Source organism: Canis lupus, chromosome 27 (assembly GCF_003254725.2).
Source record: "Canis lupus dingo isolate Sandy chromosome 27, ASM325472v2, whole genome shotgun sequence".
Classification (NCBI taxonomy): Eukaryota; Metazoa; Chordata; class Mammalia; order Carnivora; family Canidae; genus Canis; species Canis lupus.
In genome coordinates, this window is record NC_064269.1 from 7,360,826 (window position 1) to 7,419,932 (window position 59,107).

General features: G+C 43.6%; 1 protein-coding gene across 10 annotated transcripts; it reads right to left on the reverse strand.

The window, feature by feature from the left end:
* Window positions 1-18,492: 18,492 nt before the first annotated feature.
* PCED1B (PC-esterase domain containing 1B) lies at window positions 18,493-56,134 on the reverse strand. 10 transcript variants are annotated; one of them, XR_007406360.1, is made up of 7 exons: window positions 55,978-56,134; window positions 46,433-46,555; window positions 39,872-44,020; window positions 39,584-39,754; window positions 36,389-36,488; window positions 22,751-22,937; window positions 18,493-18,908 (listed from the first exon to the last, which is right to left on the reverse strand). XR_007406360.1 is itself a non-coding variant. In XM_025477388.3 (5 exons), exon 5 carries the CDS (start codon window positions 33,055-33,057, stop codon window positions 31,807-31,809), a length of 1,251 nt encoding a protein of 416 aa, XP_025333173.1. In that variant the 5' UTR covers window positions 33,058-33,114; window positions 36,389-36,488; window positions 43,816-44,020; window positions 46,433-46,555; window positions 55,978-56,121; the 3' UTR covers window positions 31,504-31,806. The 10 variants fall into 10 exon arrangements, 9 of the variants coding, with proteins under 9 accessions (XP_025333173.1, XP_035563131.1, XP_035563132.1 ...); XM_025477388.3 differs by lacking the exons at window positions 18,493-18,908; window positions 22,751-22,937; window positions 39,584-39,754 and adding an exon at window positions 31,504-33,114 and having other exon boundaries at window positions 43,816-44,020; window positions 55,978-56,121; XM_035707238.2 differs by lacking the exons at window positions 18,493-18,908; window positions 22,751-22,937; window positions 39,584-39,754 and adding an exon at window positions 31,504-33,111 and having other exon boundaries at window positions 43,816-44,020; window positions 55,978-56,120.
* Between the last annotated feature and the right edge of the window lie 2,973 nt (window positions 56,135-59,107).

Below are 59,107 nucleotides of genomic sequence, written 5' to 3' on the forward strand. Positions count from 1 at the left end.
TCTGTGTTCAGACGTGATGGTGAAGTGGTCTTATTTTTATCTTGATCCATCATGATCCCAGAGTGGCCTTGTCTCCTGTGAGATTCACTGAAATGGTTTTCCTCCAACAGAAGAGCACCAATGCCTAGCTAGCGGTGCCACGCCAGCTCAGAGCAACACCACGCCTGAGGTGTCAGCCCCAGACCTGCAGTTTCCCTTCTCAGCCAAGAGGTCTCCTTGCTCTCTGCTGATCATGTCAAATCATGCTCATCCTTAGCTCTGGCATGAAGGTGAGGCAGGAGAGGCAAGAAGTACACACAATTTAAGGAGACACCTGCTTTCAGGTACTGCCCATGCTCATGTATGACCCCGACAGGGAGTGGTTCCTTACATTTCATGCCTCACTCCCCTACATTGCCTTCTCTGTGAAGTCCTCTGCACCTTCCTTCTTTCAACCTAAATCCTACCCAGACCAGATGCAGACATACCAAGACCACAGATGGGGTTCAGGACTTATACCTCAAAATATGGTGCCCTACCATATAGGATATTTTAAGCTGAAGGGGTTTTGAGAAAATTGCAGAAGCAGAAAGGTCACTCTGACCTCCTCCTCATCTCAGCCTTCTTCCCCAAGACAGGTCATAAAATCCCCACGTGAGAGGTGGCCTTGCTACACTTGATACATGGAGGAAAGGAGCATGCTTATCTCCAAAGACAAAGGGATGCCAAGGAGAATCCTAACAAACAGAACTTGCTAGGTTTCCCCCAGTTTGTTCCACTTACAGGATACTCCTTGACCTATCAGACACCCCCACGACTGCTCACTCCCCATCAAACCTGGCATAAAAGCACACAGGTCTAACTGCTTCTTCCGGTCTTCATTTCCTTATGAAGGGTCCCGTGTCATATAAAACTTACACTGAATAAATGTGTATGCTTTTCTCCTGTGACATTGTCTTTGTCAGTTTAATTTTCAGATCCAGCCAGGGACCCTAAGAGGATTGGGGACAAGTTTTTTCCTCCCCCCTCCCAGATGTAGCTTTCACCTCCCTCATTATTAATGCCCTCCTGGTCATCACCCCCACTTGGTAGCCCTTCATTATTTGCTAATTGCTTCTTGTGAGTTTGTTTGTTTTCTTCAATTGTCCTGCGGATCTTAGCCTGTGTGGTTCTTTCCCATCATTCATGTCTCAACCTAAATGGGCCCCTGGGGGGAGGACCTCCCAGCCCACCCTGACTAAAATACACCCTCACCCTATTCCTCTCCCTTGGCTTGTGCTCTTCATTTCTTGATCACTATGTGAAATGATTTTAGTTTTAATGTTATTTTCTGACTCTGCCAATCTCTCCAGTATTAGTACTAGGAAGGCAAGTATTTGGTCTCTCTCTCTCTTTTTTATTTCCTGTATCTCCAAGAGCTTTGTCATGTTTATATTTCTCACAGTCAACATGCATTTACCGCAAGTCAGTGCATGGGATATGGTAGGTGCCCTGTGTGATATGTGTATAGGGGGGACAAGGGAGGAATGTTGGAATAGAAAAATAGAATCCTTGCCTTCCTGTGGCTTACAATCCAAGTGCATCGGTGCTTGAATGGTTTTAGATTGAACAAATAGGTGTTAGCAGATGTTCATCTATAAATACTGCTGACTGGTGCCCTGATTGCCAATCATAGAAAATAGCCTAATGATCCCAATTGGACTATTTAAGTTGCTACGTACAATTAGTAATTAAACTGCACTTTAGAAAAGGGAGGTTTGAAATTCAGACTTTTCTTTGCTAATTTTCCTAAATCCATAAAATTTTAAATCATAAATCAGTGAAGATTCCATGCAGGGTTAAATTCCTGAATCAACTCTCCCCTGAAGAGTTTTAGGTGATGTGGCTGGAATGGAAATAACAATAATTGCTGGGGGAGGGAGGGCAGCCAAATAAAATTTTCATTTGTTTGTTTAGGTCCTCACTTTCCTATTATTGTCTGGTGTGACTTATAGTTGTTTGGGTTGAGGGAACTTCCATTTTTATCAGCTGACCCTGACCTCTATACTAGTTCAATTCAGCTACTATTTATCAGGCAAATGTGTACAGAGTTCACAGCATCACAACATCACACTAATAACCATCAGAGATATAATTTTTTTAAATCCCATTTATAAATGCATCAAAAAGAATAAAATATGGAGAAATATACTTAATGAAGGAAATAAAAAATCTATACACTGAAAAGCATAAGACATGAATGAAAGAAACTGAAGATGACACAAATAAATGGAGATATTCCATGCTCGTGGATTAGAAGAATTAATATTGTTAAAATATCTATACTACCCAAAGCTATCTATAGATTCAGTAAAATCCTCATCAAAATGCCAACGGCATTTTTCACAGAAATAGAAAAAACAATCCTAAAATTTGTATGGAGTCACAAAAGGCCCCACAGAGCCAAAGCAATCTTAAGAAAGAACAAAACTGGAAGTTTCATGCTCCCTGATTTCAAACTATACTGCAAAGCTATAATAACCAAAAGAGTATAGAATTGGCCTCAAAACAGATGCATAGCTGGGCAGCCCCAGTGGCTCAGTGGCTTAGTGCCACCTTCAGCCCAGGGTATGATCCTGGAGACCTGGGATTGAGTCCCGTCAGGCTCCCTGCATGGAGCCTGCTTCTCCCTCTGCCTGTGTCTCTGCCTCTCTCTCTCTCTCTCTCTCTGAATAAATAAATAAATAAATAAATAAATAAATAAATAAATAAATAAATCTTTATTTAAAAAAAAACAGACACATAGCTCAATGAACATAACAGAGTCCAGAAATAAACTCATGCATTTATGATCAGTTAATTTATGACAGTGAAGCCAAGAATATACAATGGGAAGGACAATCTCTTCGTTAGATAAATGGTGTTGGGAAAACTGAACAGCCACATGCAAAAGAATGCAACTAGACCACTACTTTACAACATACACAAAAATTAACTCAAAATGGATTAGACTTGAATGTAAGACATGAAACAATGAAACTCCTAGAAGAAAACATTGGAACAAAGTTCTTTGACATCAGTGTTAGTGGTGATTTTTTTAATCTTACTCCAAAAGCAAGGGCAACAAAGAAAAAAAACATCAAATTAAAAAGCTTCTGCACAGCAAAGGAAGCAATCAACAAAATGAAAAGGCAACCTACTGAATGGAAGAAAGTATTAGCAAATCATATATCTAATAAGTAGTTAATACCCCAAGCACATAAAGGACTCCTACAACTCAATAGCATTGAACCAAAACCAAAACCAAACCGTAAACAATCCAACTAAAAATAGACACAGGATCTGAATAGATGTTTCTCCAAAGAAGACAGTCAGATGGCCAACAGACACATGAAAAGGTGTTGTTTAACGTCATCAGGGAAATGCAAATAAAAACCAGAATGAGATATCACCTCACACCTGTCAGAATGGCCAGTATAAAAAAAGACAAGTGCTGGTAAGGATGTGGAAACGAGGGAACCCTCATGTACTGTTGGTGGGAATGCAAATTGGTGCAGCCACTAAGGAAAACAGTATGAAGATTCCTCAAATAACTAAAAATAGTGCTACCAAATAATCCAGCAATGCCACATCTGAGTATTTATTCCAAGAAAACAAAAATGCTAACTTGAAAAGATACTTGCATACCCATGCTCACTGAAATATCCTTTACAATAGGCAAGATATGGAAATAGCCTAAGTGTCCATAGATGGATGAATGAATAAACAAGTTGTGGTATATACATACAATGGAATACTATTTGGCCATTACAAAAAATAGAAGAAGTCTTGCCATTTGTGACAAAATGGATGGAGCTGGAGGGCATTATGACAAGGGAAATAAGTCAGACAGAAAAAGATAGATACCTTATGGTCTCACTTATCTGTGGAATCTAAAAACAACAACAACAACAACAACAAACCAAGCTCGTCGATACCGAGAACAGACTGGTGATTGCCAGTGGTGAGTGGTGGGTATTGAGCGAACTGGGTGAAGAGGGTCAGACGACACAAACTTCCAGTTATGAAATAAATAAGTCATGGGGATATAATGTACAGTTTGGTGACCACAGTTGATAAAACTATATTGCATATTTGAAAGTTGCTGAGAGAGTAAATCTTAAAAGTCCTCAAGCACAAGAGAAAAAAACTGTAACCATGGATGATGATGGATTTTAACTAGACTGATTGTAGTGATCACTTCGTAATATATGTAAATGTCAAATCTTGGCTTACACCTGAAACAGACACAATGTTACCTGTCAATTATTTTTTAAAAACAACTTCAAAAAATAAATTTGAGAGCGAAAATACACAATGAATGTCATATTCTCAGATTCTATACCAAGGAAGTAAGGAGATCTCTGCTCTCGGTGAGATTGTACACATTTTCATGAAATTCACAACCGGAAGAAAAAAAGGAAGTGTTCCTAGAGGTCTCTCTGGTGATTTCTTTGTGAGAAGCTGGCTGTTCCCAGCGGATGTCTTATTGATGACTCCTGAGCTGTAGCTCATTTCCTAAGAACTTTCAATTCCCAGCTGGGTGTCTTTTCATCTCTTCCTAGTGCTGCATCTGGTCCCTCACCCCCTGCTCTGCTACCGTATTGTGTCACTGCATTTCACGATCTACCCCTTCCCCTGCTGGCCTGATATGGACGGGAGGTCAATTCTGACTGCTGCCAGGCACTGCCCTCATTTCAGGTACCCTGCCCACAAGTCCCTAGGCACTCCTGAGGAATGAGGTATTCCTGAGCAATCCTGGGGTGACTACACCCAGCTGGATCCCTAACTCAGGAGCAGTCAAAGCCTGTAGGCAGGTGACAGCCCATGAGATATTCTGACATGAAAAACCTTTCGAAACAAGGATAAACTGGCTCTAGCGGTCTCTCAGGAGTTAGGATACAGAACCGTGGAGGGAGTGGGGCAGTTTGCAGTGAGAGTTTGTACAAAATATGCAAAGGAAAGAAGGCTTGAGTAGAAAGGGGGCTGTGAGGAGCCGTGGGCAAGTTGAAGTTGAGAGGGAGCAGAATTAGTGGAAACTCAGATACTGTAAGAAAAGGTGGTGAGTAAAAGTGGGGAAACCAGCTGAAAGTCCAAGAGAATCAGAGAAGCTCAGAGAAGCAAACCTGCAGAGAATGAACAAGTCATGTTAGTGGTGGGGGGCCTCCCAGAAGACCAAGGAACTCCAACACCTGGGGTCCCACAGTGGTCTTGGCATCTGCACAACTCTCTCATTCCAGCCTCCTTGAGCCCAGTTCTGGTATCGTTCCTCCACTTCCTGAAACCCGATTCTTCTGCTTCTCCTGGGTTCCCTGGGACTTGGCCATGTGGCCAAGATCACTGTTTCCTCATTTCTAAAAAAAAAAAAAAAATACGTGCAGCACATTATTTGCTACCTTAGTAACCTGCATCTTATCCTTAAAAATCGAGAGAGCCTAACTCAAATGATCAGCTTGGCATGCAGGTGTCCCCTCGCCACAGAAGGATGGACACAGCCAAGCAGAATGGAGAAGGCATGGTCTTCCAAGCACACTGGTCTGAGCCGCAGTCCAGAATCTAGAACTGTGAGTTGTGAGACTTTGGGCAAGTCACTTTACTACTTCTGAGACCCATCCCTTCTGCCTTGAAATGCCGATGGCTCAGGGCTGCTCTGTGAACCAAGCATGGTTCCTGCAAGCAGCTGACATGGTGCCCACCAAGAGTTAGCACTTGATACAAGTCCATGCCCTTCCTTCTTCTCTCTGGATGCTTCCTGTCTTGCACAGTAAAGCCCAACCCACCCATCCCCCTTCGGTAACAGCGGCTATGGTTAAGATCGTCTGCTTCCTGCCTCCCTGGGTTGTACTGTTTAACTGTTTTGCGTTGACACTCTTAAAGAGTGACAGTCAATCTGATCACAGCTATAAACATGAATCTGGGGTGAGTATGAGCCCATGTCTTTGATATCCACTGAGAGTTCATTGGAAAAAATGGTAAGAAGCCCCATGAGGGTGCAGTCAAATGCAGGCGAGTGGGGGGTGTGTGTGCTACCTTTTGTATACCTACCCCCAGTCAGTCTGCCAGTCAACAAACACTTATTGAGCTGCTATTATGTACAAAGATACTGTCAAGGTAGAGGGTACCACAGCATTGAAAGGGGTGAAACTGCTATCCAGGAAGATGGAATCACACAGGAAGTTTATTTTGAGTTCGCTTATTTCGGAATCACAAATACATGCTGGGTCCTTGAACAATGTAATAAACACCATAAGGGAGGTGCCTGACTCTCTTTACAAGATCTAAACTAGGATCAACGAAGATTTAATATAAAAGTGTCCCTTGCGTAGTGCCAAAGTGTCTTGCTCCTAGATAGGGCTCATTAAGGATTTATGAATGAGTGACTCTAGCTGCTGCAGGAGTCAACAAACATCAGTAAGACTTGCTGAGCTAAAGTGAGCATTACTGTGTAGAAAAATACATGGTAATATTGTGATTATTGTGATATCAAATTATCCGAAAATCATGAATTCAAGAGGCATCCAAATGCACATTTTTCCTCAGAAACTAATCTGTCTCTTTTTCCTGCTTGGATCTCTTTCTACTGCAAGCCTACAGATTGCAATTTCTGAAAAGGGATATGTATAAATCTTTCTGAAACTGTATGATCTAAATTCCAGTAATCTCAGAGAAGTGGCTTTCTGTGCTCTGCTGGCTCCTTCTCTCAAAACAAAATAAAAGCAAAACAGCAACAAAAAACCCGTAGGCCAAAAAACTGAGCGTCCTCGATAATCAAATTAGTCAATGTAAAATATGGATATCCCACAAGCACTGTCAATTACTTTTTAGGCATAAAAGACTAATGCAAGCATAATTACTCTGCCAACTCAGAGATCTGTTTTGAAAAAATACAGACCGCAGCAGCAACAATTCTCTGAGGACAATGAAATGGGGACGAATCTTTAATGAAAATTCGGAGAAAAGTTGATAGATAATTCCCTCCTCCTACCACAAAAAATGTTCCTCCAAAATAGATATCTGAAGTCAGTATAAATCTCAGCTTGAGAAAAGAACAAAGTCTCATCAGCAAGAAGATCACTACCATTGCCAGTTAAGTAATGAAAAGTTAGACAAGGGAGGGATCTAGAACCTAAATTATATTTACCTTCTCTGGAAGCACTTGACATTTGTCATGTTATATACACATACGTTCTATGCCTTTGTCTATAAGTTGGGGGGAACCTGTTTAAATCAGCAGAAATGTGAACTTAAAAACTGAAATGACTGACTTTTCACGTTGAAGCTCTTCATAGGAGAAGTTCTGCTGCAAGGAACAGCCCAAAATAGCTTGCCTACGTGGCATCAAATGCCAGTACCCGAGGGGAGAAAACACCTCACCAAGAAAAGGTCAAATTAAACCAGGAGAATAAGATGTGGCATCTAATTACCATTTCCCAACTCGACACCTAGTCGTTAGGTAAGTACCATCAGACAAGATAATGGATGGAAAAGAGCATCTTAAGGGGAAGAAGCAAAATGACCATAATGGTTCCAAAAGGAGAATGACTAGGATCCCGCTTTCAGGATCCATACTGTGAGCCCAGTGTCGTCACAATGCTGTGTTCCATGAAATCCAGTTATATTTCATGATTCAACGATGTGGGATGGGGACTAAGACCCACCATTTCCTCCTACTTCACTCATTTTATTTTTAAGACACTTTGCCCCCCATTATCATCATCATCACCATCACCATCATAATCCCCATCATCATCATCATCATCATCATCAAATATTTAAGAGATTACTATGTGCCTCATAGGAAAAGGGGCCAGAGTATCTACCAGTTAGCGTAGCGAGGTTCCTCCCTGCCACTTCGGCTCCCATTGTTCTTCTTTTCTCTGTGTAAAGACCCTTTCTGGGGTTCCCTTTGGGAATCTGACCCATCCTGTTTTGGATGTGGCAGGTTTCTTGGGGCTCCATCATGCCTAAAGCACTTCTGGGCCTCCCGCACATGCTACCTGCTAACTCCTCCAGGTCAGCTCTGAGCATGTCATTGATTTCACTTCTCTCAGAATCTATTTTTTTTTAAGATTTTATTTATTTATTTGAGAGAGAGAGAGAGCATGAGCAGGGGTGAGGAGAGGGAGAAGCAGACTCCCAGCTGACACAGGGCTGGATCCCAGGACCCTGGGATCATGACCTGGGCTGAAGGCTGACTCTTAACAGACTGCGTCACCCAGGTGCCCCTGATGGCTCTTGAAAGCCAATCAAACACCTCAGTTACAAAGGTCTTTTGTCATGATTAGGGATGTTTTCCTTTCAGAATCCTCACTTTTCCTTCTCTGCACCCCAGGAATAGGAATGCCATCTCATCCATCAAGAAGTCATATAATGACTTTTACAGTTTTTTTTTTCAGACAAGTCATCTTGAGTCTTTCCCCAAAACGCCTATGTCTTCTTAGACTTTTTTTGTTTTATGTTCCTTGGGGTAACCTTACATACCTGAGCTCTGTGTGTGTGTGTGTGTGTGTGTGTGTGTGTGTGTGTGTGCCTGTTTACCCTGCTGTCTCTCTGGCTCCCACCTCTCGTCTCCTTGAAGTCCAACAGAAATAATCTTTCTACAGAAAGAAGCACTGCGTGGGGACAGATACGTGGCCTGGCACAACGAAGAGCTCTGTGCAAAGGCAGCCTTTATTCTTATTCAGTGAGATTAACCTGATTAATTGCGACACTGTCATTTGTAAGAACCGCACGTCAAGGATATGGGCAGAATGAGATAAGTAACACATATGGGCTCTTAGCGTGTTCACAACACTCCTGATTATCATCTTCGGAAAACTGAAGTTCAGAAAGCAGTTCCTTGCCTCCAAAATGCTGTGTTTTACTCCACGTTGGACCCCCTTAGAGAGTTCTCAGTGAGCCAGACCTCTTGATCATCTCTCTCTGCCTTGATGTGGTTTGTAATAACCAATTAGTTCAATGATTTGTTGATTGATTCATTCAATACCTGCTCCTGAAGCCTGCTACTCACTCCAGAAAGGATTTCTGTTGGATTGTCATCATTCATGGGGAAAAACAAAAGGACAGTCACGTTCCTCAGCATTTCTTCACAAAGCCCTTTGTCCCTTAGCTGGGCTTCTGCTCCTTGTCTCTCTCAGCCAAGACCCAAGGCCAGCTCTCAAGAGACCTGCCCCATCTCTCTCTTCTAGAGCAGCCACTCTGAAGACATGTGGTTTCTAAATGTCTCCTTTAAGCTTGGAATCCACATGCACAGAACCTCTGATTAAGAAAAAGACACTTCAGGGGCACCTGGGTGGCTCAGTGGTTGAGCGGCTGCCTTTGGCTCAGGGCGTGATCCTGGAGTTCCAGGATCGAGTCCCACATCAGGCTTCCTGCATGGAGCCTTCTTATCCCTCTGCCTATGTCTCTGCCTCTCTTTTTCTGTGTCTCTCATGAATAAATAAATAAAATCTTTAAAAAAAGAAAAAGATATTTCAGGCAGCTTCCCAGAAGTCTTCCCCTGAAATATTGTCCTCGTGGTGAAAACAAATCCAAATCATGACCAGATAGATGTATCGGGGGCTCCACTCATCAGACTTGGTTCACAGAAACTGAAACTGATAAATAGAAATTTGCCCAGACATCTTCCACATATGCTTGTTCCTTTCATGCGTGGTAGCTCTGGAACAACTGCTCTTACAGAAACAGGACGTGTTCTTCACTTGGTCCCCTCCCATCACCGCAGTGAGCCCAAGTTCCTCCTGCCCATGATCAAACAGGTTTTCCTGTCTTTCTGTCCACTTAGGAAAATGCCTCTCGCTTTCCTGGGGCTGGCTTTCCACTGGGAAGAATTTAAAGACACCAAAGAGCTCAGTTGATAAACGTGATCATCTTTCACTTCAAAATGGACATACTCTTTCCCATATGTTGGGAATTATGGAGAGATTCTTTATCATCCCATTATACTCAGCTGTTGTTTACTTTTGGTGACTCGCATGTTGACAATTATAGTTCGAGTGGTTTTTTTTTTTTTTTTTTAACAGCATATGCTGAACAAGATAAAATATTTAGAACAAGTTACTTTGGACTTAGTAATTATGCTACATTCTTTCAGCCCATTTATGACTAAATTAGAACATTTAGTAATGTTTGGTGACAACTCCCACACTTTGTAAGCACCAAGAGGAAAAATATAATTTATTTAATTGGTTTTCATTTGGAAGGGAAATAATCCCATTTCAAGCATCTCCGTGTTAGAAAAGACGCTATATTCTCCAGGAAAATACACAGATGCTCATACATTTGGGAAATTAACATATATCTTCCTTCAGGAAACTTCTGAAGGCTATTTCGTTACATTACAACCGCTCCTCTATCCATACATTTTTGGTAAGATCACTGCCTGTCACCTCCCATGCACCTCCCATATTCTTCACAGAAGCTGTGAACTTTAGACAAGAGATGAAGCTATTAAGCTATTGCTGCTTTTGGTGTCACCATAGACAGACTACATGGCATCATACAATCCGTAAGCACGTGAGGAATGCTTGTTCTATTAGGCTGGGACTGTGCTGGGCACTGAGATTCTGAGATGAGCCAGATGTGGTCCCCTCTTCCAAGACCTCATGACTTAAAGGTAGAGACAACGAGGAAAAGGCACAATTACAGCTCCGTAGAGCAGAGGAGACACAGAGTGACACCTAAATCAGCCAAAATGGGAAGGGAGCTGGCAGGAGGGCAGCTGAGAATAGTACAAAGAGCACAGCGGGCGATATTTGAGTGAGGGAGAGAGCACAGCAGGAAGCCCCCCACTCAAAATCCTGGAGGCAGGAGAGCACATCCCCAAGTCCGTAACAGCTATCAGGGGCCAGTCCGTGCTGAGCTGAGGGGAGAGGGGATTCAGACTGAAAAATTATGTTCAGAGTACATGGTGCTGGGCTTTGCACTTGAACTTGACTCTGAAGGCTCAAGGGTGTGGGGAACCCATGAAGCACTCTGCATTTTTTCCTGGTGTCTGAGAGGATGGAAGGAAGCCAGATAGAGGGCAGTCCGTGCTCCAGGAACCTGAAGAACCAAGACTGTGACAAAGGGGTGCAGAAGCGAGGACGGATTTGAGTGAGATTTCAGGGTGGGTCAAATATGTCTTAAATGTAGAAAATCTTGTTTGTAGGGAAGTGTGGGTAGAAAAACTGGAGAAGAGACAAAAGTGCTTCTTCTTCTTTCCATGCCACCCTTCTGGGCTGCCAGGGAGGGTCATCTTTGACTGCAATGATGGGTGATTACCCAGGAGTGACCACACCCGGGACTAGGCACTTCCCACCGACAGGGATCAGACTATGCCACCCCAAAATGGGCAACATCTCTGCCCCTAGACCAGGGAGGCAGGAATGACTCTAAATCTCTAGAAATGGAGAGTTGACATCAAAATGCTTTGGCATAAGCAGACCTTGCTAAAATAACCCTCATCTTCCTTTAGATCCCCCATATATTTCCTAGCTACCTTCCCATGGTTTATCACTGCTTGAAGCTCAAACCTCCTTTCCTTAGTTAAAATGGTATGTAAGCCCCTGAGTCTGTTTCTTGGACCTTCACTCCTTTCTGTGGACTCCCAAGCATTTAAATAGAAATAAGCACGGTGTGCCTCTTCTCTTGATAATCTATCTTTTGTTAGTTTAATTCTCAGGTGCCCAAAGACAAAACAGAAGAGTGTGGAGGGCAAGTTTTTCCTCCCTGACAACATATATCATCTCACTGAATCCTCATCCCTCTTAGTGGGGAAGGGACTGCTATTATTCCATTACATGGATGCTGGAACTCAACCAAGAGATGTTAAGGAGTTGGTCAAGTAGCTACTGGGTAGCAGATCTGGGATTTGGACCCCTGGATATGTCTACACAGCCTGATCATCTAACAACTATGCAGTAATCCCAGTAATCCTGTCTTTCCCAGATGGAAAGACAGCCTAACAGAGCCGGCAGGGACTGGATTAGGTGCCAGGAAATCCAGTCTAATCCTGGTCCTGCCACTACCGACGATAAAGTTAACCATGTAAATATCTGTGTTGTCCTCCATAGTTCAGATAATAAAATAATAATAATAATAATCTACTGCATGAGATGTGGTGTGACTTTGAGCAAATCATTATACTGGGCTGAATTACGTTCCTCCCCCACACTTCACGTTGAAGTCTGAACCCCTGCACCTCAGAATATGACCTTACTCCAAGATACGTTAGGTTGAACCCTGATCCAATCTGAATCGTGTCCCCATAAGAAGAGGATATCGGGGGCAGCCCGGGTGGCTCAGCGGTTTAGCACTGCCTTCGGCCCAGGGTATGATCCTGGAGACCCGGGATCGAGTCCCACGTCGGGCTCCCTGCATGGAGCCTGCTTCTCCCTCTGCCTGTGTCTCTGCCTCTCTCTCTGTGTCTCTCATGAATAAATAAATAAAATCTTTAAAAAAAAAAAAAAAAAAAAAAGAAGAGGACATCGGGACAGATTTAGAGGGAAGAACCTGTGAAAACATAGGGATAAGACAGCCATCTGCACAGCAAGGCCTCAGAAGAACAAAGGCCCCAGAAGAAACTAACCCTGGCCAGAAAAAAAAAAAAAAAAGTCTTGATCTCAGACTTCTAGCCTCCAGAATTGTGAGAAAGTAAATTTCTGTTGTTTTAGCCACCCAGGATGTGGTACTTTGTTATGGTAGCGCTAGCAAGCGAATGCGATGGCAGAATCTAGCTGTGTGTTACCGACACCGTTTTCAAATTCCTGTCATGTCCCAGGCGCTAATCTTTTTCATCCACCTTGAAATGGCAGCGATTACCACCCTCCAATGGTGATCCCATGAGCTATCACAGACATCTAAATTCCGTGGTTCCAAGAAAATGTAACCAGAAAGAGGTCCTTTCAGTTCTCTTACGTCTAAAGCAAATACCCAGGCAGCCCGGGTGGCTCAGCGGTTTAGCACCACCTTCGGCCCAGGGTGTGATCCTGGAGACCAGAGATCGAGTCCCACGTCGGGCTCCCTGCATGGAGCCTGCTTCTCCCTCTGCCTGTGTCTCTGCCTCTCTCTCTCCCCCTCTCTGTGTCTTTCATAACAGTGAATAAAAATCTTTATTTAAAAAAAAATAAAGCAAATACCCCTGTAGATGAGGCTGGGGGGCCTCAGGGGTTGTGCTTTGACTGAGGCCTTAACCAGGGTAACTAAGTGGTCAATTGCCCTAAATTGAAAGAGGAAAAGGAAGCAGCGGGGCTCCTGCTGAGGACCTGAGTTTGGGCAGGTGAGTACTCCGCCCTTCGCTGGGTAATTCGATTGCCTCGACTAAACTGTGATGAGCCGGTGGATCACATTAATACCCCTCACCCAGTCTCGAAGCCCTGAGGGTGGGCAAGAGAGCCTCCAAGGAGAGTCATCTTTGATAGGGAAGGTGAGTGGGGGCCAACTGAAGTCCCCGGGACTTTTGGACAAGGCTCTGGTGGAAAGGATTCAGAGGGAGGGGTGGGGGAGCAGAGGACAGCCAGGGGGAGAGAGAGAGAGCTCAGCAGAGAGGAGAGATGGGGAGAGACATGGCACCTGCTGCGGGAGAGAGATTTGAAGAAATAAAGAGAATTTGGAAAGGTTTTGTTGTGTGATAAGTATATGAGTTCCTCTTTAATTTGTTGACAGAAATGGACAGGAATAAAACTCTTCCTTGTAAAGGTGGTGCTGGCTGGTCGCCTGTTTGCTCTCAGATCCATTCCCTGCCTGCGCTCTGTCCGTCTGACTGTCCATCTGGCTGTCACAAGCTCTGCTTCTCGGGCTCTCTTGACCACCAGCTCTAGACGAGGTTTGCCAGCCAGAGACATTGTTGGAGACTGGAGTTTGGGTCAAGGTATTTCCCACCCTTTCCCTCTGCTTCCGGAGGCCTAGCCAGTGGCAGCCACAACACCTGTGTGGCTCCAGCTCTTGCCCAAATAGGCCCCTTTGATGCTAAGGATCTACAGAGTGGTAATACCACCTTCTTCATATGTCCCCCCTGCCCTAAAAGACATGTGTAGTGGCTTCCCAGTTGTTGGTCTTCAGGATGCTTCCTCCATCCAGAATATTCTTTCAACAATTCTAACACCTTTGTAACCAATCCCCTGTGTTTCATACCCTCTACTGAATAACCCTGGCATGGATTTTGCTTTCCTGGCAGGGTCCTGCTTGATAACAGGAAAGAGAGGTATCTTTCTCCTTTCCCGGTTTCTATGAGGATTTCCCTAAACACAGGTCTTGTCTCTCTTTACCCGTTTACTCATTCCACTCCTGGGGCACTGAAGTGAATAATCTGATCACAATTTTGGAAGAATTCCTGGACTTCTTGGTTCAGCCCTGCTTCTTCCTTTTTGGAGTGAACCTTCCAAGAGAATACAGTATCTCTCTGTACTATCTGTCTTGCCTGGGCCTGCCCTGGTCCAGCAAATGCCTGCCTATGGGCAAGTCTGCCTAATTTCAGCCCACTTGACCACCAGACCTAAAACCTACTCTTCCAGTCTGGTCTCTAAGGGTAGCAAAATTGATCCTCATATGCTCTACCTCTGCTTCATTTCCCCAATTTGCTCAGAACCCAGGTGGGGAGGATGAGTCTCCTCAAATGAGACTCCTTCAAAATCCTAATATTATTCACCAACTTTTTTGAGAACTGGATATATGGAGCTTTTCCACTTGTTTGTTTTGTTTGGTCTTTGGCTGCTAAAAGAGCTGAGAAAGGCTAAAGGCAGGGGCATCTTGGTGTAGCTGATTAGACAGTGTTCCCCTCCTCAGCAATTTCAGGAACCCTCCAGTCGGGCTCACATGTGTCCGTGGATCAGCCCTGCTTATTGCAGACTTCCTAATTTCTCAGTCCCTGGCCCGATAGGTCTATAGTGATGTCACTGAGCTAGAATATTGCCCCTAAATACCAAGTTGATGTGACTAAAATTAATGTCTGCCTCTGAGGTTAGAATCCCACCATATGTTTTTGCTGTTAGAGTCCTGCTATACTTGAGTTTCAGTAACACTGACTTCTAAGAAGTATAAGGTTCCTAGTGATTCCTAGAATCACCAGCGCCTGAGCTCCCAGGGCCAGAGAACTTCCTTCCTCATGGAGTGTTCTCCTCAGTGATCACCATCATTATCCCTGTAATCTGGCTGCTTCAGAACCACTGGAATGTTTTGAACACACACACACACACGCACACGCACACATGCACGCATGCATGTGTGTGTCCAGTCATCTAGGGTATACACGATTCAAGTCTTTTTCCGAGGAGGCTCCTCAGCTCCCATGTAAATCAAGGATTCACATATGTGTACCAAACTTTCTTCAGAGCATCTGAGCCTCTGCCAATGACCTTGTGCCAAAGTACACTTTAAAAGTTGAGCCGAAGGTGAAAGAGTCCTGCCTTCTAGAGAACTCCTGTACTGTCTCCCCATCCTCCATTCTCTTTGGTCAATTCACATGAACATAGTGGAAAACATCTGAGCTCCTGGAATGAGGTCCGATGAGAATATCTTACATAAGAGCATATTTCTTCACAATTCTCTTTGAATCCCATGGTGGGGCCAGGATTCCAGGACAAGAGGTAATTTAACTGAGACACAGATTAGAACTCTGCTGCAGAATTATTTATTTATTTATTTATTTATTTATTTATTTATTTATCTATCTATGATAGTCACACAGAGAGAGAGAGACAGAGAGGCAGAGACACAGGCAGAGGGAGAAGCAGGCTCCATGCACCGGGATCCCGATGCGGGACTCGATCCCGGGACTCTAGGATCGCGCCCTGGGCCAAAGGCAGGCGCCAAACCACTGCGCCACCCAGGGATCCCACTGCTGCAGAATTCTAATGCGCCTTGACCTCCAGCTGGATGGGTGAGGTCATCTGTGATTGTTGCACCGAGAAGCCCTTTGGGCTGGGTCAAAGCTTCTGGCACTTATAACAAAATTCCAGCGACAGAGAATGATTTGGAGTGTGGACTGTCACTTCCTTATGTACCTGTAAGCCCAGCACCAGTGTAGGGGACACCCGGTAGCCGAGCAATCCATGATGAATGAATGAGTGATGTTTTAAAGATCTGCAAATTCGAATGCTCTGGTAGAGAGGACAGCCACGCCTGGTGCAGCAACCCAGGAGCAGCTGCTCAAAATGCTGATTTAGCTTTTTTCTTTTACTTCTCAGACCCTGATTTGTCTTCTACCCTCTTCGATCTCTGTCCTCATTTTATTTCATTCTCCCTTTAGACTCTTCTATGGGCAGCAAACTCCTTGTTGTGTGATATGACTGGAGAAGAGAAAATTATCTTCTGATGAACAGATTTCAGAAAGAGTGGAGCAACCCTATCCGCCACCAAGTTGCTTAACCGGCCTGGGACTTAAAGTTCTCACCCCTAAGTGAGGGTAGTAAGAGCAGTTCTATGAGTCTCCTGGTGGAGTGTGAGTGGAAGATAAAATGACAATTGAAAATATTTTCTTGAGGGGGCGCCTAGGTGGCTCAGTCGGTTAAGCATCTAACTCTGGATCTCAGCTCAGGTCATGATCTCAGGATTGTGGGATTGAGTCCTGCACTGGGCTCCCCACTTAGCAGGGAGTCTGCTTAAGATCTTTTCTCTTTTTCTCCCTCTGCCTCTCCCCAGCTCGTACTCAATCTCTCTCTCTCTCTCTCTCTCTCTCTCTCTCTCAAATAAAATCTTTAAAGAAAAGAAATAACTTTCTCGAAAGTTTAAAAGTAAAGGCCCTATCGTATTTGCCCTGATCATTGCTTCCAGTGTAACCAAAAGGGCCAAGTGTGCACAACTGAGCACAGTGGGAGCCAGTTAAAGTAAAGCTTCTTTCTCAGAGGTCATGTGTGTATGCATTTGTCACCAACATCTCATCCTCTGAATGAGAGATGCAGAAAAACATATCCGTGAGAGAAACAGAGATGGGAAAAGGTGTGGTTTTAATGATGCAAAGTTCAGGAAGGGAATACCTTTTCTCCAATGTAAGTAGGGGTTACGTGGGAGCAGGGAACAAACATTCCTGTGTGGCTCCCATGAACTGGGCAGTGTTGTGTGATGTGGCCACATCCTTCTGCAGACAGAGGAGAAAAAAACCACTGAGCAAGGAAAAATCAAGGTATATGTATGTAAGGGTGGGAAGATTGATGGTGTGATGATGATGATGGCGATGGTGGCAACACTGTCATCAAGTGCCTTCCACATACCGGGTATTTTACTCAGCTTTGGGCCCTATTTACCTCATCTTCCCACAGCACTATGACTTAGGTTTTCTTATTCTCATTCTGTAGATCAAGACACAAGCTCAGAGAGGGTCTTTGCTCAGTCGTATGACTACCAAGTGGTGGAATCATGATTTGAGCCTAGATCTGTGGCTCAACTCTTAAGCCTGTGGGGTGTTTTTGGCTTTGTGCTTTTATTTTCTATTTGGCTAGACTAAAATTTCCAAGTTCCTGGAGAAGAGGGGAGCTATTGGTGTTTGAGAGGAAGAGAGGAGGAAAGGATGGTAAGCATACCAAGAGATGTTCAAAGGGTCTCTGTAGGGATCCCTGGGTGGCGCAGCGGTTTGGCGCCTGCCTTTGGCCCAGGGCGCGATCCTGGAGACCCGGGATCGAATCCCACGTCGGGCTCCCGGTGCATGGAGCCTGCTTTCCCTCTGCCTGTGTCTCTGCTTCTCTCTCTCTCTGTGTGACTATCATAAAAAAATTAAAAAAAAAAAAACAAAAACAAAACAAAGGGTCTCTGCATATTCACAGGGAAGGAACTGTGTCTGTCTTTCCACTGTTGTATCCTCACACCCATTCTCCACACAAAATAGGAGCCCACCAAACATTTTTGAATGAATGGATGAATGAGTAAATTAGTGAAAACATAAATAAAATAGCACAGAGGCTTTTCAACGGGTATAGAAGAGAAAATAAGGAACTTTTTATAAGAATTAAGTCTTGAGAGGAGATGTGAAAGACTATAAAAAGTAGGTAAGATGCAGAATGGCCGTTTAGGGAGTAGGAAAGAGAAGCCAATAAAAGGTCAAGTCCAGAATGGCTGAGCAGTGATGACAACCATCCAGAAGTGTGTATGAATTTGCCAATTATTTCTGAGTAGTACCCTCTTGGTCAGTGGGCTATAGAGAAGGATTTAGTGTTGTGCTCTAATCCCACATAATCTGATATTGCTATCATTAATTTAAAAAAAAAACCTCTCATTAAAAACCTGCCCCACACAAGGTAATTTAAAAAACGATGATGATGAGAATTATGATTTCAATTAAGTCTTTGAGAAAGTTAATAAAAGTGCCGATAGAGCCAGGAGTCAGATTGCTTTTACTTTAAATACACATCTTTACACGTGTATTTAAATTGTAATTACTGCTGTATATTTCCCATCGCACCCATAAATCTTTCAGTGTGTATCTATGGAATGGTGTGGTCTCTTTTTAAAAACATAACTACAATATAATTATCACACGAAAAAGAAATTAATAATTATTTAAGAGCATCAAATATCTAGTTCATGTTCAAATGTTCCCAGATTTTATTTTTTACAGGTATCTGATCAAATTGGGATCCAAACATGATACGTTCAAACATTACTATTAGTTTATATGAATCTTTTAATCCTTAGGTTCCATCTCTTTCTTTTTCTCTTTCTCAGCTTACACGTGAAGAAAATCAAGTGTTTTGTCTGTTGAGTTCCCCACGGTCTGGATTTTGCTGCTCATGCTGCCATGATGTCATGTAACATGTTCCACTGGTCTCTTATTTTATTCCAAATGGTATTTGGTTATAGAAACTTGAAGAGATTTGATTCTTCTAGCAAGAACATTACAGAAGAGGTGATGTGTACTTCTATAAGGAAGAACCTGGACACGTCTTTCTGAGAAATCTGCATCCATTGATGGTCATGGCTTAAATTCATTACTTTGTTGAGGACTGTAAAATAATGATATTCTAATTTTATTAACTCATTCATTTATTAGTCAAAAATTTCCTACAAAGAGAGATCATTAGCTATCCTAAGGTATAGTTTAGACACATAAGGGCAGAATAAATACCTGCTTCTATGTGTTTATTTGGCATTTTAAAAAATAGTGGGTTGGTTCTCTAGCATCCTCCAGAGGTTACCAGTGAGGCTTTTCCTTGTGTTTGCTTAATTTGTTTTGTTTTTGTTTTCTGAGTAGAGACTCTGAAACCAGACTGCCTGGATCAGAGCCTCAGCTTTGTCACGTGACTTTGAGCTGAGCAGTTAATCCTTGGGAGCCTCACCTTCCTTACTTATAAATCGGGGATACTTAATGATGTCTTCATCACAGAGTTGTTTTAGGATTAAATGGAAATATTTGTAGCCCTCGGGAAAATGTTTGGCACATTGTGAGCCTAGTATAAGTGTTTGCAATTATTGGTGTTCCTGTTGTCGTTTTTAAGTGGTCCTGAGTGGATTCCAGGCAGTGGTATTTTATTAAAAGTCCATGAGTGATTCTAATGCCAAGCCAATGTGGAGAACCACAGGATTGTGGGTTTTAAAGAGATGATGTTTGCAAAGCAGGGGAGTAAAATGACCACATTTGTGTTTTTTAAAAATTGCCCAAGGGGACATCTGGATGGCTCAGTGGTTGAACGTCTGCCTTCAGCTCAGGATGTGATCTTGGCGTCCTGGGATCGAGTCCCTCATCAGGCTCCCCATAGGGAGCCTGCTTCTCCCTCTGCCTGTGTCTGTGCCTCTCTCTGTGCGTCTGTCATGAATAAATAAATAAAATCTTTAAAATATGTTCTATACCAATGGCTGGAATAGAAAGAAATCTGTGCTCAGTGCAATGAACAGCTACATAATCTCACACTCCAGTAGTTCATGGTAGGACATGTTAACTGCAATGATGTTTTCAAAGGGAGAAACTTCAAATTGACTAAGCAAATAAATAAAGGCCACTAGAACAGCTCCGTGCCCAAGACCAGATGGATTTTCTGTTATCTCATTTGTGCTTCTTGCTTTGTCAGATATTTCTTCTGTCTTCCTGTTGTATGGCTTTAAGTCATTAGTTTTGGTTATCTACACACTCCAAATTTGGGGCATTTCGTTTGAGATGCCGTGTGCTTTAAAAAGAAGGTATTTTGTTTTTTAATACCCTAATTTGTCATCCACAAAGACAACAGAGAAGATAGTCTTTAAGAGACAGATGCTAAGGGATGAATTATTGATCAAATCATAAACAAGCTGGAAGATGAAATGCATTTGCCAAATCTATTTTTTCGAATCTTTTCCTAACTTCTCATCCTGCAAGCCTAGAGATGTGTCAACAATAGAAAAAGAATGCTCTCTACTATGGATGGAACCAACTGGAATGCTTGGAAGCCACGTTTTTTAGGGTAGTAGTTCCCAATATTTCCAATACTGGGATCCTCTTTTATGATTTCCTCTCCCTATGGGCTCCGTGTTTGGAAAAACTGAACAGACCAACCTGCATTTATCAATATTTAATTTATTTCCCCATGTTTTATTAATCAAAGTCATCTATAACCACCAACTGGAACATTCAATCAGTATGAGACAGCCTGGGTCATTATGCTGAATTGCTGTAATTCCAGCTAAAAGCAAGAAAATATTTGCTTTAAAAAAAAAACCATCTTTAATCTGAAAACAGACATTGCGTTTTCTACCCTAGTATGAAAAATGAGGATGACAATCCTGACACTCAGGGCCTTTGAATCTGTGGTTCCAGTTTATGGTAGGCAGAATAATTCCCCCTCCCCGCACCCACACAAAGATGTCCATGTCCTATTTCCCAGAACCTAGGAACATGTTAGATTTTGTGGCAAAGAGGAATTAAGGTTGCAGAAGCAATGAAGGTTGCTAATTGCTGATTTTGAGATGAGGAGATTATCCTGGATTATCTGGGTAGAGCCAGTGTCATCACAAGGATCCTTAAGTGTGGAAGCAGGAGGCAGGAGAGGCAGTGTCAGAGTAATGTGATTGGATATGAGGTGGGAAAGACCCAACCAGCCATTGCTGGCTTTGAAGACAGACGGGGTAAGGAGTCAATGAAGGGGAGCAGTTTTTAACTGGAAAAGACAAGAGAAAAATGGTTTCTCCTTTAGAGCCTCCAGAAAGGTTACAGTCTGGTGAAACTCTTTGGTTTGAGCCCAGTGAGACCCATTCTGGACTTCTTTCCTCCAGAATTGTGCAATGGTAGAGTTGTGTTATCTGCATCCACCAGTTTGTGGCAATTTGTTACAACAGCTGAGAAAACTACCACAGAACCCTTTCCCCCAAATTCTTGACCTCTCTTTCCCTTATAGGCCCTGTGCTCTGACCAAGAGTGACTTCCTCAATCCTCCCCCACCCCAGCATGCTTTCCTGCCTGTTTCTGGATCCCTGTTTATGGTTTCCCTCATTAGGATGACACTCGACCTCAATGTCAGTGGAGGTGACTCCTGTCATCCTTCAGGATGCTGCCAGGATGCCTCCCCTGCCACAGGCTTCCATGGCTCCTGCACCTGTTGGATGCATGGAATCTCTTCCCTTGAACTCCCATGGTGCGGTAGCTGTCTTTTCCAGCACTTACTGCATTTCTCCCAGCCTAGGGTTATTTGCACCTATGTCATACCTTCTCTACTGGATTTTAAGCTCCTTGATGAGAGGGCTGGTTTTTATGTATCTCTAAATCCCCTACAATCCCTAGCCCACCACATTTATGTCCTACCAACTTATATAATTGCAGTCCTTTTCATGTGCATAAATATACATACACATGCATGTGTATGCATATATATGTATATATACATATATGCAAATGGCATTATAGAACATCCGTACGCCTTCACAAGAATAAGAGGAAAAAGAACACTCAGGTTTTTTTGTTTTTTTGTTTTTTTGTTTTTACCAACTACCATACAAATGTTAATATTCCAGGCATGCCTATCTTTTAGAGCCAGAAGAGCTCTTGTCTACAAATTGGAGGTGGAGGCATGGGTGAGTATGGGGGAGTTTATTTCTCAATTGAGGAGATTGATAGTAAAAGTAGAGAGCTGTACCAGAGACATGCCTGTATTCATGCAGAGGATCTGAGCAAAAGAGGAATGGAGGCCCATGAGCAACTGTAGGAGGTTTGGGGCCAGCAGTGTAATTTTTCATCTTGTTTGGGATCCAGCTACCAGAAAAGAATGCAAAACATTTTTTTCCTGCCGAAGTTGAATATCTTTCTAGAAAGAAAGAAACTAAGAATGAAACTAAACAAGTTATGACATCAAATGGCCGATGACACGCTTGGCTTGTACATCTGTAAGACAGGGCATTCTTAAAAAAAGAAAAAGGAATGTTTGTCTCCAGGATAAGCAGGTATCTTTGTGATACCATAACTTCCAGTTCTGTGAAGACAGAAAAATTGTTCTTGTTAATATTTTGCCTGTTGGAGCAATTACTTTAGCTATTTTTAAGACTTTTGTTCTTCAGAAATAAACATCAGGCCCAAGAATACACTTCCCTCCAAAGACTATCCTAATCCCGGCCCATTTTCAGTCTTCTAAACCTTCTGGTCCATTTAATGTCTTCTCAGAGTTGGGAAACGATAGCTCACGGATGCCTTTTTAGTTCATTTGTATTCCTCGACTGTTTACTACATGCCAGACACCATGCTAAGTGCTTTATAGACACTTGTGCTATTTACAACCAACAATTCTGAGAGGTGGGTTTCATGTTACAGTTTGGGTAGCTGAGCCATAGCATGTTTAACTTCTTGCACAGGCTTTCATCGCCAACAAAGGGCACAGACTCAACTTACCTGGAGGTACGGGCATCCGCAAGCCTGTGTTCTTGACCTCAGTGACGTGCAGACCTCTCTGTGGGCTACTTGCTGGGCAGAGGAGGCAGTTGTATCCCTCCTGTACACAGGTGTCAGCTTCTGTCCTTAGATATTAGAATTATAAGGAAACTCCAGAGCTGGACTTCCCAGCTTTTTGGACAACAACCTAAAATGAGAATTATGTTTAACATCTAGTCACTGAACACACACCGTGAAATCATACCATTACCGCTGGATATGTATTCTGATGTCTTCCTCTTTTATTTCATTTTTTAAAAATTCTGGTCCGGATGCACTAGATTGTTTACATAATTCACTGATGGGTCATTACTTTAATTTGAAAAAAACACTGCACTAGAAATAGCTGGTTTATCTTACACAATTATCTTTTGAAGAAAGCTCTACCATCTTGGGCAAACCGTCTGATTTCTGAGTCCTGTGTTCACATCTGTAAGATGAGGTTGGACCAGATTTCTGATTCTTATTCCTGGCTGCACATTACAAATATTTTGAGAGCTTTTAAGTACACTTACGTCCAGGTTTTTGCCCCAGAATTTCTGATAATTATTTGTTCTGGAGTAGGGCCTGTGGATTATTCTGTTGGTTTGTTGGTTTAACTCCCCAGGTTACTATACCATGCCACTAGAGTCAGGAACTACTGGACTAGATGATTGTTACATTTTCTTCCAGCCAACAATTCTAGGCTATTCTGATAAGGTACACTGATTACATTTTTTAAATCATTTTTTAAGTTAGTATTTGTACGGAGAAAAGGGCATTAACCTTGAGCAGTATCCCTTGCAACAATGGTTGTCACATTCTTTTTTTTTTTTTTTTTAAGATTTTATGAGGCAGAAGCAGAGAGAGAGGCAGAGACATAGGCAGAGGGAGAACCAGGCCCCCTGCAGGGAGCCCAATGTGGGACTTGATCCCAGCACCCTGGGATCATGTCCTGAGCTGAAGGCAGACGCTCAATCACTGAGCCCCCCAGGCGGCCCTGGTTTTCACATTCTAGTTACATAAGGAATTGGTGTTTGTTTAAAAATCCTGATGCCCTCAGTGCAGCCCCATTGATTCTGAGTGTACACATCCAGGCTGGGGCCACGGACACTTTATTTTTAACGAACACCTTAGGTGATTCTAATGGAAGTGGTCTATGAAACACTGCATCACATCATCTCAACAGCTGTTGTCGCTCCCGTAGTCCTCAGTACCTGGGAACTCGGCCTGGGGCTGGTGCTCTGAAACGTTTGCTAAAAGCTATGCCACCAACCTGTCCGGACACCTCTACTCTCTGCCAGGCTCATGCCTTCCTGTCTGTTTCCCTCTGCTCTTTGATTCCTTTTGTAAGTGAGCCCAAATAAACGATCACATTCTGTATCTTCTCTTACCCCAACCGCAATGACAATCTTAAATATTAAAATCACACTCAGGATACCTGGGTGGCTCAGTGGTTGAGCATCTGCCTTTGGCTCAGGTCGTGATCCCAGGGTCCTGGGATGAAGTCCCACATCAGGCTCCCCATAGGGAGCCTGCTTCTCCCTCTGCCTATGTCACTGCCTCTTTCTGTATCTCCCGTGAATAAGTAAATACAATCTTAAAAAAAAAAAAAAATCACACTCAAACCGGGTTACTAACACTACATGAGGTATGGTGATAGGTAAAAAAAAAATAGGATGAATTTGGAAAACATCTTTAATTTTTTAAACAAACACTTTATGGTGCCAACTATGTGCCAATCACAGTTGCAAGGACTTTATAAATATTAACTGTAAGAATCCTATGAGATGGGTGCCTTCCTCCTGTTTTTATAGGTTAGGACCCTGAATCCCACTGAATTTCTGTAGTGCTGATTCTATTCAATGCTTTGAAGGGCATTTTTACTATTTTAAAATATAAAACGAATAATGATACCGTATGGAGTTGAACATAGAATTTCAGTTAATATATTTTTAAAGATTTTATTTATTTGAGAGAGAGAGACAGCACATACGAGCAGGGGGAAGGGCAGAGAGAGAGGAACAGGGACAAGCAGACTCCCCTCTAAGTGCAGAGTCAGACTTGGGGTTCGATCCCAGGACCCTGAACTGAAATCAGACACTTTACCGACTGAGCCCCCCAGGTGTCCTTCAGTTAATATTTTTTTTCCTTCAGTTAATATTTTAATAGGAGGTGTAAAATAAATTTGATCTTGGGGTCAGCTGCTACAGGCAGACCTTCTGTGAATAGAGGTTCAATCTCCTCCACCATTAGAGGTATTTCAGTGAGAAAATTTGAGACTTTGGTATTAAGGAATTAGTAAAGCCTTCTTAAGCTAATCCACCCAAGTAACAATTTTCTTGAATAATATTATATAATAACGGCTTTCTTATTTAAGTTTTATCTCTAACCATGAAAATTGAATGTTTACCCAATATGTTTTTTGAGTTAATATGTGTTTCTCAATAAACTAATAAAAGACTAGTCTCTCATTTGCCAATTGGCATAGATACATATATACCCTCACTCTGATATGCAATAATTTATTTATTGGTCAATTAGGAAAGATACAATCCCCAAATGAAGATGACTTACAGGCAAAGGGAATTTTCCGCTTTTAACATTCACTTTAACTAGCCTATGGGGTTGGTTTTCTATAGTCTTTCTAGAATTTTCCAGGAGACTTTACCTCCTTCTCATCTTTAAAACCAAGACCACTTCATCCTATCTGCAGTCATCCCCATCTGGTCTGTCTACTTGCTGCCAGTCCAGCTCTGAGCTTATTCCCCAATGTCAATATCGGGTTTCTTGTGTTGTTTCAAACACCCAGCTTCTCCTTAGAACCACACTTCAGATGATCAGTGTTATTTCTTTTCCTCTGTGTCTGGGTCCTTGCCAATAAAGCCCCAGCCGATTGGGAGGGGGAGTCTGAGAGTAGAATCCAGTTGTACCCATTGGCATGTCTTACAGTGGCCACGTTTTTCTGTAGGAAGTGTATCTCAGAGTCACCAAATAGTTCTGAATGATGAAAAAATTTCTCTTTTACAAAAGAACGTCGGGTAAGAATTATATAAGGAATGGCAAAACTAGAAAATCACTGCTTTTCCATCCCTAATGAGGTTACCATTTCAAGCAAGAACCATCAATGGTTGCTAACACCGTTAAGTGAAAGATTGATGAGGAACTGGAATACTGACGTGGTGCCAACATATCGCCCACAGGACACTTGCTGACTGCAAGTAGAAAAATAAAACTAAAAACGGAGGCTCAAGCTGTCACCTTTTATTTGGTGATCAATCTTGGTACTGAATACTAGGAACCCTGCTATGTGCTTCTTGTTGTGGTACAATGTGAAATATATTGCCTTGCCTGTGAAGTATTCTAACAAAAATGTTTAACTTGCATCTAAACAAAACTTTGAGGCTAACTTTCACTTTATAGGAAGTACAGGGGATAAAGTAAAAATTAAATTACATCAGACAAACTCAAAGTGGAGCATTCTATGGGACATCTCTTCAATGAGTCAATATCATGAGAAAAAAAAAATCACGTGGTTGGGTTCTCTTCTAGAATAAAGGAGATTCAGTGTGTGATTCTTTAGTGGCTCCCAGTTTGAATAGCCTTAGAAAACATTTTTGGGATTGAGCATCTGTTTTAGTTCAGGCTAGTGTAACAAAGTACTGTAGACTTTGATATATAAACCAATGGCTTATGAACAATAGAAATTTATTACAGCAATAAAATGAATGAAATTTATAAACAATGTATAGAGAGAACTTTAGAAATTGATTACGTTGATTAAATTAAAATTGATAAACAAATTTCTCTAGATGCTCGAGATCGAGGTGCCAGCATGGTTGGATTTTGGTGAGAACTCATTTTCCAACTTTCATTGTATTGTCAGGCGGAAGCAAGCTCTCTTGTCACTTTTATAAGGGCCCTAATCCCATCCATGAAGATTCCAACCTTATAACTTCATCTCATCCTAATTATCTCCCAAAGACCACCCCCCTCATCACAGTGGGGGATAGAATTTCAACATTTGAATTTGGGGAGAAGGGGACACAAACATACAGTCCATAACGGTATCGTCATTGTCAGTTTTGTTAGATTTAATACGTATGGTTATGTAGGAAAATGTCCTTCTCTCCCACATACAAAATATTTAGGGATGAAATATTATGAAGCAATTTCCTTTAAAATACTTCAGAAAAAAAGGTAAAGAAAGTATGGCAAAATGTTAACAATGGTTATAAATTTAGGTTATGGCTACAGAAGTGGGATTACATGCTTCTCTCTACACTTTTGTTCCTTTGGTGGTTTTTTTTTTAAGTGTGGAAGTTATTAGAAATGCAGATTCCAGGGACCTACTGATCAGAAACTCTGCTGGGGAGACGGCAACAGAAGTGTCTTCACAAGCCCTCCAAGATATTCTGACAGACTCCAAATAAAGTTTGAGATCCTTCTGGCATGGTGCGGTTAGGAAGGAGAGGATGGTAGGGAAAGGATCCATCTGGCAGTGCGACGGAATACTGAGATGAAATATAATATCAAAAATTAGTCCATGTGACGTAGACATGGGAGTGGGAAGGGAAGATAAGAAGCCAGGTACCTCCCAGGTCTGAGGCATCACTGCAGCATGATGGAGGGGACCTGTTTACAGCCTGGACTTGATGTCCCAGGCCACATGGCCTGGTGGGGTCTCTTCTTCATTGAGGGTGTCTGGCTCTGCCACAGCAGCTTCCGTGGGTGCTCTCATTCTTCCAAGACAGGCCCCTTCTTAGAGATTTGGGGCCTGCTCCCAATAGTCTTACGTGCTGACAGAAGGTGCTGTGTTGAATGAATGTCACCTCTCCTGCACACCTTACTCGTCCGACTGGACTGGCCCAGTCTTAGCCCCAGCCTCCCACCTCAGAGCAAGAAGAGGGCCATCATTCCTGGTCCATTTCATCCTACTTCAGTTAACTAACCAATCTCCGACTTGTCACAGGCTTACCTAACTGAGTATTAGCTCATATTTGGGCACAGATTATAATGCTCCATTGAAAAAGGGCTTCATATAGCACATGTCACTAACAAGCCTTCTTTTCACTTACACCAGCTATTTTCCTTGGCATTCTCTAGAATGATGTTTCCCCTAACATGTTCCTAAGAGCTAATACATATGAAAATGGTCTGCGGCTCAGTAAATCTGGAAAATACTAGGCTAACCATGTTTAATCAAGTGCATTTCATGCAGAACTTCTCAGAGCCTCTAATCCACTAAAAGCCACTGTAAATTTCCACACCGGGCAACTGTACAACAAACCCTTACAAGTATCCTTGCCTGTCGAATGCATGTACAGATTATGGCTCAGAGAGGCATGTTTTAGGAAATCTTTCTTTAAAGTTTAATGGGTAAACTCTTACGAAAAACTCTACGAATTAAGGAAACAGCGATAAGAGGCCTTTTTTTGACGTACTAGTAATGAGATATTGTTTCTAGAGTTTTAAAAACAATCATACAATAGTTTAAAATAATGGCAGATCCTTTCGATAAAGATCCAAGTTTTCAAAATAACTTAACTTTGCAGAATTCATGAACGTAAAGAGATGGAGCTGCCACCGTGAACAACTCAAGGAAATAACATGAATTTTGGGTCTAGGCATCATGCAGTGCAGAGGCCCTACAAACAAGAGCTCTGCAACTGACCAAGGGAGAGGGAGCTGACTCCCATCCTATGGCAGGATAGAAGATTCCATTTGTTTTCAAATGCTGGGCCTTGCTTAGTGCTTAGGGAAAAATAGTTACAGCTTTGAAGTTTTGGCCTCCGACAGAACGGTATACCTTATTCTAGAATAAGGTGAGAATCATATACTGCTTGGATAGTGTTAATTTAATCATTAATTTTACTTTTTTCTCTTCTTTATCCAAAGGATAAAAAGCTTTGAGCACTGTCATTTCTTGACACTGGAGAATAGGCCTAATGAACCCTGCATTGTAAGGCTTAACAATAAAGCAATTTCTCCCATAATTGTTGAATAATTTAGGGTCTTTTTTACCAGACAATAGCTTGATTGCCTTGCTAGGTTTCTTGACTTAAGGAGAAAGGTAGCAATAGCAAAAAATGGGTAAAGAAGAAAGCTTGAGGCTGGAAGATAAGGCCAGGATATGTATGCAATTAGCACTGAAGGTGCTATCAAGTTAATCCTCTGGGGGTGAAGAGACTCTGGAGGTGTCAGACACCCAGGATGACTTGCAGATCAAATTAGGAGAGAATTCTAGAGACATTTTATTTAAAAAGGCATCAAATACAGCTCAATTTTAATATAAATTATGTCTTTGTGAGTACACAATGTGAATTAATTACGTTCTTGAACATTTACCTGCAGTAGGTACATTTGGACACCTTCCTAGCCAGGCACTGTGCAATGAGACACGGTGAATTTAACAGTGAGCAAGACTTGGGGAGCTTACTTTCTAGTGTGGGGGGGGGTGGCTAACAAGCGAGCAACCACTGAAGCCACTAATGAGAGTGGTAAGCCATACAAGGAAAGAATGCATACAGTGATAGATTCTAGTACTTTCACATGAAATGACCCTATAAGGCCTTTGAGGAGAGGACTTGAAAAGTGTGAATGGAAGGATGAGAAGTGAGATATCCAAAGAAATACAGGGTAGGGGATGTGGAACATTCTAGGCAAAGGGAATAATAGGCAAGTGGAAAGACCCACGTTATGAAAGAGCTTGGCAGGTTGCATATGAACGGAAAGAAGTCCAGTGTGGTCGAAAGTATAAGGATCAACGAAGAGAGTTCCAGAAGATGACTTTGCAGGGGCAGACAGAATCCTGATCCTGTAGGACACAAGGGAACCCTGCACAGATTTTGCTGGGGGTGGTGATAGTGGATTTTGGACTTTTGAGCTCCAGAACCGCTAAGAAAATCAGTATCTGTTGTTTTAGGTCACCAGGATTGTGGTAATCATTACAGCAGCCCTAGGAAATTAATACACTTCGGCAGGAAAAGATTTTCCCTGTCCTGTGCGCGTCTACCCGCACCCCTACCCACCTGAGAGAAACAGGACCATTAGGTGATTAGTACAATCAACTGAATCTATAATATAATATAGTGGATTCCTCATCGATTCAGTGTATGGTCCTCAGTCCTAGATCTTGAAGAACTTTCTCCTAGCCTTATCGGGCATGATCAGATTAAGGAGGAATAATACACTCGTAAGAGTGTATAAACCACACCGCTGATTAGTTGGTTTATTCATGAAAATATAAATACTAAATGACTCTGCTTACTCAGATGGGCCCCTAATGCACTGCTCTGTCTGGTCTGGGAAATGCAAAGTCAGAATGAGGCAATGAGTTTATCTCGATGGCTGATGTTACCAAATCTCACAGCCTGGTGCATTCACCTCCTCTTTGGGATTAGAACATTTACATTAGACAGGTGCTCTCTCTCTCCTGACTTCGCTGGGAGGTTCTGGCAAATTCTGTCTTACAGATACCATCTTTCTAGAGTCCTTGAATGCTGTTTCAGCAATGTTCCTTTAGATGTGCTACAACGATTCAATGTCCATATATAGTGCCTCCTCCGAGACTTGGGTCAGTGTCCCCGGGAACGCTCGTACATCACCTCTTCATTGACTCATGGATTCATTCACAAAACGCTATTCAGTACTAAGTGCTAGACACTGCACTAGGATTTGAGACACAAAAGTAAGATGAAGGTCTTATTCTTCATGAATTTTATGGTTTCTTAGTAGATTAAATGCTTCTGTGTATTTCTTCTCAAGAGAACTGATCTCATCTATTTGTTGTGATTTCATGAATTTCGTTTTTTGCAGGATAACATTTCCTGACACTGTCAACTTTAGGAAGGGTTCAACTGAGGACTTACAAACCAATCAAATCAATCCAATAAAATAATCTATAATTCAATGTTAGTTATGTCCTGTTTTGACTATTTTATACAAGTAATAACATTTCACTAGTCTCGGGTGATAAAAGCCCTAGCACATGAAGTCTTCATGATGTTAACATTTCTACAAAACGGTGAAGAGATGGTTGTGGCTGTCTGTCAGAGTTGTGCCCTGGGTGGTCCCTTCTGAAGGGTAGTTTTTATTCTCTAAGGGTGATAGACATTGTCATTGAATGCAACTTACTTTTTCCTAATTTTTCTCAAATCCAAACCTCAAGACTATTCAAGCAAATCGCAAAGTCCCAAGCATGCCATCCACTCTAGTCTGCATACCTTGTACATCTAACCAGTGAACTTCTGGAGTTATGGAGCCATAGCGGTTTTCGCCAACATTTTCACAGAAAGACCCTGTCTGGTAAACTGTACTTCTTGGTTTGATATTATACGTCAGTCCCTATGGTTTAAAAGTCAATGTCGATCAGAAATGAGTATAAACTAGGAAAGACTAGTGGAAGAGGGATTTTGTGTGACCTAGAACAGGTTATATACGTCTGTTACCTTGTTTCTCCCTTTTAGTTAAATACTATATAGTTTTCCCAGTTTTAAAATTGAACGATTCTTCGAGAATCTCTGGAAAATATGATCACAAAAAGCGAAAAGTTCTTCTATTTGTAAGGAACCAGGTCCATCTTACGGAAACCTTCAGAACAACTTCAGACAAATTCTACTTTGAGTGGTTTATCAAGCAGATGAACAGCAGACAGTATCCTCGCTTTTTAAGAAGCTAACTCTTAATGGAAGGGAGAGACACCACTAAATATAGACACACCCAACACCCACGGCTACTTTTAGTGAAACAACTTCTTTATTTCAAAGTTCTGTTTACAAAAAGACAAAAGAGGACAGGGAGTGGGGAGGCGGGAATAATGCTTGGTCACCCCCCAGAGAGTAGGGGAAGAGGGGGGTAGTCAACAAACCTGGGTGTGAGACTGCCTGCCCTTCCCTGCAGTTATCAGCGACCGCAAAGACCAGAAAGAAGTCCAGGCACGGACTGTGGGCTTGAGTTAACCGGATCAGTCTGTTTTCGGGGTGGCGGGGGGATGTGTCCAGTCCACGGACACCAGGGGGAGAAAGGCCGCGGGCAGGTTACTGAGGCCTTGGCTGTGGGCGGGAATGGGCCCGCCTCCTGGAAGGTCTGGGCCGCCCACCCCAGGGCCCGTAGGGGCCACGCGGTGCATAGCGGGGGACACCCCTGTGGACCACAGGGGCTCGCTGCAGGTAGGGTAAGGGGAAAGGGGGCCCAGGAGGCCCAGGAGGCCCAGGAGGCCCAGGGGGCCGGGCATCCATCATAAAGTCATCCTCAAAGGAAAAGCCCATCTGGGCAGGGAAGGGGACATCTGAATGGAAGTAGTTGGAGGAAAACTCATCCGACTGGAAAGACGGGCCGGAGGAAAAGTAAGCATCCTGGGGACCGCACAGGTACGGCGGCCTGGGCTGGGGGAGAGGAAAGGGCCGGGGCGGCGGGGGCGTGGGCAGCAGGGGGTAGCACCTGGCGCGGGGGGGCGCGCGTCCCCGCACAGGGAACCCGGGGCGGGCCCTGACACACGTGCTCACGTGGTCGCGCCGGGGCAGCTCCACCCCCCAGGCGTCGGCCAAGTGCGCCAGCAGCAGCTGCGACAGGTGGCGGTGCGCGCGCTCGTCCCAGTGCACCCCGTCGCGCTGCAGGTGCTGGCCCGCGTGGCGGAAGTGGAAGTGCAAGTCCAGCACGTCGAAGCCGTGCCTCTTGGCCTCGGCGGAGCTGTAGAAGTTGGCTTCGATGACGCGCTCGATGAGGGAGCCGTCGCCGGGCTGGTGGTCGGGCGGCAGGAAGCCCGCAGTGATCTGCTTGCCCACGGGCATGGCCGTGTTCCAGACCAGGAGGCACGACTCGGGCAGGACCTGGCCCAGGCGCCGGAACAGGCTCGCCAGGTTCTCCCGGTAGCTCCGCCAGGAGTCCGGGCCATACCTGGAGAGGTCCCAGAGGCAGGAGTTCATGATGACCACGTCCGGGGGGCCGTGCTCGCTGCCCTGCAGCTCTTGCAGGACGGTCTCAAGGTAGCTGGAGTACACGCGCGTGAGGAAGTAGAAGCGCACCAGGTGGTGGGCGTCGCAGAACTGGCGGACCTCCCGGTACTGGACGCCGTTGTGCATGGGGCCCATCTGGCCTCCGTCCACCAGCTCGTCCTTCTCGAACGTCTCTTCCCCCTTGGCCTTGAGCTGGTTGGTCGTGAGCAGGCAGTCCTTCTGCAGCAGGAGCACCAGGTCCTTGTACACGGCCCTCTGGACGGAGTCGCCCAGGATGACCACGAACTTGTTATGGAGCAGCTGCTGCACTTCGGAGGCCTGCAGGTGGACCATGACGCCCCGGGCGCGCGGCCTAGGTCTGTCCTTGACACGCGGCGGGTCTGCAGACTGCTGGGACACAAGAGAGAGCGGCTGGGAGGGCCCCACCCGCACCCTGGGCAGGCCGTCCGCAAGCCCAGGCCTCGGGGAAGGGGATGGAGGGTGGGCCTGGGGAGTCCAAGAGCAAGAAGGGAGCCGGAGCCCCGAGCCCTGCTTGGCCTGCTCTGCCGGGCCTCCCCTTGAACCTGCAGACTCCTGCCCCGAGGCTGGTGGAGGCCCGGCTTCCCCCAGGCCCTCCCCTGGCTGGAGGCGGAACTGCCCCTGGGAAGGCAGCTCGGGTGCAGAGAAGTGGAGAAGGGCGAGGCCGGCTCTGCAGCTGCTCAATAACCGGACTGTGAGTGAGCAAGAAAGCACAGAGTGTTGTGATACGTTAAGCTGAAGAAGTTGCATGCCCCATGGGTGCCCTGTGCGGCTGAAACTATAGAAGAATAAGTAACATTGGAAGAAAATATCCCAGAACATAGTTTTTCATAGAAAACGAGGATTACGGAGGACTTGCCTTCCCTCCTTTTTTTTGCAAATGTATTTTATAGAATCGTACATTTCTTTTAATAACTTACAAAGAATTCAATGAAATGCAACAAACAACAGAAAGGAAAAGTATGGGGCGGGTGAGTAGCTCAGTGGGTTAAGCGTCTGCCTTCAGCTTGGGTCTTGGCATGGATCCCCTTGCAAATAAACAAAAATCTTTTTAAAAAAACAAGTACGTGTGCCAGGTCAGAAAACACAGAAACAGATTTAACAAGGAAGCAGCTGGTTTTTGCCAACAGGACTTGTAAAAAAGGGCAATAACACTGGAAATTGTTCACATGTTGCAGCTGTAATATTCTTTGCTTCCCACAGGAAGATCAGAATCTGCCATCCCCAAATATGCCATTTTGGCATAAGGATTATTTTGAGCTCAAGGCAACTAAGAATCAAAAGACACAGGAAGAGTTCTCAGCACTTCCCATCTCTGCCCAAAAGCGGTGTATAAATTTCCCTTTGAGGCAGGTGCGCCTTCCCCCACCAGGAAGAGTAGAGTCAAGGAAGAAGACGGGGAGCTGTCGACACCAAGATGAGTTTGCATTAACAGATTTTACTAAAATAGCCCCCATCTCCCATTAGTTCCCTCATAGATTTCCCAGTTCTTCCCCACAATTCTTCATCCCGTGAAACCCAAACCCCTTTTCCTTTGTTAAAATGATAAGCCCCTGAATCTGCTTCTTTGAATTTCCATTCTGTGAACTCTTGTGCACACAAATATTAATAACAACTGTGTACTTTTTTTTTTTTTTTCCTTTGAACCCATCTTTGTTTAATTCACAGGGCCCTGGGTATTGAACCTAAGAGAGTAGAAAGTTTTTCCTCCTCAGCACATTGCATAAGATGTTAAGAGTTGTGAAAGCCATCTTCAAAACTTCGGTTTATTTTAAAGCTGCCATTTGTAACCATATCCATTAATGAATAAAAGGTAAAAGTACACTTCGATATCACCAACAAATCTCAGAAGGGGAGGACCACGGCATTCACTTGATACACTTACACAGAAGCCAATAAAATCCATTGTGCCTTGATATTTGTAGGCATTTATGCATCAGTAAGCATTTTAATAGGGCCGGGTGGATAGCTATGATGAAATTACACATTCAGTTTTTAAAAGCTATATTGTGTGTGTTTAAATGGGTACAAGTACAAAAATGAAACCATGAAAATGGGTAGCATATAAGAGCTGCCCTAAGAGAATAGTCGAAAATATTAGCTTATTTTTTTCCCAAAAGAATCTCCATTCAAATGTTTTTGCTATCAAAAAAAAAAAAAAAAGGCTTAAAAAGAGGATATATAGCTTATTGTGGTGCAATAAAATAAAACCTTAAGCAAACTCCAAATCCCTTTGGGGCTCTGGGATGTTCCTTTGTTGACAGTCATTTGTCACATTTGTTAGGTGTCTACCAATTGCTCCACGCCGTCGGGGATATAAAAATGAGTAAAACCTGGTCACCCGCCAGGAGCAGATCAGAAATATTGACTGGTGGCTAACACAGAGTGCCAAGTACCTGAACGTAGAAGGAAATAGGTGCTTTGGACTTTCAGGGTCTCTGAACAAACAGCACTTCCCTGCTCTAGGTCCCAGTCTCCAAAGTGCTAAGTGAAGGGGGAAAACCTCCTCCTGGGGTTTCTTGGGTCCTCACGGGGCGCCCGACCTGCGTGCCCTCTCTGGGCTGGCACTCTGGTCACCGTGTGCCTAGTGCCCTAGGATACCAAACACCGTCCCCTGCCATTAGAGTTCTCTCCCTGCGGCGGGCAGCTCTGATGACCTGGTGGCTCTCCATTAGGGTACTTTGTTTCCTGGGCCTAATGCATCCCTCCTCTGGGTGTGAAGCGCTCTAGACTGGGACTCACAGGAGGGAGTCCGATCCACTACTTAAAAGCTGTGGGAAAGAGAGGCACTGAAGTGCAGTGGTGAAGAGCACTGCTTTCGGAGCAACACAACTTGATGTGAGGACTAAGTGTAAAACGGTTAGAACAACGCTTGACAAGTAGTAGGCACGGATAAGGGTTAGTTATTATATGACTGAGCAAGTTTCAAAACACCAGGTTAATGATCTATAAAAGGGGGAGGAGGGCTTACAGTGTTTGTCCTGTGCGTCTAGCAGGGTTCTGTGAAGAGCAGAGATGATCCAAGGGAAAGGATAGAGCAAAATTAATGTTTGTTGAATGGCTATGGGATGCCAGTTGCTTCATGAATGAAATCCTATTTATGAGATGACTTTTATGATTTCTGTTTTATAGGGAAGGATATTGATGGGATGGAGCTAAAATTTAAAACCACAGACGCTGAAGTCTGTCTCTGTAGGGAGACGTCCTTTACAGCAGATGCCCTGCGGGCTGGGTCTGAATCCAAATGCTTGGCTCCAGTAGGGGAGATATCGGAGACAAGATAGAAGGGGAGTGCCTCAATGTGTCTCTCCCCACAGGCGGGCAACCATTTCCTCTGCCTGCCCAGAAGAGGTGGTTTATGTGTATTTAGCAGGCTGGGGTGTGTGTGTGTGTGTGTGTGTGTGTGTGTATGTGTGTGCTTTGAGTGACAGTATACATATTTCATCCCATACCTTGATCTCAACCAAGACACATACAAAAATTAAGTGACCTGGATTTTATTTTATTTTATTTTATTTTTTTTTTTTTTTTTTTTTTTGTGACCTGGATTTTAAAATAACCAAAACACAACTCTGCAGACTCCCAGGCCCCTCAGGGTTTGAGAAATCCTGGCTGCCCTGTATCCCCACCAGTGCACTTAACCTACCCAGATGCTGCTCCAAGAGCTCAGAGTCCACACTAGGCAAGAACGTCTCCCTGGGAATCTCTCATTGTTCTTCTGGGATGGAACAGGAGAGCGGATCAGACTGTGGAAAAGAAGGGAGGAGGAAATGACTGGAAAGAGCCCTCTAGTTAGAAGTTAAACTGAAAGGAAATTCATGAAATTCTTGATAAAGAGCACCGGAGACTGTAACAGGATTAACAAATCAGACACCCACCCCCAGGACTATCGCCCTGAGAATCATTTAGACTAAGATACCATGCGCTAAAATCAAAACCTAACAAAAACGAAGTGACTTTTTTGCAGGGGTGGGGTGGTGAATGAAGACTAATTGAGAGCTAGAGCTGCTTAAAAAAAAAAAAAGGTTGGTAAGTTCCATTTTCAAAGCTTTTTATTTCCCAAAAAATGAAACAAAAAAGGGCTTTGAAAAACAGATTACTGGTCTTTTAAGCCTAGGCTTCTTTCTTCAAATTTGCTTAACTCACTTATTAGTTTTCATAAATATTTTAGAGGTAAGAGTGACTCATTCATTCATTCATTCAACATCATTGCAAACCTGACACTATGCCACATGGAGAGCCTAGCATAAAAAGGTAGTCTCTTCTTTCAAGAGCAGCAAGGAAAAGGACGAGTAAAAGGCAAATACAGAAGAAGGTGCTAGCAGCTACAAAGGATGTATGCAAATCAAGTGCCAAAGCCAGCGGGAGGAGGAAAGAGGGAAGGAGGAGGTATGTATACGCGTGATCCTGGCAGTCTTGTGATTTCAACCTCAAATTAAAACCCCTTCCCCTTAAAAAAAAAAAAAAAAAGGATTGCATGATGATTCCTAAAATCCTAAGTTAGTTCCATGCTTTCTATTTGGACTTTGACAGAAATGTGCATTAATAATGGCTACTGCTATAATAAATGACTTTCGAGCACTTTGCTTACATTTCTTTGTTGGGGGTAATTAATTTTTCAAGAGCTTCATAAGCCATGACCTATAAATCACAGACTATTGCTGTGTGACTATCACAAACCAAACACGTAACATTTGTTCTTCATTAACCAATGTGTTGTAGAAATTAGGTTTTTTTTTTTTTCTTTTCTTACTGATCTTTAGTTACAGGAAGACGGACACAGAAATAGGTCGGTTGCTCTAGAGACCCTGCAGTGAAATCTTAAATCAGAGGTAATGGCTAACGATTAGGATGTTGTTTTGATTAGTTGTAGGAAGTACTTGTAACTAGTTTAAAAGTTTCTTGCATAAGACTAACCATCTGAATGCAACATTATACTGGGAATACAAACAGTTCATTTCCTTCTAACTGCATTTTTGATAATCAAAGCAATGTTTTGAACTTTCCAGGATCCCCCTAGGTTTTAACAGAAAAGATGATACAAAATAAAATTATTTTCCATGAATTCACCTCAATGTCTTGGCATTTGCTTAGTTTTCGAAGTGGGCTTTAAACCTGTCACAAATTAAATCGCGCGTCCTATAAAATTTTCAAAGAAGAAAAACAATTCAAACTTCTCCTTTGGGAAAGCTTTACGAATGGCCTGAGGTTTGCGGATTCTCAAGAGATTCATCTTTTTGCTCTGGGCCAACTCAGGTAACACACACTCTCCTATATAACACAGAAAAGGGGAAAATAATGCAGGCCTACTATTTTAAAAAGTGCTTTTAGGGGTAAATTTACAAAAACACAGAAAAGTACTGTGAGATGCTATGGTAAATAATGCAAACTATTTGCAAATATCAGCTACTAGAAAGTCCCATTCTAATCCCCCACTCCAAGTAACCTGGCCTCTAAAAAAGGCCTCAGCTCTGAGAGCCATTTGGCCCATTAAGTCAGTAAAAATTTAGAGAACACACCTGTGTCTACCTGGCACTGTGACAGTTGTCATTCTGCAAATGTGACCCATGCCCGCCCCACAACCACTGTCAGGGTTCCTCTACCCCGTTCCTGGGTCACCCAACCCTACCATATGGCCCACATTTCTAACTTGGCTCTTCAGTGGGTCCTCACACACCACATCTAACATCTCAAACACACGTGATGTAAATGGAAAACTGAAACTAGAATCATAATCTTCAAAGTGGGCTTCACGTAACCACAAGTCTTCCCGGTGGAGGCAGGAATCACTGCAGGCCTAGGCAATTTGCATTATCTCCATCCCTCCGGGGCCACACACTCTTAAATCTGTGATTCTTTGGCAAATAAAAGATCCACGGGAGAATTTCACGCATTTTCAGGGTCTGAAAATTACCAAGTTTAAAAATCTGCAAGGCGGCATCATTTTCCCCTAGTGATAATCTAACCAAAAGTTCTTCCTGGGGACTTTAGAAAAAAATGCAGGTGACATCCCTTACAAATGAAGGGGGGAGGGTTCATAATACCTGATAAGTGGGTCACTACCATAAAAACGAGGGACGCCTGGGTGGCACAGTGGTTAAGCATCTGCCTTCGGCTCAGGACGTGACCCTGGAGTCCCAGGATCGAGTCCCCCCATCAGGCTCCCTGCACGGAGCCTGCTTCTCCCTCTGCCTCTCTGTGACTCTCATGAATAAATAAATAAAATAAAACTCTTAAAAATGAAAGCCTTTATCCAAATAGCCCCCATTTAAAAAAACAAAACAAAACAAGCCCACACAACGCTTGTTGGATCTCCTAAAGTAAAAACAAATCAAAGCAATTCACATGAAGCAAAATAGGATTTCAAATCCTGTACAGCCTCTGACGAACTTCCACATTCTGGTCTCAGACCATTATTTAAACTACATCCGCTAACTTGCTACCCGTTACTGCTCTAAGACTGAGAGATAACGGGGAGGCAGCGGGCCGGTCCCCCTGCCGGGAGGCGGGGAAGTCACACGTGGACTCTGACCCCACACAACTGTGTGCTCCTGGGCCCAGGGCCCACTGCCAGGCCACCGTTCCCTCCGCTGTCACACGGGGGGGGGGGGGGGATCACCTACCTCCCTGGACAGCAGTGAGGATGCAAAGAGATCACCACTACGTCCTGCCAGAGCCTAGTACGGAGCCTGGCCCAGGTCAGGGACCTTTAAACCTGGGGCCCGGCGCCCCCTCCCCGCTGGAGCCTGCAGACGGCACCTCTCTCCCGTTGCCCCCGTGGAACCTTCCAGCCCACGCCCCCCCCACCCTGCTCCTCCCTCCCTGGGGGGCAGCCCGGTACCTCCTCAGGTGTAAAGGTAATTCCTCAGCCCAGGTGGCTCGCCCTTCCACCTCCTCAGGAACTTTGCTCCAGAATGTCCCCTGGAGAGGGGATAATTATGCATTCTGCTTTTTCTTCACCCTCCTTGGGCTGGTTCCTTCCTTTTAGCACTAGACACACTCTAGTTTCTTGCTTTAAAAAAAGAAAGGAAACTTCTTTGACTCCACCTCCAGGACAGTCCTATCTTTTGCTTCCCCTTCAAGGCCACTTTCAAGGAGTAGTTTGCACGGCCTGTGGCCGGGTCCTCACCTCCCACTCACTCCTCCTTGGACTTTTATTCGGCTTCCAGCTCCACCAAAGCGGGGAGACGTCGGGCAGTAAATCAGCAGCGATTTCCCGGCCGCTCCTGTCCAGGGCCACCTCGTGGTCCTTACCCCGGGCAGCAGCATCCCCAGGTCCTCGGGCCGGGGCGCCCGGGGTCACCTCCTTCCGAGAACTGACACCCTTGGCCCCTGGCTCACCTGCCCCGCGATCCTGGGTGAGTTTCTCGTTCTCGGGCAATCCCCCAATTGTTGGGCTTTCTCAGGAACCCCACGAATGGGCTCCTTCCTTCTTTTCTTCAACCTTCTTCCCTCGGGTAAATCCCTCCAGCTCTTGGCTCCAAGACGGCGATCCTGCTTCTCAGTCTGCCCCCAAACAGTCCGGGCTTACCCCCTGTTTTCCCAGAGCAGTAATTAAGGGCACCCCTCCCCCCCATCACCTAAAGCAAGCCCCCCCTCCTTTGGGATGAAAACAAATTATTCGGTCTCCTTATCAATCACCATTTGTATGCAGATGCCTCCTGAATTGAGGCCCGGCCCAGGGGCCCCTAGGGGGGCCTGGAGGCAGCCCCCTGGGTTTATATCCGGTTCCACCGCTGGCTAGCCCCTGTGGCCCCTTCCAGTTTCAGCGCATTTGGGGGTTTTTTGCACTTGAGAAGCCTCATCAACAAATTGAGAACAATACTATGAATTTCGTAACCGAGCATTTTTTAAGTGCTCAATAAACGTAGCCAGCCCAAGCTTGTCCCTCGAGCTCCAGGCGACATTCAGGTGCGCAGGCCGGTGCTCCCAGGGGCCGGGGAGGGGTGGGGGCCCAACCGCCTGGGTGGGCCTCTTATCACTTTCAAATTCTCCAGAGGCCCATTTATCCTGCCATCAACCTGGGACTGAATTCCTAAGATAATTCTCCTGTGACCTTTGGATCATCCTCCTAGAGGTAAAAAATGGATCATCTGTTGGAAGGACGGCCGCAGGTCCTTGCTGGGCGTTTTCTGAGAGCTGCTAGAGAATGTTCTCCGGCAACGTCGGTCGGGATAACCTGGTGCAAGTAACCTCTGCTTCTCAAATGCTTGGATCAAGTCATTGTTTACGGTTCGTGACCGGTGGCTGTTGCCACTGTATGCCCCAAAACCTCAAAAATCCTTGAATGATAGCCCAGATGGAGAACAGTTCAACTGCTTCTTGGCATTAAAAATAATCATCATCATCATAATAAGGTGTAATTCTCAGGGTTATGCTTTAGGGAGGAGGATGTGGCAGTGTGTTTTGAGCGCAGTTGACCAATGTCACCTCTGTTGTGGATTTTATGATGAACTTTTTTACTTGCCCTCAATTATTTTTAATTCTTGAGGAAGTACGTCTTCACTTTGAAAGCCTTCCAGAATGGTATGGTTTCTATGTTGGGTTTTCTTCATCTCAAACGCGGTCATCTAGGGTTTTGAATGTTGTGACTTCACTTTGATTTGATAATGCTAGCCTAGCTCCAACATTCTGTATTAGGAAACTTAGGTTTTTTTACCCTAGGATAGGATCCTGCCTCGTGTGCAGCTCCCCAACACCCGAGGATGGATTTTTTTTTAGAGCCCGTGTATACCCGGTGAGCCTTTTCTCACCTCTTCGTGTTTACCCTGTGACTCAGCATCAGTGTCCCCCCAACCCTTCCAATACTGAATTCTGTTTCTGCCTTAAGATCCAGTTTCAAACGCACAGCTGTCTGAAGACCTCCCCCTCTGCCCCCTCAACAGAAAAGTCTCGTTCTTCTGATTTTAGTCCTTGATTCTATTTTGTACTATGATTAACCCCTCATGTGATCCCACCCCTGTATATCCTAGTCCTGGACGGCAGAAGTAGGTCTCACCCATCCTTCTAGAGCCTTCGCAGCCCACTGCCTTCTGCATAATGGTTAGTGTTCACTGAGCAGTTACTATGTGCCAGGCCTGCTGCTCTCTGCCCCCAGCCTGCTGAGGGAGAAACAATTATTGTCTCCATTTTATGGATAAGGAAACTGAGGCCTGGGGAGGTTATGGACCTCCCCCAAGGCTGTCCAAGCTAGCAAAGAGCAGAACTGGTCTGTCATTGCCACTGAATCTTCTGATTGATTAGATCAGCTTAAGATACTGTTTTGTTGTTGTTGTTTTTTTTTGGGAGGAAATAAGGCTCCAGCGCCTGAGCTTTTCAACAACCCAGCTATAAATATTAGTTGAGGTTGAGAGGAAAAAAATAGTCTTATCTAGAAAAAAATATATTTGCATATCATTTTCCTTCTCATTCTCTGTTGAAAACCCAAATGAAGCCATGTTTTGTACACAGCTTTAAGGGTTTTTTTGTTTTTTGTTTTTTCCCCCTGGAAGAAACCGAGCAGAGATGAAGTTCACTTGGTTCGGCCTGCATCCCTGATGGTTAACTGTTCCCCCTCGTGGGTCAGTGGAAAAGCCAGTGCTGTGCTAAAGCTCTATTTGTGCTTCAGAGTTTTTTTATATTTATTTATGCTGACTACTCCAGATCCTAACCAGTGGCTGAATCACAAGTTCCCATGGTTGCAAAAGAGCCAATAATGACTAAGTGGCTTTCGACCGATGGACAGGTTGGGTTCAGAAAATTCTATCTCCGGGAACGACCACAAAAGGCAGTTTCACCTGTGATGTGAACATTCGGCTGAGTCAGCAGGTTGGGGTTTCGCCACCCCCAGAGCTCACTTCATCTCTGTGTCTTCAGCATTTCACCAGGAGAGGTGGCCTCCAATGCTCTTCCAAGGAGATTGCATGGAAGAGCTTTTAAAATGGAAATTCTTTTATGATCGTTGTTATTATTATTATTAACAGTGTAGTGTCTGAATGCCAAGTACAATAGTGTTTCTATGGGGGAGAAAAAGGTTTTGAATTTAAGAATGGGATGCTAAGAGTCGGTCCCTGTCTGCCTCCTCCTCCCTGCCCATGCAGTGTTGTAGAAGGATCTGGAAGGCCTATGTGGCTACTGCTCAGTGTGCTGGCAGCAGGACTGAGGATTTCTCCAGTGTGAGACCCTGTGGCTTGGAATCAGAAGAGAGGCAAGGTCCAAGAGGTGAGGAGCTCTGCGGGAGAAAGGAACGTGGGGACTCACTCTGACACTGGCTTTTCCCCAGTCCCGTTGTCTCCCTTTTGAACCCATGAGCCTGTCTTCCTCCAGCTGGGTTCAGCAGGCCTTTCAGCTCCTCCCCTACCCCTCGGTAACAAAAATACGTCAGCAGCTCTCAAGCTGCCTACCTTAGGGTTAATTGTGGAAATCAGATGAATGCTCTGTAAACTTTACAAATGTTAATTATTGTTCTTCTGAGCCGCCTCAGCACATTCGAGGGATGGGCTTTACTAGTTCAGAGAGCTTTCCAGTTGAATGAAGGACTTAATTTATCATTTAGAAACCCTGATTTAACTTGTTATTCAGTGACATTTAGTATCCACTCCATCAGCGCGGTAAGTGTCTTACCTATCCATTCCTCTTAAGAACCCTGTGACATTGGTAGTTTCTTTTTCTCCATTTTACACATTCGAAAAAAGTTTGGAAGATTGAGTCATCCGCCCAAGGTCATCTATTTCAGAAAAAGCAGAGCTGGGAGTCAAAACTGATGCCAAGCCTTTGTGGTCAACCACAACATACACGATTGCACAGAAAACAGATGCTTCTCGTCCTTTCTCCTGTTCACTACTGTCTGTCACACTTCTGTACGTTTTGAGAGAGAGAGAAAGAGAGAGAGAGAGAGAGCAGAGTTCATCCAGCACGAATCCTTCGTATGACAAAGTAACAGTTGTCCCTTGCGGGCTGTCCAGTTAGGTGGGGGGTGCAAGGGGTTAGGGTGCTGACTGCTCTAGGCCCAAGAAAGGAGGATCCTAAGAAAGGCTGGTCAGAGATGGGAAACTGTCACTTAAAATAAAGTGGAAAAAACTGGAAAGTACTTACTCATTAAAATACCTGGTGATTAAAACGTGTACCTCTCGGTGGACTCTAGGTCTCTTCCCCAGACAGGGTCCTTTCTCGGCCGGAGATCAGAGAGGCCGGGGTGGAGAGCCCAGGGCCCCGCGCTGCTCGGCAGATAAGCTCAGGTCTGGGTGCTGCTGGGTTTGTGAGCCAGCGGCTGGGGTGAAGATGCCATTTCCGGTGGTATCTGAGGCAAATGACATGAGTCAGCATTTACTTCTCTGCATTAGGAAGCGGAAGACTAATGACCAGAGCTTTAAGGCCTGACAAATGTGAAAGCGCAAAGTGGCAAGGAAATCCCGCGTGTAGCATCTTCCTGGAATTGGGCGCTGAGCTGGTTTGCAGTTGGCATTTCTCAGTAATCGGGGTGGAGGCCCCATGGACTCTTCAACTTGGTCCTGTTTGCACAATTCAGACCCCGGGGTCTTAACTGTCTTGGAGCTTGGGTGCGCGGAGTGGGGAAGGGGAGAAGGACAGGCGGGGAGGGGAGGTGAAGGGGAAGTGAGAAAGAGAAATAAGGAAATGATAAGAGGACTGCTCCCTTTTCTAATTAATTTTTCAGAGTCGTGATCCTGCATTTTGGTGTGCAGCATCAGCTTGCCTTAGTGCTTTCGAATCCTTTCCCTTGACCTTCCCGCGGCCCTGTGGGTGGAGGAGCAGCCACGGAGAACCAGGGGCCTAGGTGAGCCCAGCAAGTGGCAGACCCATGAGGACCCCCCCCCATGCGGCCTCTGCTGTTCCCCACGAACCAGGCAGGGAACTGGGGGCCAGAGGGCGGGGTCTTTGGACTGGTTAGGTGTGTGCAGTGCTCCCTTTTCTTGGGTTTGGAAGGATGTGACTTGGAGGCCCAGGAGTACCCTTCCCTACAGATGCCAAGATCAACGAGGAGGAGGAAATGAATGAGAAAAAAAAAAAAAACAGGAAAAATGAGGAAATGATGCTCCAAAACAGTTTTCCCTAAACTGTGAACCTTTTATAGGTGTCTTCAATGCATTAAGTAGGGCATTTCTCCATCCCGTCTAATGGCATAAAATAACAAGAGTTATTTTATTTATTTTACAAGAGTAAAAGGCTCCAGAACAGTCCGGAAATACATGCCCTGTGCACTTAATTTTTGTTCTTTTTTTTTTTCTTTAATACTATGCTATTTAGGTAAATTGGCCTATAAGGAAACCCAACTACCTTTTCTTAAGAAATGTCATTTGATGTTACTTCATTGACTACTCAGTTTGTGGCTCAAAGATTCCACTCATTACATATTGCTTTTATTCTCATATAAGTATCCATAAGTCAAGTTATTTTGCATTTTTCCCCATGATTTTTCAGATTATCATTATGTTCCCAAGGCAAGGGTGCATCTAGAACCGAACTGATAACTTCAATATTTTAAAATTCAGAGTAGTATATTACACAACGGAGAATTTGCCTTTATTTGATTCTAGGAATGAGTTTCATATCTCTCCAGTTCTCTAGGTTCCAGCTAGTCTGTGCATTGTGAAGGTAAAAGGCCTTGCCAGGTCTGAGGAAGCATGAACAAAATTGGCATAATTCCAAGACCAGACACTAGAGGAGCTGGAATCATGCAGATGATAATCTTGGTTATACTCTTTGAATTTAAAATAAAATTGTTTAAGACCAAACAACAGATTTTCTACCCATTTTCTTACGTCTAAGAACTTATAATGGTATATGGAGACAGTTACTGCTGTTCTTCTGGCCTCGTTTTGTGTTCCATAGCTTAGTGAGCTGGCTTTCTTTCTTATCCACCAAACTTTTCCTAAATGATAATGAACACTGATGCATGTATAAGGTTTTATACTCAGAGTCTCACAATAGAACCCGCTCATAAGGTCAGGCCAGCTCTAATCATTATTTTCACATTGCAGTTGGTAAAACTGAGGCTGGGAATGACCTCGAATGCCTGTGACCTTGATGGAGTACCCAGGGCTTGGGCACACGTAGACAGCAGTGTGTCCTCTTTTCTGCCCTCTCAGTGGGAGGCCAGGCAGGGCACACAGCCATTATTATTTTGCTTATTTTTGGAAGGTATTTAATACTAGGGCACAGAACTTCCAAATTTACAAGTAAGAGTGAGGGGTCCCTCTCCCTTTTTTGTTTCCTAATTCTTCATTTGTTCTTACAGAAGTGGTACGGTCATGGGCTTCTCATCTATTCCATCAGAAATATTCTATGCAGATAACCTATATCTCTCTGAAATATTTTATTCTCCTTCTTCCTTCTTAAGAGTCAACTTCCCTTTTTATTTAAGGCAGATGTCTGGAAAGAAGAATACAAATACCACTTAGAAGAGATGTTCAACTGCAGAAAGTCTTCGGTAAACTGACCATCCAGATTGTTCTGAATATTCAGTTGTTTGAAATGGATCAGAGAACTCATGACTCATGACAGCCACTAAAAGGAGTTAGGTGAATAAATAAATAAATAAATAAATAATATAAAAGGAGTTAGGTGAAGCTGTCCCTATGGTGCGGTACTATAATTGACCCAGACCCTCGTACTCTGGAGACCACTTAAACCTTGATATGGATTTGAGGTATGGTGACTGCATGACTACTGATGGTGTGAATTGAAACCAGACCTATGATGCTGTGAATCAAGTAGCTTTGGGGCCACACAGACTTGAGTTTGATCACGAATTATGTCATTTATGGCTGCATGACGTTGGTCGTCACTGAACTCCTTGTGGCTTGATTTTTCTCATCTGCAAAATAATGACAATAACAATCACTACATAGAGGCAAGGGTTAGATGAGAAAATCGACTTCGAGCACCAGGTATATACTAGTGTATTATAAAATATATCCACATCATTAACTGAGGCCATTAGTTCTTTCATTCATTCAATAAATAATGTGGCAGACACTGTTCGAGGTATAAGAGATACAGCTGTGAATGACACATTAAGAAAAAAATAAACAAAAAAACCTTTCCCTTATAGAGTTGATATTTGGGTTGGGGGAGTCAGACAACTAAAAAAATAAAAAAATAAAAAAAATAAAACCTGATAAGTAAAATAATATGTTAGGTAGAAGAGGAACATGATTGTTGGATGAAGAAGATGCAGGGGCTGTGGGTTGGAATTTTAAATGGTGTAGTGACGGGGTTTGAGACCCATTACCCCAGAATATGGCACCTCAGCATGCTGAATATTTTAAGACCAAGGGACTTGAGAAACAGCAGGTGCTAGAGTGACTCTGACCTCCCCTGAAGCAGGTCACAAGGCCCTCTTGTGAAAGGTGCCCTCCCCTTACCTGGAACAAAGTAGCATCCTTATCTCTGAAGACACCAGGACTCAGAGAGGAATCCAAACAAACAAGTTTTGTTAAATTCCCCCAGTTTATCAGCCTTAGCTGGTACCCTGTGTTCTACCAGAGTGAAAAACACTTAGGCTTAACCTTGCTTTGTGTCTTCCGTTTTTTTTTTTGTTTGTTTGTTTGTTTTTTTAAGATTTATTTATTTGAGGGAAGAGAGCAAGCAAGTGGGGGCAGGAGGAGAGAGAGAGAGAATCTCAAGGAACTCCCCACTAAGTGTGGAGCCTAATGTGGGGCTTGATCTCATGACCAGGTGATCCTGACCTGAGCTGAAATCAAGAGTCAGGCACTTAACCCACTGAGCCACCCAAGTGCCCCTCTGCTTATAGGCTAATTTGCATGCTTTTCTCTTGTTGATCTGTCTTTTGTTAGAGACCCAGCTGGGAACCTAGAAAGGTTAGAAGGAACCAATAGTGGTCTGGAGAAGGCCTCCCAGAGAGGATGACATTTGAGCAGAATCCAGAGGGAGGTGATGGAAACACTGTGTAGAAATCGGAGGGGGGAGGAAGCTCCAGGCAAAGTGAACAATAAAGAGGTGAGTCTGACTAGCTTGAAGTGAACTAAGAGAGGCAGACACAGGAGATGGAGTCAGAGGAGAAAGGGCGGTAGGTTGTGGACCACTGAAAGAACTTGGGCTTTTATTCTGGGAGCCACTGTGAGGGGCCTGAGCAGAAAATTTCCACCACCTTACTACAGACTGTGTGGAGCAGGAGTGGAAGCAAGGAGACTACCTCAGAAGTTATTGAGTAATTCAAGAGTTGAACCAGAGTCACATTAGCTGAGGAGTGAGGAGTGGTCAGCTTTTGGGCCATTCTCGCCCATGGAGAACAAGGAGGGAAGGCAAGCCTAGCTCTGTGGTTTTCTGGCCTGAACAACAGAAAGGATGGAGTTGCCATTTACTGAGATGGAGAAAATTTAGGAGAAACAGATTTGGGGGGGGGGAGTCAAGAGTCTGATATGGGGCTTGTTATATTTGAGATTCCTTATAGATATCTAAATTGAGTTGTTGAATGGAGATTTGAATATATAGGTCTGGAGCTGGGGGGAGAGGGCCAGGCCTGAGGTTTCAGTTTGGCTTGGATGCTCTCACCACAGGAATAGGTGAAGCTAGAGAGGAAAAGAGGTCTGAGAATTGAACCATGGGGCACTACAGGTAGAGGAAGCCAGGAAGTCGAGAAGGAAGTCCTACAGGAAGGACTCTTAGTCCTTCTCAAGGAAGAAAACTAGGAGAGTGGGAGGTCCTAGAAGCCGAGGGGAAAGAGTTTCAAGGGAGGACTCAAGAGACGTTGTCTGTCTCAGAGATAGTTGATAAGTCAAGTGGGATATTTGGCCATTGGCTTTGCAGGACATTGGTGACCTTGACTGAGTGGTAGAGACAAAGGCTGCTTAGAGTGGTAAGAAAGAATAAGAAGGGGCAGCCCGGGTGGCTCAGCGGTTTAGCGCCACCTTCAGCCCAGGGCAGGATCCTGGAGACCCGGGATCGAGTCCCACGTCGGGCTCCCTGCATGGAGCCTGCTTCTCCCACTGCCTGTGTCTCTGCCTCTGTGTGTGTGTGTGTGTGTGTGTGTGTGTGTGTGTCTCATGAATAAATAAATAAAATCTTAAAAAAAAAAAAAAAGAATAAGAGGAGAATGGGAAATGGTACCACCCTGGAGGAGTTTTACTATGAATAAAGCTGGAAAGTGGAGGAGAAGTCAGCTGGAAAGTGGGGGAGCCCAGGGTAGGATGCCCCCAATGGCATAATGATTATTTTTAATTAACATTATTTAGGAAACAGCCAGTATAACAAAAACACTCTGACCCTCTTAGGTCTCTAGAAAGCAGATCATAAATCTCCCCTGTGAAAGGTCCCCTCCCTACAACCAGGAGGAAGAGAGGCATTCTTATCATCAGAGACAGGGAATCCGGGGCTGAAGAAGCCACATAAACAAACCTTGTTAATTTTGCTAATTCACCACCCCAGCCCAAATTCTGCTTAGATTCCTTACTAATTGACGGTCCCAAACATAAAGTATTCTTTGTCCTGTCAGTTCCTCATAAACCTGTGTCCCTTTGTCTAGAAAGTATAAAAACTGCTGCCTTGGTCACTTCTGAGGTCCCATATCTATGAGACCTCTGTGTGTATGAATTAATTTTTTTGCCCCGTTAATCTGTTTCATGTTAATTTAATTCTTATACCACCCAGAAGAATCTTGAAGGGCAGAGGAAAATTTTTCTTCCTCCACAAGGGGGAAGGGAGGCCAAGAGAATTTTATTTTCTTTTAAAATAGGAACGGGGTTGGGATAGGGGGCAGCCCAGGTGGCTCAGCAATTTAGCGCCGCCTTCAGCCCAGGGCCTGATCCTGGAGACCCGGGATCGAGTCCCGCATCAGGCTCCCTGCATGGAGCCTGCTTCTCCCTCTGCCCGTGTCTCTGCCTCTCTCTGTGTCTCTCATGAATAAATAAACAAAATCTTAAAAAAATAAAAAATAAAAATAAAATAGGAACGGGGGCTTCTGGGTGGCTCAGTGGTTGAGCATCTGCCTTCGCCTCAGGTCATGATCCCGGAGTCCTGGGATCAAGTCCCACATCAGGCTCCCTCTGCCTGTCTCTGCTTCTCTCTCTGTGTCTCTCATGAATAAATAAATAAAATCTTTAAATGAATGAATGAAAGAGATGGGAACAATAATAGTATGTTTGTATACTTACAGGAATAAGTCAGTGAGTGGGGAAAACCAGGTGATGCAGGAGGAATGCCGGTGAAAGGGTTGGGATCTATGCCTAAGTGGAGGGGTTGACCTTGGACAGGAGGACACACAGGTAAAGGCTGGGTACTGGGGCCTGAGGCTGGTGTATGGCTAGGTGTGGGGGCGCCAGCTTGTGGAGTTTTTGCTGACTGCTATGTTCTCAGTGAAATAGGCAGCAAAGGCAAGGTCACCAGTTGAGAGTGATCCTGCCTCAGGCCCTATTAGAGGTTTGGGGATGGAGGAGAAGGTATGAAATTGTCCTCTGGGAGATGAAGGGGGCTGTCATTACTGAGCAGCTTGGAGGCCCACTTCAGGCTGGGAGCCCCTGGTCAAACTGGGAGTGTTCAGCATGGATGCTTGATTTTCTCTAGTCTATCTTTTGTTGTTGTTGTTGTTTTTAAGATTTTATTGATTTATTCATGAGAGACAGAGAGAGAGAGAGAGAGAGGGGCAGAGACACAGGCCGAGGGGGAAGCAGGCTCAGTCCTCATATGGGACTCAATCCCAGGACTCCAGGACTCCAGGATCATGCCCTGAGCCGAAGGCAGGCGCTCAACCACTGAGCCACAAAGGTGTCCCTTCTCTAGTCTGTTTTAACCACATGGAAGGCAGATAGGAGATTAGGCAAAAATTGTATTTAGTTAGGACTTTTGGTCTCTACTGATGTATGTTAAATGTCATTACAAATTCATAATGTGTTTTACACTCTGATTTATTTAGAAGCAAACCCATAAAAGCCAAATATTTTAGACAGTGAAAAATATTATGAGTATCGGGACAAAAAAATGATGTTCCTTTAACATTAACAACTCTTTTAGTAGTTTCAGCCACAGATTAGTTTAAGTTGATCTTTATATGAGCTAATATCATTTTATTCACATTTCCTGTTTCCAAGAACACTTATTTTTCTTATCTTCTTGGAACGGAGTGCTTCAAGCAGGCCAGAAATCAACCTATGACATATGTACTTATAATATACTTATTTCAGCAAGCTGCTGTGTGTTTATGTGCAAATCTGTGAGTGGCTACCTTAAAAAAAAGGATCAAGTTTGGCAAATCACAAAACACTATGTGTTTTCTTTGCTTGTATGACTTGAAACAGTCTGCATGTTCTCGATAATTTCTCTTCAAAGCACTTGCATTTTGAACTTTTAAGCACATGTGAGTAATTTGTTTCTACTGAGGCACAAAGTCTTCTCTGATAGTATACTAAGAATTTTGAGACTGGATTAAAACTTATCATGCGTTCAGTGTAGTGATTGAATTAAGTTCTGCACAAAGCCAATCCCTGCAAACTTCTGTGTTGTCGAGGAGGGAGGCTAGAGTTGGAGTTTGGGAGGTTATAGGTTGAGAAGAGCCAAATTGGTGGTTTCACCAGGATGCATGGAGTGAGAGGTGAATTTATAGAAGACCTCATTCTGTCAGGACTTCTTAAAATTTTCTACGAACTTTCTTAGAATTCTGATGTTTTATGCAAATTTTCTGTCCAGGTCCAGTATTGCTTAGGGGTTCAGAGCATGGCCTTTGCAGGCAGAAAAGTTGAGTTCAGGTCTGAATCCTCCAAGCTGGCTGATTTGAGGAAAGTTCCTTAACTTCCCTGGCCCAAATCCAGCAGTGGAGATTGAATATGCCAAGCGCTAAGCAGAGCAGTTGGCACTTAGTAAATGCTCAATTTGTTCTAGAAATTAGTATACATATATCCATGCTTTAGTAATATAAAAATAGGCTTTAAATGACTACCACTGAATAAAATGTAAACACTGACAAGTACCCCGTTCGGTGGCACAGCTCTGGACTGGTGTGCCCTGATCCATGCAGGAACAGACTTGACAAGTGGGTAAGATGATGGCACCTTAGGCCAAGCTGAGATTCTAAGAAGGTCAAGCAACTGCCTGAATCACAGCCAGGCTAGCTGCTGAGCTTGGACTAAGGACCAGGCCTCCTGAGTCTCAGTCTCAGTTCCAGAGCCACAGTTCATAAATTCCAGAGTGGCAAAAAACAAACAAAACAAAACACAAAAAGATGGTTAACCTTTTCATAAAGAATAATTTAACATCCTAGGAGAATTGGGCCTTGAATTATTTAGCAAAGTCCCTTACCTCTAAATAATATTAAATTTTTTTTAGAGGACTCCTAACTACTGACTTAGTCTTCTGATTCCAATTGTCTCTCTCTTTTGTCTTGTTTTTTTTTTTTTTTTTTTTTTTTTACCAACTAAACCATGTGTAAGTGTGCCGTTTGGTAGTGTTGAGTGTATTCACAATACGACAGTATCATGCAGCACACCTCGTGAAGATTTTCATGTCATAAATCTGAAACCCTATATCCACTAAGCCACCACTCTACTTTGCTGATCTCCAAAGCCTCCAGCAACCACCCGTTCCATCCTCTGTTTCTCTGAACGTGATTGCTTTAGAGACTCCACCCAAGTGGAATCACATGATATTTATTTATTTATTTATTTATATATATATATTTTTAAATTTTTTTTGTATTTGCCTTTTCTGACCGGTTTAGCTCACTTAACACCATGTCATTGAGGTTCATCCATGTTGTATGTGACAAGATTTCCTTTTTAAAGGCTGAATAATTTTCCACTGCCAAGTTCACTACAGTTTCCTGGGATACCATCTGCATAAGAACATAGCTATGTCAAATCCCAGGCCAGAAGCTTTCAGATCCTCTACTTGGGCTGTTTTATGTTACAGGTCAGTTGATTTAGCTATTTATGAGCTACAACAACACTTCCTGTCCTTGATCCATGTTCGCATAAACTATGCAAAACAAGAAGCTCCAACCTAGACTCAAAAAATGCTGGGAGCATCATCCCTCTCCCAATCAAAGAGGCTGGCAAACAATCTTTCTTCACCTTTCACATTTATGATCTGCATTTTTTTAAAGATTTATTTATTTATTTACTTAGTCATGAGAGACACAAAGAGAGAGGCAGAGACATAGGCAGAGGGAGAAGCATCTCCATGCAGGGAGCTCGTTGTGGGACTCGATCCCAAGGCCCTGGGATCATGACCTGAGCCAAAGTCAGGTGCTCAACCGCTGAGCCACCCAGGTGTCCCCGTGATTTGCATTTTTAAAAAGGTTATTTTTAAACTGTCTTTTCCTTCAAGTCGTCATATTGGAAGAGGCTATCCACAACACTGTGAATTTTTTAAAAACCTGGATATTTCAAAAAAATGCATGCTGGTAAGTGCATTTTAAATTAATTCTAACAGGGCTAATATTATTTTTTCCTGAATCAAAATGCTATATATATATAAAACTCTTCCTCTTCCTATATTTACATGATGGGATGTGGATGCGGGAATTTTATTTTCAGAGCTATCTGAAACTTGGCCAAACTACATTTATAAAGAAAAAGTTCCAATATTTTCAGAGATATTAACTGCTAACTTGCTGAACATGAGGTTTCTTTGTTTCTTTGTCCAGGAAGGTAGACATTGCTTAGTATTTTTGACGCATGCTAATTTCCCTTTTCTCCTTCACTGGATAAACTCTGGCTGGGGGGCTCTGGGGCCAGGCACAGTGCTTGGCCCCCCGCTAGAAGGTTGACTAAGGCATGGTCTCTGTGTTCAGAGAGGAAAAAAAACAGAGAAGTTGATGATTATAATTCATTGTTGGAAATGCAGTTATGGCCTTATGTGAGAGTATCACTTCTATTATTGAAAAGGGTTTTTAAAAATTTTACTAAATATATGAAAATAGCACTGGGAAAAGTGGTCTCTGGTCAGACTCTTTACACATGGATGTTTTTGCTTTGTAATTATGATTGACCCAAACTGCATTATATATATTGTTTTATATATCAACTGTGTGTCACTATTCCATTCTATCAATAAACAGTAGGCTTTTAAATATTTTTCCAAATTACAATTTACAAAACTAATGTCACTGTGTATGTTTTTTACTTTCCCCTCTTTCTCCTTTAGGATATTCTTTTTCTTAAAATTTTGTTGTTGAATCTCTGAAATATTCGAATCAATGAAAATGGAGAATAAAAGGGCAGCTGGGTGGTTCAGTCGGTTAAGCATCCGACTCTTGATTTTGGCTCAGGTCATGATCTCAGGGTCATGGGATCGAGCCCTATGTCTGGCTCTGGCTCAGCACAGAGCCTGCTCGAGATTCTCCATCTCCCTCTCCCCCTCCCTCTCCCCCTGCCCCTCCCACCACTCATGCTCTCTTGCTCTCGCGCTCTTTTCTCTAAAATAAATAAATCTTTAAAAAATGGAGAACTATAAATTACTTTCACTTCTCTGACTCTGATGTTTACCAGTTTCACTGACCTCTGCCTATAAATCTTTGAGTCATATGTCAATATCCCATTTTCTTAGTCATGATTTCTAGGTGTTGCTTAACTGTCGACTCAGTCACCTTATATATTTGTGTGAGAACAAAAGACTGTTTATTTTCTAGATAGGCATTTACTCTTGGTGATGCATGCTAGTTAAATCATGGGGCAGTGTTAAAATGCATGACAAAAATAGCTAAGAAGAAAGAAATGTCTCCTTGTTCCCGGTTGAATAGACTCTGTGATGGTGTAAGGATCCAATTTAAAGTAAATTCTAAACTAATTATGTTACTCCCCAAGCTTGTTCCTCCTCTCAGTAAGTGAAGTCAATATTTACCTAATTGCTCCATGACAGAAATTGCAGGATCATCTGGAATTCCTTCCTTGCCTTCATCCACCAGGAGTAGAGTAGATGCTCCTTTCTAGACCATTCTGTGGTCAGTCCACTTCTCTCCCTTAGAGCCTCTACCTTCGTTCAAATCTGAAATCCGGCTGTGGCTTCCTAATTTATCTTCCCACGTGTGTTCTTTTCTTCCCCTACCCCATTCTCTAACCTGCAGCCTTTGCTCTTTCTGGATGTGCATCTTCTCATTTCATTTCCCTTTCAGAGGCTGAATACAACCTGCTAAATCATGTCAAGATTTCTCTGAAAACACCCAGCCTTTTGCCTTTTCTTAATCAGGCGTATTAGTCAAATACCTCCAGAGCATTACCTTAGTGTGAGGTCCGAAGATCCCAAACTGACAAGGCATCTTAGATCATGATAATAAATTACAAATATATCCCGAGTATATCCTTCTGAACACACACTGAGTATATCATGGACTGAATGTTAATAATTTATATTAACTCATTTTACAGAGTCTGCAACAATAATTACTCCGGCCATTTACTGGGCGTCTCCTTTACATTCCAGGCATAACATGTTCATTAGCCGTTACTTTTTAAACCACCCTACAGAGTGCCAGCCCAGGCCAGTTCCCTAGGAAGTAGCAACTTTGCAGTTCCAGCCTGCCTCAGCCTCCCCCTACACCCCTCCCTTCCCCTAATCGGGCACTGCACACCTCCTGTTCTGAGGCTGCTTCCATGCCTACAGGGTGCCCCATAGAGAACGGTGACATGCAGGATTAAAATATTGTGGCCAAAAATAAATAAAATAAATAAAATAAAATAAAATAAAATATTGTGGCAAAGATGAGCAGACTGCTTAATTATTTCCTGTGGGGGCAGAGAGGCTGGCCCTGAGCGGACAGCAGCACCTAGTTTACCACCTAATCTGTCACAGCTCTGGTTTCAGGCATGCATGTTTGGTGACAGCAGGTTCACAAGTCCTTGACACTGGGTGGAGTTGCAGATGCAAGACCCTGGGAGAATTTCTTGTTCCTCACTTTTACAGTTTTGTTATTCTGATTGCTGATGCTCCTCGGGGAAAAATCAAAGAACCAAATGTGGAGTATTATTCATTAGCCCACAGTCTGAAGGAGGAACTGTCTTACAGAGCTTACCCAACCACAAACTTAAATTTTAGGAGGAAATAGGCAAAGAAAAAAATCTGAGACCTTGCCCATCATATGCTTAGTTCGTTAAAGGAAACTAGAGAGGGAGCTTATTATTTCTTCAAATGGGAAAGCCCCAAGCAGGGGAAAAATACTAAAATGTTTCATCTGGGTAGGTTCTCAGTGGACCTCTTAAGAAAACACAACCTGTGGGCCAGGACCCAGCTCCCAAGGCTGATGCAAATTCTTTACATTGTGGTTGTGTCTGATGAGGGACCCATACTTACCTGCTTATGCAAGGAAGGTTTCCTTACTGTCCTGTCCTTTTATCACTTGGTCCAGAGGAGGAAGGAAAAGGGGGGGGGGCATGCCACACTGTCACCTGTGCAGCAAAAGGCAGTCGGGAGCTCCCCTTGGCCACTTGCCACTGTGCCTGGTCATGGTTGTCCTATGAGGAGAGAAACAGCACTCCTGTCAGCAGGCTTGGGGGGAGGCAGCAGCATCAGCCGGCTGGAGGGCATGCCCCCCCCAACCTGACCTCCCTGGGGAGGTGGCTCAGGGCTTCCTCTTTGATGGCACTAATTACAGCTACTTTGGACTCCTCTGTGGTAGCGGATGAGCCCAGCTGCCAGGTCCAGCTTCATCGTGACCAGACCAGCGCACTTACTCAAACCAGCACGGACTATCCTAATCATTTCTTTTACATTCTGGAGACAAAGACTTAAACCCTCAGTCTGGCCACTTTAGGCTAAGGCCTCTTTACTTCCTTGGTGCTTTGACCACGGGAGGCCACCTAGAACCTGAAAAGATGTACCCTGGGAGGCCTTCAGTCGGAGCCCACACCAGGGTAACCTCGGTCTACACCTTCTCCTGATGAGATTTTGCTGTATCTTGTCGTTTGCTAACATCCTCTGAGTGCATGCGGATCTGTTCCTCGCTTTCCTTTCCAAAATACAAGGTCCTTAAAAACTGGGATTTTTTTTTTTTTCAAGTGCCAACTCATTAAAGAGAGAGTGCAGAAAACAGAAGTGAACTTTTGCCTTGTCTCCTGGAAGCTGAAGGAATTACCAAGGGGAGAGGAAATTGAGCACAACCCCCTAGGCCTGATGCCAACTAATGATAATATAACGGTTTGCTGAACAATTTGTGTTCTGTTTCCTTTCTTCTCCCTCCTTCCTAACTTTTCTTTTTTTATAAACAAACAAACAAACAAACAAACATAACCAAAACAACAACAACAAAAAACTATTGGCTAAATTCCTTGGTGGTTATAGTATAATCTACACACAACCACAGTTATAAGATTAAATGAGTAGGGAGGTAAGTGAGCTAGGATATCCAGATTCTTTTATACTAAGAATCATGGATTATCTACCATTTATCACTAAATTAGAAGGAAATGTTATGGCCCATCTGCAGAAATCAGCTTATATGTAGACGATGAGGAGAAGCAATTGGAGGCACCCAGAACCTTTACTATTAGATGTATGATTTGTCTCTCCTGGTCTGTAGGCAGGGGCAAGTTAAGGAAACGAGGCAGCAAGTTAGGATTGGGAATAAATCCAGAACATAGTAACCACTCCAAGAAAATCCAGATGTCTAAGAACTAGACCAGGAGTCATAAACTCCAATGGCTGTAGGCATAGACATGAGATATAAGAGAATACATGGGCAAGGTCTGTTCTTTGTGTGTATACTCATTTTTCATATTAAATATTTAGAAGTAGTCTTTATTTCCTCCAAGAATTTTCCTCCTTGAAATTCTTAAAACCTCTCATATCTTGTTCCTCCACTTCTTCTAAAAACGTGGGAAGAGAGAAACCCCTCTACCACAAAGAAAAAACAAAAGTGAAAGTAGAGTGGTAAACGACAACTTATTCTCAGCCTCATTGTAGGGGACAGTAGGGAGTCGCGGGGATTGTGGCAAACTGGAAAACGCACGTCATTCAAGTAGCCATTAGCCATTCTGTCCTAGCAGATTGCTCCATAAGAGAATATGGTTTCAGTTATTGACAGATATTCCAATGTTTCAAAAAGAAGAAAGCCATAAAAGTTTTTAAGAGATATATCCTGATTTTTAAACATTGGTCCAAATAAATAAATGAAAGTACTGTGCAGGCAAAACCAAACAACTTTGCAGCCATTAGGTTTTTACTTCTGTCTAGATAGTGAGAGAGTCCAATTCAAGGGAACATCTGGGAATCACGGACCACACAGAATCAAGTCAAATGGGATCTGGGATAGAAAACAGGTAAGCAGGGAAAACCGCAGAAACTACAAAAGGGCCGGAGACAGAATTCTGATGCCATTCCTGCCTCAGGAACAGACATTTTCCCTTTTAGCTGTAGCAGAAACCAGTAATGGTTTCCTAGGCAACATCCAGTCTGGCTCTAGCCTGGAAACCCACGTGCTTCTGCAATGCAGCGACATTTCTTGATAGGCAAATTTGGGCACAGTTTTGGAGTCTTACAAGCCGAAGGAAGGAAGCTGAGATGTGCTATTGAGTAGCAAGTCCCTGTCATGGCAAATTTTAACCTTTCCATTAAGTATAGAGTTTTTCAGGAATACTCATTTGTCTTTGCAGTTCATTGAAATCAGATTCTCAAAGCCTGAATCCATCATAAGCATCTTTTAGGTTTTGTTTTTATTTAATTTGTGGTGCTAACAATGAAGATAGATAATGAGATATTTGTAACACCAATATATTGATAGTGTAGTTGATCCAAATGGCTTTTAATATTTCTTCACAATCGGGCAGAGCTCAATGGCCTGTTTTCAGATAGAAGCTCAGGTTTACTCAAAGACAAACTGAAAAATACTTGTTTTCTTTGCTAGGGAATAATAATAATAATAATAATAATAATAATAATAATAATATTGTTAGGGCAATATTGATAACCATACTATGGAGAACTTTAAAAAGCCTTCTAAATAACTTCCAGCAATTCTCTATTCTGTTTGTAAAACACTGGGGAAGTAGAATTTATTTATTTATTTATTTTAATTTTTTAAGATTTTATTTATTTATTCATGAGAGACACAGAGAAAGAGCAAGAGAGGCAGAGACACAATGAGAGAGAGAAGCAGGCTCCATGCAAGGAGCCCGACGTGGGACTCGATCCTGGGACTCCAGGATCATGCCCCGGCTAAAGGCAGGCGCTAAACCGCTGAGCCACTCAGGTATCCTGGGAAGTAAAATTTAAATGAGCAACTGTGCCTTTTAATCCACATCTCATGCATCCCTTACTGTTTAACTGCCATCATTATTTTTCCGCCTATTCTGACAAGCTGGACTGAGATCAGAGTTATTTATCTGACATACCAGGAGAATGCTATAGGCACATTGTGTCCTGATCAAGGCCTTTGGAAACCCCTGTTATTAAGACCTTATAAATAAGAAGGAGAAATATGTCTGTG

Coding starts and splice junctions, on each gene's coding strand:
- PCED1B (XM_035707244.2), bottom strand. CDS start 33,057: ATGGTCCACCTGCAGGCCTCCGAAGTGCAGCAGCTGCTCCATAACAAG.